Source organism: Paralichthys olivaceus, chromosome 9 (genome assembly GCF_024713975.1).
Source record: "Paralichthys olivaceus isolate ysfri-2021 chromosome 9, ASM2471397v2, whole genome shotgun sequence".
Classification (NCBI taxonomy): domain Eukaryota; kingdom Metazoa; phylum Chordata; class Actinopteri; order Pleuronectiformes; family Paralichthyidae; genus Paralichthys; species Paralichthys olivaceus.
This window is the reverse complement of record NC_091101.1, coordinates 5,881,789-5,953,877: the sequence shown is the minus strand read 5'-3', so window position 1 is coordinate 5,953,877 and position 72,089 is coordinate 5,881,789. Positions and strand designations below refer to the sequence as shown.

Sequence of the window (72,089 nt, the reverse complement as noted above, 5' to 3'; positions counted from 1 at the left end):
TCCATCTCACCCCTCATGGGTGCCTTCATTTATTCATGGCTATTGGGTCATTGGGAAGTGATTTCAACAAATAAGATAAAGTGTTTCTGTAAAAAATTATGACCCCTCCCTTTAAAAAACAGTACTGGAAATGAGTTGAATTATTTTATACCTGTTATCAGGTTATAAGATGTTATGATGTTACATTTCAATAAGGACAAAAGTGCTGCTGTTGGCTGACATACAAGAACAGTGACTACAAAAAGTTCTTGCACATAAGAAAGGTTTACAGACCTGTTGGCCCCTTATAGTTGCTTGATTTATTAAAATAAAAAGGAGATAAAATTGGAGTTTTGATTTTTAGTTGGAACAAAAAAATACATTTTCTTCATCACTGAAACCATCTGAGACTAAATGACTTCAGATGTTTTAAATTTGCATCTGTTTGTGAACTACATGTGAACTGTAGACCCACATGCACAGATGGAATCCCTACACACTGAATCCTGCTCCTTTCAGTGCTGTGGTAATGGAATCCTGATCAGTCTTCCTTCATCTCTTAAGCCTGATTATCTCTTCGTCCTTTGTGCCACACAAAAGACAACACATGTGACTGCAGCTGTGTACACTGACACCTTTAACTGCACAACAATTCCAACAATTACCACTTGTCTCTGATGGGATAAATGAGTTATGTGAATGGTGTTATGAAGCTGTGCCATATGTTTCTGTTTAATGGAATTTCCTTTATTATTTTCATAATGTCCGTCCCTGTGTTGCCGGTGATTTACGAACGCATGGCTTCATACATTACCATCAGCAAGTGGCTTCTGAAGCTGCTCTAACTGCATCACAGAATGTCCTCCTGGGTGTTTTATCATTATATACATTGCTCATGTACAACAATTACCAAAGCGTATGTGCTGCGTCAAAAGTTTTCTTCTAAACTGTTGCTTGGTGCACAACATTTGAGACAGGTAATCCATTAGTCATCTGTTTGTTGTAATCTAATTTAAATGAACGTTGTGGCAATTTCTGGAATCATATTGTTTGTCACTTGTTCACTTTTGATTTCAGGGACATATTTCTGATGCATAATGTTGCAGACAACGGGAAGTCACTTATTTCACTATGTCACTCGTGTAACTGCTTCATAAGTGCTAACGGCTCCTGAGGTAGCATCTCATATCCAAACAATTTTGACCAGTGCTTCACTCATATTCTGCCTGAACCAACGTGTCTGACCCTCTATTGTGTAAAAGCCATCAATGAAGATGAAGTCACTGTGACTTTACTTCTTTACAGACGTAACTACTGAATCCTCAGGTGTATTCTGCCTCATGGAAGAAAATGCAAGGGTCAACACACCAGATGTGCTTTGTTTGTATGAAATTATTACAAATCATTGTCTCCTTTAAAAATACAGTTCGAGACTGTTTTTTCTCGAACATCCCACCACATTTTTACAACCACTGACCTTTTGTTTCTTTACAGTGTAGCAAGGTAGAAAGCACTGGTGTCTGTTTTATGTTTATGAAAGAAAAAAATGAGCTATAAACATTATCACAGATGGAGCTATTTTTGCTCTAATGACTGTACCATAGTAGATCAAATATGATTATAATCTGCAGAGCAGATGCATATAATGTGATAACAATGAATAACACAATAACTGACTTTTCAAAACCTCATGCATCTTAAGTATGTTATGTGTAAGGTTATGCATGGACTTTTTCCACCTCCTTTAAATTATTTTATTTAAAAAGAAATGACATTGGCAACTACAGTGTCACTCAGCACACCGCATGTCTAAACCAAGGTCAAAAAGTCTCAGTTTGAAACCACATTTAAATTCACTAGATCCAGATTTTAATTTGGATCACCACAAACTCATGAATATAAGTCTCCTGAACATGCCAGATTTTTTTCATCTAGATCCATGAATAATTCTCTGCGAGATGGTTTTAATTAACATCTTCCTTGATTTCCAAGATCTGCACCAAAATTGAATGGGCTATTCCCTTACCAATACCCCACCCTTCCACCAAGTCCATCCTTTTTTGTAATCTTACTTACAAACTTACGAACCAACCACCAAACAGACAGGGTTGAAAACATAACCTTCATAGCAAAGGTGATTAGACTCAGGCCATTATTAAAAGGACTGTATGTCTAAAGGTCGTGACATGTAGGTGCACCACATTTGTACAGGCTCTGTAGTCTGTAAAGACAAGTCAATGTTTGAATGTTCTACCACTTAAAATAAGGGAGTGCGCAACATATCCCACTTATATCTCAAACAATGGCAAACTCTGGCAAAGTTACATGTCTCTATCAAATCTGCCCAATAAGTCCAGGAATGTTGATCTGTATGTCTGTCTGTATTTGTCATCTTCATCAATTCATCCTTCTGGCTTCATACTTTGACCCACCATCGACCTGCGCTCTGTAGCAGTGGTGGCTGGGACTCATCAACATAAGTGACATTGTCGTTTATGAACACAGTGAGTCAAGCTACACTGAACTTTGAATAAACAGGTGAACAGCTCTTTGTGCAGCAGCAGCGGCTTCAGAGAGTCCAGCAGTCTGCAACCAGCATTACCAAAGGCTAAGCTAACAGCCCATTTTAAACAGGGACGTTTACAACAGCCAATGCGATTTATATATATATATATATATATATATACACATACATACAGAAAGAAAGAGAAATGAAACCTCTCCTTCTTTGAATTAAAAGTATATTCTGAAGCATGAATGGCTTTGCACAAAACTCTTATCCAGCTTTTGAGAAAATAAATCTTCGCCACATGATTTCTCCCTGATGGACTCTATTTCCTGATCCTGACTGTGACACTAATCGAATCACAGCTCATGTGTCAGTCTTTCATTTCCATACTAATGCATCGCCCTACTGACTGATGCTGTTTCTTCAGTGACACTGACATTACAAAACTGCCTCGACTGCTCGACAGAGGAAAGGACTGCTGCTGTAGAGTTTTGTTATTCCAATGAAGTCTTTTTAAATGGAGTCGCACCAAGACAGCCATTCACTGCTTTTCAGCAGTCCTTCAAGTGGCTATGAACCTTTTAATGATGCTTACATTGACATTTCTCAAATATCTTTCAGCGCACAATCTGGTCCCAGAGTCTGGGAACAGAGAGACGGGGTGAAACCCAACAGGCTGATCCATCAAAAGCACCTCACCAGAGAGGTGCAGGCCATGATAGTCACAGTATATCAACACATACTGTACATGCTGTGAGGACATGGCCTACACGGTCCAGTGGAAGTGATGGTATTGTGTGTGAAAGAAAATAAGACTGACAGGGTCAGTGCTGTGACCATTTACGCACCTAGTCTAGAAAGAAAGAGAAAATGAAGGTTACCAAGAAGGTGATAGAATAATTCAAAGGGACAGAGAGAGAAGGAAGGGAAGGAGGAGGTGAATAACCACACAGATACTAGATTATCTCTCTGGTGTGAACCTGCCCTGTGACTCTCACTTTGCTTCCTTGTGTCTGAGGCTCTTGTGCTCATGTCAGTTAAGCTGCACAATACATTATTGTATTTTCCTCCATTTTTACAAGGTTTCATTGTGGTTCTTTTACCGAAAAACATACATACATGAAACTGAAGCACGGTGAACCAAAAAGAGTACTGAAAGAGAAAGCAGAGCCACATCATGGTGATTTTAGGATGCTCCTCTCACCCAAATGAATCACAAGTCAAAACAACTGCAGAACGTGTACTCCCAACAGGTAGCTCACTGGTACTACATTTGTTTGAGGGGTCAGTATTTAGCCAATCAGAGGTGCAACTGGCACGGCCAGCCGCCAGCTGCGTTTCTGCTTTTAATGAATTAACTTTATGGCTAACATTTGTTCATTTAATGTGGTTCTTAACATGTGTTCTATATATGCACAGGCAGCACATACACATACACAAAGATAGAGAAAGAGAACACTGTGTCCATTTGCTGTCTTTATGACAATTAGCTGCTCCTTTAGTAAAAACCACTAATGCACATCTATGATTTGTCAGCTCAGTCTGTTCTGATGATGTGAAAGCCAAATGATTAACCTTGATGGAAATAATCTACAGTAGCATGTGCTGATGATACAAGCCATTACTGTGTTTACTTTTAGCCTGGCTGCCCTTTGCATAATGTTTCTAGTAATGGGATTACACAAGCCTCACTGCATGGTGATGAGTAATGTCTGTGGCTTCAGCTGCACAATCATTTAACACTGCTGCTGCATGGGACAACTATATGAAATAGGCAAGAGAAACATCAAGGTTACATCTTTTCTTGAATTTCAGTAATTTTGTTAAATAATTGTTTCCATCAACTTTTGCTTTGGTGAATATATAAGGGTGAAGTGCATCAAGATATGGATTTGGTGGCAATAGTTCTGGGGTGCATTAAATCACAGAGGAGGACGACACAACATGACAGTGTAACTCAGAGACTTAACCATTAGGGAAAGGTTGGCAATTGCCCTGGGCCCCAAACTACCAGGGGCCCCATAAAGAGCCCAATAAACGTATGGTTAAATGTGACACATCTTCACTCCCTCCTGGTCTTTACGATGATGATTAAAAAAACGTGAGCGTTTTTTTAAGGGAAAGACATGAAAATAAAAACATTCAAGGGAGAAGAAGAAAAAACCAGGACAAAGAGAAATGGTTATCATTTTTAAAAAGTATATTTTGTTATTATTTCTGCATCTCCATAATTGACCTCCTATTTCCTTGTGTGTTATCTTCTCACTTAATTAAAACAAGATATACCAAGGTTATAGATGAAAGATCTTCCATTTGAATGGACAATACGGTTCATTCTTTCATTGTTCATTCTTCATTGTACAGAGATCATATTGTTTTCTGAAAATAAGATTTTACTCTGATTGCATTTGTTATATTGTTAATATGTTTTGTTGGGTTGGGAAGAAGTTACAAGCATGACTTTCTTAGATTAATAAGGATTGAGAACACTGTATGCAGAGGACTCCATGCCTGTGTTCGCCTTGGGCCCCCAAATTGCTTAATCCACCACTGGTGTAACTCCTCTGTGACTGTAACTGAAAGTTAAGTTGGATTGAACATTGTGATTAAGTCTACTGAAATACACTCACAAAAACAACAACAAATGCAGCGAATGTATATTTTCTACAAAATACTAAATAATGGAACTTTGTAATTTCTAGAGCATTTTCAAGATTAGATTTTAAATCTTTCTCCCCCTTTATCCAACAGCTATAACAACCTGCTCAGACTGGAGAAGTGCAGCATCAAAAAACTGCACAAACGAAACATTGCATCTTATTCACATGTACTTTCCTTGAGATATATCTATTGACTGAAAGTGCTGTCAAAAACAAATGCAGTTTGCTGTTGTTAAACTTTTCTCATCAAATTTAAACACAGTTTTCATAAAAACATGTGAATGTATGCACATTTCCATCAATATCTCTTATTTGGATATTACAAATTGGTTTGAGCTAAGCAATAGGTGACACTAACTCAACAAGATAATGTGATTAAATAAGCATCAGTTAAGCCTCAATGGAAAACCATGAATGAGTGAACATGATATAACTTGTGGTGCTACACAGAACACACAGTGTGTGTGTTTCTTGTATTAATTCAAGGACTGCATGAGGTTTTCATATCCTGTCATGTTCATCTGCTCCAGGAGCGTGACACATTTCAGTCATGTGATATGTCATGTGATTGCATCCATTTCACTTCTCCACATTTACTGTGTATAGATTCACCTCTAACAACAACAAAATGATTACATCATGGTTTTTTACTGTGCAAATTGAAAATCGCACTGAAAACAACTAAAGGAAATTTAATTAATAAAAATTAATAAATAGGAAACTAACCTATTGCATTGCTGTTGTGCCTGAATCGACATTGATTATTTTAACACGTCAGAATTCTGTTAGAATGGTAGGACACAAACCATTAGCCCACCGTTAAAAACACTGACATATCACATTTGTTTCTTACCTTAATTGCATTTGTTTGCTGGGGAACAAAAGCTTCAGAGAATTCATTCACAGCACAGCATCTGCTTCTCAGTTAAGAAAAGTGACAAGAAAAGCCTGCGGTTGTAGGTTCTTCAGCTTTAGTGTCTCTCTCCTTTTAGAAACAATTAATTTAAATTAATTAAACTAATTCAATTTGAATTATCTGAGCAGTCACTTTAAAAAAACATAAACAACATGTTGATCACATTATCTCAGTATGTTTCTCTTCATGCTGAGCACCTATTAAAGCTACAGCAACACACACACACACACACACACACACACACACACTGTGTCCACATGAGTGTTTGTATACTGGTGTGTTTATGGGACAAGTGTTAGAGCGCTGTTGGTATGTTTCTGCTAAATAATAGAAACTAATATGCAACAGACTTTACGTTGAGCCTCCATGCTCTTATTCTATATTCATAACTCCATACTACTCCCATATCACTGCAAAATAATCATATATTCATAACATCCTTTTAAAATGCAGTCAATTATTCACCATCACATGACATATTTACCACATGATATTGATCCTTATGCAACATTCAGACTGTTTAATATGAACACCTGCAATCACGCATGAGAGCAAACGTGGAATTGGTTTGTGTTTCTTGTGCATTTCATATGTTGAGTGTGTAAAAACAGTGTGTGTGATGTAGCACCAGTAGTGTTTTTTCTTGTTCCAGACATTACTTAGATCCTGCAGACCGGAAGCTAATCTTTATTATTGAGTAGTGAGCAAAGTGACAGTGTGGGTGTGAGAGAGGGAAAGATCATCATGCTGATTACACCGATTGTGCCACTGTGCCATTAAACAGCATAATGCTATGTTTCATTAAACAGCTTTAAGGCACAGTAACAAGGAGACAGAGGGGGGGGATGTTAGCAGATTTAATGATGCACTCTGTTGGTCAGTGACAGCTTGGTGTTGAGAGCTGCATTCATCTGCCCTGTGCTGTTTATTAGACTATTTTGGCCATTGCCTGATGGAGCAAACTTACTTGTGTTATTCTATCTGAATAAACATTTCTAAATAGCGAAATGTTTGAATTCTAACAGTTTAATTTGATTTCATGGATCAATAGTGTCCACTGACCTCCAGAGGGCTCTCACGTTTATTTTTTGGGGATTTTTTATTTGGACTGTATTCATTATTTAAATGTTGTAAAACCAAATCTAGCTCTATTCTCTGTGTGGCCATGTTTCTATAGCAAAGTTCATCCTGCTACTTACTATGCTCGCATTGATGAAAAAGAAACATGCAGCTCAACTGGATTAGACACAAGAACAAATGCTCTTTGGATAAAGGCGGCATTCACAAATGTTACACAGTTTGTAGCTTAGAAGCTGAAACCTCATTCAGAGACCAGATTCAAGGTGAAGCCCGACTTACATAAAGTAATACACGCCCCACATTTACTGGACAGTAACTTGTCTCTTTTAAAGTGCCGCTATTTATAGCAGTTCATCCCTCACACTGCTGCTCAGACACACATGCACACATATGAAGGAGTAACAGCCAAGCCAAGTGTAATGAGATCAATTCAGACTGCTGTCGCTCTTGGTACATAATATCTCAACATATTTTTGAAATGTACATGAAAACACTTAGCTTCAGCCATCACAACAGAGAGGTCAGTAAAAAATGATATGACCCCTCCCCCAACCAGAGACTCAGTATGAGTGTTGATAATATCAGGGGTCACTGTCACTGCTAACTTTCTCTTTCTGCTGTGAACTTTCTTGCCCTGACACCAACCCTGCTTTAGTGTAAAATTACTTAACTTTGTTCAGGTACGACATATCTATTACAACTGGTTAACTATCCCTGCAAGCCATTTCAAAAGAGATGAGAGACGATCAATCCCCCTTTTATTATCCCTGTAAACCTCTGCCAGCCGCCGGGTCTGCTCAACACCAGGATGTATGCTGTGTTACTGGGAATAATTGCATATTTATTTTGGATGCTATGGGATGGGGGACAGGTGTAAAACTAAATTTAATTTGAGTTTGTTAATTTGAATTCTCAGTTTATGTCTGTGTAATGGTTTTAATGTAGAGTTCATATAGTACAACTGTAAAGAAGATAAGAGTTGCAGGGATTAGGAGGGGTTTACTTTGACTTAAGAATTTGATGCTCAGTGATTATAATGTATCACTGTTTATTATAATATAAAAATAATTATTATTCAACTTTTGGGTGGATACATGGAATATTCATGATAAATAGTAAATTCATAGATTTAAGATAAGGGATAGATAAGATAAGAGCTGACCAGCAATTAAATAAATATCATTATTATAGCATTGTTTTAAAAAAATATATATATAATAACATATAGCTAAAATTCTAGTTGCTTTTGTCTTCTGAATTTATTTTATTTTGGTAGAATATTAGTTGGAGACTTTATTGAATACACTTGCACTTTCACATTGAATCTCAAGCTGCTTTCTGACATGCACTGAGCTCCGCAGATTCTCCGTATTTTATCCGGAGGAGGTGCTGAGATGTGTGAACGCAAATGTCTGAGAGATAGGAGCATATGTGGACACAGCAGGGGTTGTGATGCTTCTAACATGCGACAGACGCAAAGACGAGAGGGAGAGAGAGAGATTGTGTTGTTAATAGCAGGGGACGGTGTTGGGTCGCTGTAAATAAGATCACATGATCTCTGCAGTTGAGTAGATGTGTCACTTCCTGTCTCTACCTGCACCCAGATGCTCCACCTCTCGCCTGAATAATGCGGAGGATTTGTCGCTGTTGTGAACGTGTCTGTGCACTTATCTCCCTCACCTGACCAATAATGCAAAGACTTTATAGATGAGATATAAACCAGTGGCTGATCAATGACAGTGTATGAAGCCCCTTGTCCAGATCAAACTACAATTTCGTCTAGTGTGGCACGTTAATGCTGCTTATTCACTCTGTCTGGTCCTGCCTAAAGCCCAGCATGACTCTGATACATTATTATGAATAATAATGATTCCCTTCAAATCAGATCCCCTCAGGTTCACTGTGAATATTTTCCACCAGTCAGTACTGTGCAAGCAGTCTCATATGCATGCATGTCACGTCAGTATTATATACTATCAAATACATGCAGAATTGTTCGAAAGTAAATCATCTGTAGATGAGGCCTCCCTGAAATCCCACCACTGGTACTAATAGTCCATCTTCTGATTATCAGCAAACTAAAAATACTGTCTGTGGCACTGCAGATATCCCCAGCATTCCCCTGTTTCTAACTAATCTTTTCACCTCAGCGTCATCCTCTCCTTATTAGTAAACTGATACAGCTCCTGGCACAGGATGACAGCAGATAATATAAAAACAGCCACTCTATCCCCTTGAAATGATCAACCAGCACTATTTCAGTCCCTGGCACTAGAGTGCCAGACAACCCAGTACAAACAGCTAAATATGGACTCCGCAGGGAAACCATAAAAAGACAGGAGGTAGTGTTGTTCCAAGGATACCCCAGTGTCTGAATATTTTTAATGCTGAAAGTTAAAGCTGTAATATAAACTGCACCGATGGTGTCTCTTTGTGTCTGAGGCACAGCGTCGGTCATGACCTGTCCAGAGGAACCATTGCTACTGGGGACTGCCGAATGCTCTACAGCAACCTCCTCGCCACCTACTGCTCTCATTGGTTCTGGAGGAACTAAAGGACTCAACATATGAATCACTGTACTTTCCCACGTGTCTGTTTGATTGTCCATTCATTTAAAGTTCAAACTGTGATTGATCTGGTTCCCCTGTGGTCTCAGTAGTGTCCTTCTCCTTCTCCTGCCACTCACACTGGCTTCCTCGAGCCTGGGTGTACCCTTACTCTTACCGGTCACACTCTTAACGGTTCACAGCAATTATTTTACTTTTTTGCCTCAAATTTAAATCTTACTACTTATTAAAAAATATATTGGGCACTGTTCTCTCGGTCTCACTCACTGCAGTTAATCACAGCACAGGGTTAGGGTTAGGTTATCGCGGATGCCCTGTGCACCCAAAGTTTTCTAAAAGGGTTATGATAACAGTACTGTCAGCTTTAGATTTTGCTGGACCCAAGTAGTAGACCGAGGTCAAAGTTGGAAGAGATAATTAGAGTTGATTTAACAAATACAGGGTATGAGTTTTAGTTGGCGAAGCAGGCAGACAATCATCTAGATTCCAAAAACTCCAAAAAGCTAAAGGAAAAAAACAGGAAACAGCAGGGAGCAAAACCGAAACACTGGGACATCTAAGTTGTGAACAAACAAAGTGACAGTGGAGAGTGAGGAGCACCTGACCAAGAAGCAGGGATAGTAAAACAGGAAGTATTGAATCCAAATCCAAAAAACAAAAGCAAGGAAAATAACAGTCCAAACTTCCAAATATACATGACTGAAGTCCAAGTTTAATATCGAAAGGTCCTCCAAGTCTATAAATTCAACGATTCTAACAAAAAGATTCATAAAGATAAATTAAAAGTCTCTCAAAAGGCCCGTAACAGACTCTAAACATGCAGAATCATGACCAGCGCACCACCATTAAACCCTGTTCATCACCTTGTTTGAAACTCAATGTATCAACTGTATCTTAAAGGGCTAGCACTTCTACTTAACACAGGAAATCTTCTGCTGCTACTACGGACTGTCTTTGCACTATCACAACTCATTGTACATCACCATATTATATTATATTATAAAACTTTGCTGCTGCCTCATACATTTGCACTAAGAACTGTCATTATTATTTATTGTTTAGTTAGGATATGTATGTCTTCAGTTTTTGTGCCTGTGCACTTTACTGTTAATTTTGTGAGGAAATGTCTTGTCTTCACCGTGGGATAGTTAGGAACCCAATTTCGATTCTTTTGTATGTCTGGTATATGTGAAGAAATTGACAATAAAGCTGACTTTGACAAATAATCTCCCACTGCGTTGTTTATGTGTGAAAGGCAAAAAAAGACCGGACTCGATTCTCTGGACTTTACCCGCTCTGCTGTTTGTAGTGAGTTCTGCTACCATTTAAATTTTCACTCAAAATGTCAGAAACTGTGGGTTGAATCATTCATCCATCTTTTATCTTTAGGCTGATAACATGGTGCAAATGATGCTGTGTTGAGTCAAATTTGAATGTCAGGACTTACAAACCCTTGGATGACACCACACAAGTAGTATGGAGGCATTTTCTGTTGTTTTCTGTTGTTTTTACATGTTTGAAGAAGTGGTCTCCAGTTCCTTCAATTATATTGTTTTAGCTGTAATGTCTCTACCCCTGAAACTCAACACTTCACTCATCCCACCATTGACAAAGAGGTGGGTGGATAATGAATGAAACGTGGTGAAAACTCATGTCAGCACAATCCTCAGCTCTTTGAACTGACTGAAACTCACCCCCTCTAGACTCCTGAATGTCATGAACAATTACTTATGCTGCCAGCCATTCACCAAGAAGGTAAGCCACATATTGTTTTGCTGTTTGTGGGTGGATTAAGTGAATTATCTATAGCTTTATGTAAATTGTGTTCCTTTTACAGTTTGGCTATGGCTGTTTACCCTTACTTCCAATCTGTATGCTAAGCTAAGCTCTTTGCCTTCAGCTTCCAGCTCCAGACTTAGTGCACAGACATGATTGCTATTGACCTTCTCATATATCTCTTGAAGAAAGCAAACAAGCATAAAAATTCGTAAACTTCTTTACTATTCATTTATTCAGAAATGACATTGTTGGACTCCTTGAATCTTATGAAGCTAAGGTGTTCAAGTGTATGGGTCTTAGAAATGCAATAATTCTTTTGAAGTTGTTTGTTTGAGAAAAAAAAAGTTGTATTGTTAAAAAAGGCTCTTTCATGCTTTAACTGAATATGTGTGTGCTGCTTGACACTCGTTTTATATATTTTTTTACATATTTTAATGTGGATGCATTCAAGAGCGAGACTATATGTTTTCTCCCTGGTTATTTTTATGCCCCAGGACCAGAAGTGCATATGACTCTGGAGTCATTTCATTTCTGTTTAAATGCATTTATTCTTTTAGTTTCATATGTGAAGCTTCGAGTGTATGACCCCAAATGAATCAATGTGATGGATAGAGATAAAGATGAGAAAACTATGCTTATACTTTTATTTGTTTTCAGTTTTGTCTTTTCTGGTACACAAATGCAAACCCCTTTCAACTCTCAGCAAACAAACCAACATGTGACACAAAGGGCAAAACGGTGAAACTCAAAGATTCAATTCAAGCGTATCATGTTTCTAACTGATGAATTAGCTGCTTCGTTAGCGCTGTGCTCCCCTGCTGTGAGTCTCTGCACGACGCAGAGGTTAAGGAGGATAAATACTCTGATGATACTCTATGAGAAGCTCAAAGTAACTTTTACTGAGTGAAAAGTGTCTCTTCTAATGAGTGCAGGGAAAACACAGAGGTGAACAAGATAGGATGCAGAGTCTTTTTGTCTTTTTGAAAAGCAAATAACAGGGAGTCGGGGGCTGAACACAAACGTACTGTTTCGCTCCAAATGATCTTGTGTTCCCTCTCTGGTTTGCACAGTTTGTTTTGTGACTTCCTTTATTCAAAACATTTTGCATCTGAAAGAAAAATGCAACTAACACTTAAACTTTAGGAACATTTTGAACCTGCTATGATCTAGTAACAATGTAAATACTGTTGCCTAATAGATTTACTCTGCGTAATAAAAGTAAATAAAGCAAAATTTCAGAATTGTAAAGCCCTCTTACTCACTGTGAGGAGTGTTATACAGACAGAGTTAATTGCCTTTCATGCAGGGGTATTCAATAAAAATCCAGGGAGTTCCACTTACAGAACATTTCCTAAAGCAAATGTCCAGAGTTTTATGGTTCAGTGTGATATATTTTGAAATATTAGATATCTGTGTGTCATTAACAACTGACTGTCAAACTGAACACATATTGCAATAGTGATTTAATAATATCTACTGTCAGTTTTCTCATTGAACTGGAGGGATTATGAATTATTATGAATAAGTTGTCTTTTCTCATACCAAGTAAAACATAAAATACATAACTGAATTTCCTTCTCCATTTCATGCTCTGCCTCTTAAAAATATACTTCGTTTTAAAATAATATTAAATGTAAAATGGAAATCAAGTTCTTCTTTTTGACAACACTTAACAGTCTCTACCACTTTAAACATTACAATCGTAATTTATACCCAACAGCTTCAACACCTGCTTTACTCTTCCTTTCTTTCCCTCTTATGTGACGTCTGAGTTTTGTTTTTCAGTGAGAGAACTGAGCTCTAGCTTCTCCTGTCAGGATTTTAAATCTGGGCTGGGAAGATGTAGTGTAATGACATTTCTGTAGCCACCATCTCAGAACAGATGAGACATACACTTTCTGAACAGCCAATTCATTTGGCTCAGTGATGTCACATGAGATGATTTAAAACGTGTTAAATCGATCTGTGAGTTTCCTTAACGAGTGCCAAGTGAAGATAAAAACAATTAAAGCTGTGCCAGTTAAACTCCTCAGCAAAAATGTGACAGTTAATGTATTGGTTGTAGGTCCAGGTCTGGGAAGGACAGTGTCTGGGTCTAGATCTGGGCCAATGTTCAACCTAAGATTGACCTCCGCAGTAGATCAAATGATAGTGACCTGTCATTGTAGGAAAAGCACAGGTGTTGGTATTAAATATGGATGACTGTTCTGCTGAGGTGTATCAGTAAATGTGACAGTGTGCCAGTGAACCTGGAGTTCAGCCATCTCTAACTTTATTATTTACATCTGTGACACACCTGTCCCCTGTGAAAAGGGCTCCTCAGATGTTTTAGTTTGACACAAACAGCCAAACACATAATGAGATCATTGAAACAACTGAATGAACTATTTACACCTGAACAATGATGGGAACCAATCTTAGACACCAAAACCCACAGTCATGGTAGCTGCATTTAAACACATACACATAACCACATGAACCAAGAGAGAAAAGTTACACAACACGACTAAAAGAACAAAAAACATTTCAGTTTAACAGTAGTTGCAGATGAACCTTACGTCTACAGGCCTTGATAACATCACGTTACTGTCAATTAAAAAGATGTTGAAATTGAAAGTTGTTGCAGTTGCAATTTTCAGTTGGATTTTGGACACATTTGGCATTAGTCCATTATTAAGAACAGCTATTATAGCTATTATATCTTATCGATGCTGCTTTCTGTGACCTAACATCGGAAGGAACCTGTGAATATGATGTTATTGGGCATCAGTGAAAACAACAAATAGAAGCAACACCCAGACTTCCAAACAAAAAGTACTGTATATCAATTCATCTTTGATGTTCTTTCCCAATCTAGAATAACTTAGTTATTTTTGTCAGAGACTTCACTGTACCGGGAAACTGAGAGAGAGGCAGACGATGGAAGACTGAGAAACAACAAGAGGTGAAGAAGATGCAGACAGACTGTGGTTCATGAAGCAGTAAGACAGATGAAGACAAAGATGAACACACACAAACACACACACATTGACAGAGGCAGCACCACATCTGTTACTGGAGGTGCAGCTGAACAGCAGATTGAAGGCATAATAATAGAGTCATGCAGTTCTGTCACCAGTGTCCCAATCACATCAATTCACTGGACACACACACACACACACACACACCATGTCCCCCCTCCTCCCATTGAAGGGACATGACAGTGGTGTCCTCTGGATGAGTGCGCAGCAGCGTGAAGATGTGTGACAGGTCACACTTTCCCTCCAACCAGCCACAGCAGAGACATGACACAGCACAGTGGACGGCCGACTGTAGACAGCCACTACTGCACCATGTTATTTATTGAGCAGCAGCCCACTGTAGAGGCTCTGCAGATGCTTCACACTGTAATGTAGCAGCCACAGCCAGCACTGTCATGGGGGCTCGACAGGGAATGATGGCTGTGAGCAAACAAACGGGTCAGGAAAAAAACTGTATAAGAGTCTGAGAGACACACTGATCCTTTACTTTGTAGGTTAGCTCTATAAACATATTCTTTATGTGAAAATGCAGAATCTGGAGGTGAGGGACAGGATTTGGGGGATGGAAGCCTTCTGGTTTCCATTTCTAGATTGACCAATGTTTGAGCAGGCTTTGGTTGCCCGTAGGTAAACAGCTCATGTGGAGTGCAACCGAAATGCATCAGCTGCTGGGTTTGAAATGTTACAATCATATGTAGATATTGTTAATAGAGTTGAGCAAAATTTCACCTGGACCTTAAACACCTACAAAAACGACATTTCTTTTGTTTGTATTTTGTGTGGACTCATCGGACTGTAAACAGTGTCTGGGGAAAGATGGCGTCTTGGCCTGGTTATCTGCTGTCCACACCAGACGCCCCAAAATACTGGCTGTTGCCCCAGAGGCTAATTTGTCATCACATGCTAGTCGATAGGCTCCAAGATTAAGTGAAATGTTTAGGTTACTTCTAAGTAAGTAATCTAACACAGATAATTAATGTCCTTACTGAAATGTACAGAAGCTGTAAAGAGTCAGTTGAGATCACCTGTTATAACATCATCACAGATGTGACTGGAAAATAAGGAATAGGAGGAAAGAACAGCTAACAGAAGCAAACACAAATAATAACACTGTTTTATCAAAGGCAATTTCTGTATTTCTCGTGATCTGATCTTAAAAAGGTCTCATACTGGTGTCGACTGAACTCTATTTAAAAAGGTTACAGATGCTGCAAAACAACTACATTCACCATAGATGAAACTGTGCTGCAGCAATGATTAATGATTGTTTTATAGCCAAAGTCTAGACATTAGCTGAATACATCTTAAGGCCCTGATGTGAAAAGAGTCTCCTTACCACGCACTGTTGCTGTTAGTTGCGGTCAGGGAATTGGTTAGAAGCTATATAATGACTTTTTGTGAAAGGTCAATTTGCTACAATAAATAAATTGTGTTATTTATCCCTACAATACATATTTGCAGAGGTTCAACTGGGCTTTGTATTTCAATGTCAACTGTTGAACGAGCAAGACGTGGAGGTAGGTATCGAACAATATTTTTCCTGAATAGTTTCAATGCCAGTTTATTTCTATACCCAATGGAAATGTCTACAGAACACTTATTTTCTGTTTGCTTATTTGAAAACTACCATATCATTGAATATGATGTAAAACAAAACATTTAACGAAGCTTGTTAATATGAGTGACTAACATTTAAAGCGGTGGTGTCAAACTAAATCACAGAGAGGGCCAAAATTTAAAACTGGGACAATGTCACAGGCCAAACAGGGTCAACATTTATTCAAAAGCATACACAGGATATTGATAAAGTGCAAAGAAGAGTAAAAAAGACACAGTGAACTTGATGGGACAGGCACTGGGATCTCTGCAATGCTGGAAAAATGGATGGGAGAGAGCTCGCTCGTGTATGTCTCGCCGGGCATTGCTCACCGCAGCTCGGCCCGTGGAGCCCGTGCATGCCGCCTGGCTCCCACTCTGCAAGTTGAGAGTAGGGCTCGCTCTGTGTGCATCTAGCTGGGCATTGCGCACCGGCGGGCAAGTTAAGTTAGACGTATGATATTTTATGGCAGGCCTGATGTAATTGTATCACAGGCCGGAAGTGGCCCACAGGCCTTGGTTTGTCATCTCTGCTTTAAAGTGTCTAGTTCTCTTATTATAATAGTAATGATAGTAACATCAACAGAGAACTAGAGGGGCACTTGGAGAGTGCATAGCTGAAAAAAGCATGAATAAAATATAATCGATCCCCCACCTTTATCCAGCTGTACGAACTTTATGGATTTTCTTGGCCTATACCCCACCATTCCATCAAGTTTCAATGACATTGGTTTCCTAGTTGCATCAGACAACAGGTAGCAAAGAAAACATAACCTTTAAGGCAGAGGTAATAATTATCAACCTGCCGCTCCTCTTTGCTTTAGTCAGCGTTCATAGTGTCTTTCAGCTTTACTGCTTTTGTTCACTTTCACTGCTCTCACAGTGTCATTTTCAGTCCATAAATCACCTGTGCAGCACCAAACAGGAGACAGACACTGTTAGAGATGATATAGGCCCCAGATGTTTGTAAGCACTAAAAACTGAGCTAAAAGACTGAAAGTAGGATGTACTCTTTCAGTCGTGTGTCTAAGACAAACCTGATGGTAGATATATGCTCGTTTTTAATCAATCCAGCTGTATACGCAGGCGGGAGTCTGTCTTCAGTCTGTTCAAAGTGCGTAACTATACTGATTGCTTATTGGGCTCTTGAGTGCTGCCAAAACATAATGGACACATTAAATTATGCAATATATGCACAATGCAATCAGTGGGTTTTGCACCAGAGGAGTGAACTTTTACTGCAGCAGAGAGGACATGGAAGCAAGTGGGAAGACACAAGCTGCTGCTGGCTGAACAGAGAGGAATCAAAATCAAAATCCTGCTGAAAGTCAGAATAAAAGAGGCACTTGAACATAACGCAGTTGAATTATTCTTGATTAGCACAACAGGATGGAGCAGTTGGGCAGGTCTTGTGCCATTGTCATGTTTAGGGTGATGCAATGCACCCACAGAAACTTCAACTGAGATACTCCAACAACACAGTCTGTATCCTTTCTATTTTTTTTATCTGGAAGTATAACACAATTTCATTTTTATCAATTAAATTCCATAAGTATCCACAGTTTGAAGAACTGCTTGACTCTTCATATGTAGGAAAATTAGTTGCAGAGAACTGGATGGACACTTCATTCCAACTCCTCTTACACTATCTCCTGGTCTAACTCTGGTACCCTCTCCTCTTTATTCATAAATCTATCGCCCTCATTGCAATCTTTACTTATTCCCTCTTCCCCTTGTCTTTGCCCCGTCAATCATCACTATCTCAAACCTTTCCTCCGACCATCCCTCTGTCCCCTCCACAGTAATTATATGTCAGCCATAATATTTACTGTACTTAAACCCTGACTAATGCTATTACAGTGCCCACCCTGCCATCATTGCCCTCGCAGTCGCCGATGGTTATCCTCATCAGTCCCAAACCGTCACGTATCAGTCGGAATTTTCACTGCTCATTTTCTGCAAAGCAAATAACTCCTCTGTTATTTCCTGATGGTGTCTCTGATAATTGGCAGTGACTTTTAGAACAAACCAGAGTCAAAGCGAACCGTGGGAGGAAAATTCAAACAGATCCAGCGGGGAGGAGGATGATAGACAAGGAAAAGGATTACAGGCTGTACTAACACTGATGCGAAGATGAGGATAATATCGCCCGTGTCACATCGTGGATTTGTCAAATCCATCACAAGTCATATCTCTGTGGAAGGAAGTTTAATACCACCACGAGTTCTTTGTAATAAATCACTCTGACTTCTATGTTCTATTCACTGAGTAAATAATAGTATAGGCAACAGCACCCAAGTAACACTAAACAAAAATGTATAATAATATCAGATATGGTGGGTTTAAACACATGTACTACGTTTAAAAAAAAAAGGTAAAATTAAGTTTTATCAAGTTTCCTTATCTAGGTGGTACAAAGCCATGGTAGCAGTGTGGATCTATGTAGATGGAAACATCTGTCTGGTGGATGATGAATCCACCACTTTCATCTAGACTGAAATTTGTCAGCCGTTACTGGATGAATGCCCATGAAATGTTGGGCCTAATTTCCACCAGTGGATGAATTGTATTGACTTCGGTGATCCCCCAGCTTCCCCCTTTAGCACAACTATAAGGTTGACATCTGCGGTTTAGACTGAAATATCTTGGATCACAATTGGACGGATTGCTCGACCAGCTTGTTAAGTTCAAGATTCACTTATTTGGAGAGATGAACTGACATCTACAGGGAGTATTGGCACAACATCTTTGTCCAGCCATTTATCCTCCCCCCTGGACTGAATCCAACTGATTTTGGTAATTTGCTGACTAATATAATGTCTATATGGTGCAACAGTTTGTTTTTGACTAGTTTATCTTGACCACTGGAAATGTGCTACAGTTGTTGAGGCCGTGAGAGGATTGAATCTCATACCTTTGTTGATTTTATAAAATTTTATCTAATTCAGTCATCAGGTCAAAGTTTTAAATTGTCCATGACTTTGGTTTATGATGAAATACATTTGAAAACAGTTGGCTGTTGTGCACTTTGTGCTAATAAACTAACTTAGATGGTGAAACAGGGTATGTATTACATGCTAGACATCAGCATATAGCGAGGTACCACTGTAGCTTGGTACAGAAGGGATGTGCACATGGCTTTGGGCGAGTGTGAGATAAATGGGCTGTGACTTGAAGATTTCTGTGCCCCATTTGTGATCAGTGTTCTGTCCCAGGCAAACATTTTAGAAAGTGGACACAAGTACGATCGCATAAATAACTGATGCAACCTGCTGTTGGACACAAAAGTGGAGCTAGACAGTTCCAAGCAAAAGAGCAGAGACACACCTCATGACACAAAACTGGCCACAGTTAGATAGAGGGAGGAGTTACTGCACTTAATTTTTTCCACATTAACAGACACATTGTACTGTACCCTCATTACAATCAAACATTATTATGTGGACAAGGTGGACACACAATTCTGGCATCCTTACACCCCAGAATCATTTCTCAGCCATCCTCCTTAACAAAATGGCAAAACCCTTGAGCAATCATGCAGCTGGAGACAAAAGATGAGGCTGCTTCAGACACAAAATATGCCATGAACAGTCAACAGATAATAGTCATTGATTGGCCTGATCATGTGGACTCAGGGCCAGAACATATGGCAGTCGAACAATAAATATCAAACAACTGTGCCTCTACTTTTCACTGTGATCCTCAAAATAAATGCATTCCTTACGTAAGGACGAGGTGATGTGAAATAAACTCAAACCCTACCAGTAAAGCTGATGACTGTGATCGTGGATGGTGGTAATGGATCATGATTGTGGTGGCGGTTGATCATGGACTATGATTACTGCAAGACTGCTTGATATACAATATGTCTACCCACATTTTCTACCATTACAGTACCTCCTCCATTTCAGTGCAGGTTTGAGCAGCTGCAAACCAACTAGGCCAAACAGGAGGTACATCAATAACAACAGGGGTCAGATGGGGAGAGCAAAGTACAACACCTGCTCTCGCCAAATGAAATAAACTTAGCTTGTCGACTCAATCATTAGCCGAGAGCTGTGACACAAAACAATCAATGAAAGCAGAAATTTAATTAGAGGCCAAGTCCAAATTTGCTAATACGCAGGGGGGCTTTGGGGATGGCCTCTCAGTCTGTCTATACTACTATTGCCATGACATTTGGGACAGACATGTTTCCTCACAGGAATGACCTTGGTGATTCCTTGACTTTTCATCAATATCTAACAGATAAATTATGCAGTGAAATAAATCTACATTTGCCAATTAGATTGGCAAACACTTTTTTGACAGGCATTCTTGGTCCAACAAGTGAGTGAAATGTGAAATTGTGAAAGTGTTGAATGACAATAATGATTTCAAAGTACTACCCAAAGCCCAGAGGTTTATTTGTCTAATACCTTTGGCCAAATACCTAAACTATTAACATTACTGTAAGTGTTAGAAGTGGTATTATCCCACTCAAAAGTACCCCTGTGTTGTACATGCTACATAGAAGCTACTGTGGATTTGTCAATAATTAATATATCATACTTTGCTCTTAGCTTCCAAATATCAGTACTTTAGAATATGAAATTTACCCATCCATCCATGAAACAATCTTTTTGTTTATAGAATTTTAGTGAGATAATAATGATTCTAATATTAACTAGAAATTCAAAGTGCTTGTTCCTCAATATATCTCACTGTGCAGATTTGCAAAAGAACAAATGTATATCAACATATTTGGACCTCAGTCGATCATGTATGTTTTTCGAGGAGTTTAAATTGGGTCTCCAACCCCTTCACTGTTGTATCTATAGGTACAGTACATGAGTCTGCTGTGGTGAAACTACCATATAGATGGTTCAATGTATCCTGTAATGGAGGTAAGAAAGAAAGCACTGAAGCTCTTTTTTTAAATTCTCCTGCTGACCAGTGGGTCTTCACAGTGAGTCATGACAGAGTCACGGCATCGAGTGATGGGAAGAGGAAGCGAAACTTCCTGACTCTGACATCAAGGTGTTTGTTAGTGAGGTGGCAAGCTATTTAATGGGACAGCAGTGATGTCATTAATATATAAAATACAGTGATACGCTGCTGCTGTTAATACAGTGAGTGAGCGTGAGGACGACAGAGAGAACAAAGCCTAAAATAAATAAAGATCCAATTCAAAGGTGGAGGCAAAAAAAAATTCACACTGTCAGACTGTGAGGGAACTTGTACTATGGCCTGTTTGTATTTTAATAATCCAAAGCTTCACGATTATTACCTTCAGAGACACCTGTGATGTCCCCAATCTATAGAATTTAACAGAATTAGGATCCAAAATCAAAGATCTATAGAATCTATATCAGCTGAACAGTCATCGCTGAACCCTCATTTCCTCCTCATCCTGACTGTCACCAAAGTATTTATTTATTTAAATCCATTGGGCCGATTACTTTATTACACTGTGGATCCTAACCTCCACTCTGGGATATTATTTGGAAAAACTTTTAAAGTGAATAGTTTTTCTTTATTTTTTTACGAGTGATCTCCAGTGTGCTCTGTGCGCCTGATGGCACAGTCACGTTCACTGCAGTGATTTTACACACACTTGTCCTTAATGATACACGCACAGTGTTAGAAGATATTATTATAACTATTAATGACTTGGTTCTGCAACTCTGCTGTTTATTATTATCTGAATGTAATTTGTTGTATATTGTTTTATACCTTGTTCAATTGAAGATTCTTATGTAACAATTATGCTCATATGCATGGGTCAGAGTCTGCGTGGAAATGAGCACATTTTCCCATCGAGTTAGGTTTTGTAAATCGCAACATTTGCGTGAGAAGTGGCGCACACCACTTTCAGGCCCAGTTTTGTGTGTACGCAACGGTTATAAATGAGGCCCCTGGACCGCCCTCATCATGGCTGCCACTTAGATACTTACAGGTCATTTCACTCAGTTAGGAACCTTCTGAAGCAAAAAACTTGCAAACGACTGCAGCTATAATCTGCAGTCGTCCATTTCCTCAGAGGCAAGCCGCATGCTTCAGTAACCCATGAATTTTTGTTCTTTTACCATCAGCAACAACTCAGACAAAGCTCACCTCTCCTGCAGCGACGCCCTGACCCCACTCACACTTATATAAAGTTGTGCAGAGGTGAGAAAAGAACCAGAGTTGAAACTTCTCTCTCTAGCTCTCTTTTTTCATTCTTGACACAAGGCTGTCTTGCACTCTCCATGTGTAAAACAGGATGCAAAAGAATATCCCCACATTCAAACAAAATACCCATAAGATTGTTCCGGTCATTCATCACAGAACTATGACAGAATCATTTGAATAGCACAAAAACTTGAGTAATATACTGAAATAAGAATTGGTTTTGTGATCATCAGTTATGAGTCACTGCGTGCCAAACTGTGTCTACATATATCAATGCCTTGTCAGATTCAATCCTATTACTTGGGTGAGAGGAGAGGCCAATTTACAGGAATCCTCATTTGTTTAAGATTCTCTCTCAGAGCCGAACCTGTATCTCTTCAACACTGTCTCAGTGCTGCAGAATTATGTGGCTACACCATTATCATTCTGCTAAAGATATCTTTGGCTTCTTTGTATTTCTATAATCATCTTGGCCAGCCCTAAAGCCAGGGGGCAACGATGGTGCCCCTGCAAAATTGTCAAAGAGGGGAACTTGATTTGGTGAAACATTTGCATGTGGGGAGGGGAGCCACAAAAAACCAGAAGATGTTTGTCAACTGTGTGATTGCAAGATATATTTTTTCTTCATCAAAACCTGTCATTGTCGGTGTGTAGGTTGCAGATCGGAGGCTGTTGTTCATTGTTTCCCATAAGGCAGGGGGATAACAGGTCGCATGTTTTATAAGAGGCTGGTTTATACCCAGAGTGTAAATCCGCTGATTGAGACAATGAACAAATAGGCTCCGCTCAATACCCCTACAAATGAATAACACTCAGCTGAACTCATCTATCCTGATACCATAATTACACTTAAGTGAAGCGTGGATGAGGTTTGAGGTTTTGAATAATGAATAACAGATACCCAGAAGAATATAACTTTAAATGTGATAAAAACAAAACATTCACACGTAAGCACCAGCCCTCTGGATTTGAAATCACCTCTGTCAAAATCTGACTCATTGTTTTGGCCCCCTTTTCCCATGATGATGTCACTCAGGGGATAAAATGTGACCCTCACTGTCCAGTCAGATGTGATGACAAGCAAGAATAATACAAATAAGTGAAAAACTAAGTTAAATAGTAACTGAGTAAAACAATGTAGTAAAAGTCTCTTATTTCTTAAGTCTAACTCATGGGAGAAGCAGAACAAATGTGTGTAATCTCTATAAACATAGTCGTATAAATATATGGTCAATAATACACTAATAATGATTCAAAGATTAGGGGAATCCTTCACTGTAATTATTGGCTGCTATTTTGGATAAGGTCAGAGAAGAGGTTCAGGAGAGAATATGTCTGAATTTATCTCTGAGCACGCACATGTCTAACAAAGGCTGAATCTATTTTTATCATTAGCTCTGTGTGCTGGCTGACGTCTGCAGGGCACCACCACAAACACTAAGGACACTGTATCCACTCTTTGTTCTCTCTCTCTTACCCCAAGTCATCAGCCACTTAATGTTGATAGTAGAGCAAATACTATATAATTGATATGTATTTCCATCTATAATGTATCTCAATTTATATAACAATGAATGATTTGGTTCCTTTTCTGTTGTGTTGACTTCACTCATTCTTACAGAATAAAACATGAAGTAAAACAACAGGATATCTTGGCAACTACTGAATACATAAGGATTAAGTGTGTTGCATGTATTCAAGATCTCTTCAGGATTTATTTTTCTGACATTTTAGTTTTCACTTATTTGCTAAAATACACATCTGCTTGTTGTTATTGTTGTTATTTTGCTCCCCAGGTAGTTACTCGGATGGGTGGTCATGTGATTCAGACATTCATGCTTCCCAGATGATGAACACCATGCTTTACTAACACTTACAAATTATCTTTTTAAGTCATTTCACGTAATCTACTCCTTAACATGCACTGTATTGAAAGACTGTGTTCTTTATGGATGCAATAATAATGACCTTTAACTTTCAGATCTCAGTATATACTTTAAATTTCATTGGAAGGATTGAAGACTGCAGTTCAGCACTATGACAACAAAGATCATATTAAAGTAAGATTTCTGTCTTCCCTCTTTCAGCCCTGTGAAAACCCCTTCCCATCCCTCTGCTACCTTTCATTTTTACCAACCGATACATCTTCCTCCTCTCTTTGCACAATCCCTTCCAAGGTTACCTACCAATCTCAGTATCACAACCATATGTCATAATGATCATTTCAGGCAGGAGATGGCAAACCTGTCAGCAAACACAATGCATCTCAGGTCAGAACAAGAAATGGAGGATCCCCTCGAGGGAGTTCTGCAACCTGTGAAGTCAGAGTCATGAAACAGATGGAGGCAGCTGGAGACATCCACAGGCTACTTTTCAGTTGCCCTGCTATCCTTTTCCATTCTTCTGCTGTAAGAGGGTAAATAAGGCCAGTCAGGAATTTCACCAGCACTAGTGCTAGCACAGCAACCTGTCTGTCATGTTCTGGTCCTGCGAGAGTCTCCTAGAGCAATGCTGCTGTATGGGCTGAACCTATAACACCCCATTTAGACCAGCACATGATGACCTTGTGTTGCTACCAGCAATCACTAGTATTGGAATGATATGGATATTTAAATGCCATTCAACTGACAAAAGAGGGAGAGAAACAGAAAGTGCACACGGGTGATAGAGAAATGAGAAAATGAGAGAGCGTGCAGATGGAAAGAAATACAGGTGAAACTACATCTCAATGTTTATCCGGTGAATTATTAATTTATTATTCAAGGTAATTAAGTGTAATTGTTATTGTCTTGTGGATGGGTCCGATGTGGGTGAAATGATTGTAGAATTTACTTAAAACAAAAAAACTCAGCCATTGCTGCTTTTACCAGACAAGAGGTTCTGAGCACAGTTACTTCTTCAGTGCAGACTGAACACTACACTGACTCGCTGTAAGAAAGTGATGATACTTGCCAGGCAGTCTGAGGCTAGCTCGTTAGCATGCAAACTTAAAGAGTACCTTAACCACTCCTTTAGCTGATAATCAATCGATACAGCTTGTTTATAGTGCTGTTGATTGATTTGTGTCCAAATCTTCACATTTTAGTGCAAATTGTTTGAATTTGGCACTTTTCATGGTAAATATGAATAACTCAATCACAATAGAGGGCCGTCCCTCTATCTATTCAGATTTTAGGAGGAGTGGTACTTTTCCAAAATTCTCTAATGAAGACAGTCTACTGCAGTGCCCACCTGCACACCTGTTAGGACAAGAAAGGACATTATTGGTGGGGTTTGTTGGACATTTAATGTGAGAGCTATAAAGATATTCATGATAATATCCTTGCAACTTATTTGAACATGTGCTAACATAAGCCTTATTACGTAACATGAGCTCTGGCTTCAAGTTTAACTGGGGCTGAAGCCAGTGGCTCAAAGTGATCTGGCTCGGGACCACCATGGTCCTCCTAATGCCCACCTCAGGAGATTCTGGAGGGTGAACTTCCTACTCTACCAAAGAGCCCTCTGTGGTTTAGGTGCCCTTCTGTGTTGCTCTCCTATTTGTTTTATGGCCTGAGGACATAACTGAAAGTGACACTGACATCCAGCCACGCCTCCCTCGCGCCCTCAGCCCCCTATCCAGATTTGAGCATTTTTCTTAAATCATGCATTGGGTAGAGTTTGGCTCAGATCTTAAAGTTCTACTTTAAGTGGAAGCAAAGAAAATATGTATAAAAAAAAAGGTTAACAAGAGTTAACATTGGTTGTTGTTGCACTGGAGACGGCTCGTAGAGAGTAAAGGAATATGGTTTGAGGCTTAACTCAGGGGAAATAATTAGTAACCTAAACTAACTGTAAACATTCAACATTGATTTCACCATTACTTATCTGAGCTGTAAAGTTCTGATTGAAATAAAGAAGCAGAAGCTGTCTTGTCAAGTGCAATGAAAGAAATGTTTTAACTTAAACATGGTAATGACATATTGATGTTAGGAGCTCCCGTAAAATACATACAAATACACTCTGTTTCAAGATAAACATCCTCCCTTTACTTTCAAAATGCAGTGCACTGAGCCAAGTGAAAAACTGCTTCTATTTGACATATACCTTTGAATTAAATGTTGAAGTGAGCTGACTCCATGCCCCTTGTTACGAGCTCAAAAGATGGAAAGCCAACAAGATATTTCAAAGCTTTTATGGGAGTCGAATGTGTGAAGTTAGATGGAGCACAAAGATAAAATCCCTCATTCCGACCATGGTGAGTGTTTGTGTATGATATACATCTCTACCTGATGTGACCCCTACATTGGCCCAAACCAATGGCTTCACACACAAACACACACACACACACTGACCTGTGCTGTGTGTAGATTGATGTCCGTGACTGGAAAGGCTCAACTACTTATTCATTGAAATGTCAAGGGGAGGAAACATATGGTGGTCCTGACACACACCACCAGATGTATTAGCTAAACCTGGAAGTGAACTGTAATTGTGTGCTTGGATGTGTTTATGCCTTCCTGCAGATCTGTGTGTGTGCTGCATCCAGTATGCCTTGCCCCAGTATATGTGTGTGTGTGTGTGTTTGTAACCCCTACTGTCAGTAACTGTGGTAATGTGAAGTGGCAGAAAGCTAAGAGGTTTCCTACACGCTGCCACTGACAATGTGTCACCACATACACAGATCGAGACGGAGCGGCAGAAAGGAGATTGAGGGAAAAGCAGAGGGAGCACTAAAAAGAAGAAAGAATGGGATGCCAGGAGAGGCTGGAAAAGACAGAGGAGGAGGAAGAAAGAAAAAAGAAAACTGCAAAAAAGAAAAGAAACTTCACAACACATGATAACTTTTTAAAAGATTCTTATCGCACGCCTACACTGAACCATATGGACTCACAATTATGCAATGCTGTACTCACTAAAAGCTGTCGCCATTCAGTAAGTGTCAGGAAGTTGACAACAGTGAAACATTTGGCAGGATCAACAGGACACTAAAAGGACTTGCTGAGCCAAAGAGGATAAAATGATCATTTCCTTCAATGTGTCCCGACCATTTCGCAAACATTCGAGTGAATGTCAGACTTGGGAGCACATGGAGGCAGCATCTGTAGCTCTCTGGGGAAAAAAATACATCCGCTGTGCACATGCAGTGCACTGCCAGAGTCTTTAGGACTTTAGTGAACGCATCAATCTCAATGTAATAAAATGTTGGTTGATTGCAGAGTTTGACTAGGAAAGCAGATGCTGAAATCTGGGACATCAGGAAAAAGTCTAACTAACAAATGTTTTCATAGGTAATCTCTGGGGAATATTCGTAAAATGGGGTAGCGATTTTCTTTGGGGTTTATTTTTCACATATGAGGAACGTATATATTTGGCTGCAGAGATCACACGTTTTGTTTACAGAACATCAGACCCGGCGTCTGCCCTTCTTTCCAAAGGCTCTTGAATCTCGTTGTCTTTCCAAGTTGACATATTTGTCTGCATCTTCTACGTGTATGGCACCTCTTTTACATCCTGAGATATTTGCATTCTTTGTTTTTTTTTTTTTTTAGCTTTGAGTCCATTGTGTGTTCAACATTAATGTTCCCACATGCTCGCGGTGAATCCTCCAGATAATCTCCTGCTGTAGTCTTACATGAGGTGGTGAGAGGGCAGAAGGGACAGGTACAGACAAAAATAAAGAGATAAGGAAGACACCAATAGAAGGTGCTCAGAAAAAGGAGAAAACGCCCAAACAAAAATCATCTCTTAGGTGTCTCGTTGTCTCTTCTTTAAATTTGTCATTCTGGCTGATCCTTGTTGTCTTCTTCACTTTCTTTCTATGAGCCTAACACACAGTCCTTATGCTCCCTCACAACCACTATTATACACCCAGCTAGGATGACTGAATACACAGCTGTTTCTTACTGTAACCTCAGGCTAGATAACTATTGTTTGTATTATTTCTATGTCAATGCATCCCACAAAATAAATTCCAAGCAGTATTAAACCTCATTTTTTGTGATAGTCTAGCGTGGTGTGTTATAAAAAATATATTTTAAAAGCGTAGTAAATATACAAAACTTAACTTAAAAATGTCTTTAATCCAAAGGTAAAACAATTCCTAGAATTTCCTTGGTTTTGCATGTTTCTTTAATAAAATTTAAGCGTCAGGATATCAAAATACAAAACTCCTTTTCATCACATCTGATCCAAACACAATCATATTTGGCACTTCAAATTTAGTTTTATGTCGTCAGTCAAACACCCTGATGAGCCTGCTGTGCGGCTGCTTGTCCTGCTTGTTGTCAACACAGGTATTTCTACAGTGATCAACATTTTGTTCATTACATGTCATAAGAGCTGTTGTGGTGCGTTCAGCCCTCGCTTGTTCAGGATGTCTTGCTTTGAGCCTCTTGTCAGATGTTCCAAAGCGCACACAGTTATTTTGGGTACCTTTCTAAATGAAAAGCCTGTTACTGCTCCTGTCTGGAAAATGTAAATTCCCTTGTCATGTCTGGAGAGGGATCTGTCAAAAGCAGAGAACTGTGGTTTTGCTGATTCTGCTACTGCCTCCATCACTGCTGCTGCGACGCCCACTGTGAGAGTCCAAAAAGGAGTCAAAACATCTAAAAGTTCAACTGTGAGAGCTGACAAGACATCGATACGTCACATGGACATGCATTTAAGTTGTCGGAAGCAGTTTTTCTCCATTGCACATGCAAAGTACTGACACTTAGCTGTTGTGTGATTGTTGCTGCAAACTTATCTATTTATAGGCAAGGCAGTTGTGAAATAATCGAACCATCATCTTTTCCTCTTACTGCTTATCTTTTGAGGGCTGGAGCCAATCCTAGATTAGACTGGGCAAGAGTTGGGGAACACCCTGGACAGGTCGTCAGCATTATGCTGTTGCATGAGGTTTTAACCCAGAACCATCTTGTTGTAAGGTGACAGTATGTACTTCTGCTTCACTGTGCCAGACACTTTTGACTTGTCACCTCAGTAAAATCCCATAAATTGACAATGCAGCATCCTCAGACGTACGGATGACTTGTCGGTTTAAGGTGGAAAGCATTTGTCCGTGAACCCTTTTGCCCAAAACTGTCCAGTGACCATGGCACCTTGCTTTTTCTCCAGGCCAACAGCCACAATGAGAATCAGAATGTGTCTTGCTGTGAGCATCAACATGTAGAAACTGCCACTGATGACAACTGTATAGTTGTATATGGTGTTTTTTAGCCATGCAGATACTTTTGCTTGGTATATCTGGTAATGTCAGTTGGTCAGCTGGTGACTCAGTAATTTTGGCCCTTTTGAAACGTCTTCACATATATCATATGGGCTGATGTAAAATTTGGCACATTCAAGGTCACTAGAGAAATAATCCCAATGACTCTATTGATCCCTCAACTTTTGATCTAGCATGTGTCACAGTCTCAGGTGTGCCATTTGTCATTATTGATAGAAGAAGAAAAGAAAAAAGAGAAGACTGTCAAGGATCAAGAAATGATCATGTCACTTTAGTATTTTAGTTTTCTCTCTGCATCTGTGTCTTTGTCAGTGCATGAGAATGCACCCAAGAAGGAACTTTAGTGGGCTAGCTCCCAACCAGTCAATACAACACTGAACTAATTGAGTGACATTTATATGTGATGGCCTGTAGTGTTACAGCCATAAGGTGCTATCATCAATAGGTGTAAACATCCATGGTTTTTAAATGACACATCCTAAAAAGTTTGGTGATGCCCTGCGTTTTCCTATGGAAGCATCAGTGGGTGGACACTCATGGATCACAGTGAAATACCTCCAGCCATCACACATAATGGTAACTGTTATCAATACGTTCAGTAATTTAGCATGGCCCTAAAAGGATGCCATAAAATTTGAAATGGCCCTTAAGAGGAAAATGGTTCTCCACCCCGAACTAGTGCCATTATTGTCCGAAATCTTTTTCGTTTATGACCAGATTTCTGCTCAGCTAATGACATTCCCATTAGCCTTAGCTGCACTTGTGTAACTATGGAGGTAAAATGGAATCAAAGTTTAAATTGAGAATATGTCAGCTGTTAGCATCACCGTGCCCAAGCACAGCCCCACATAAACATGGCTGTAGATCCGTACCACAAATCTTATCAGTGCCACCAAACACACCACTCAACATTAATGTGGTTTGTGATGAAGCTTCCTCTCCGGTTGTCTTTGCTGGTCACCCATGGGTGGAGCTGAATGAAGTGTATAGAGAGAGAGCAGGCATAAACTGTCTCTTTTCTACATGGCTGGCACCCAGACCCCTTGAACACTCACAAACATGAATTACTCACCCAAGCAGACACCGCGCTACTGATTTACTGATCCCCGCATTTTGTGTGTGTGAAATAAACTAGCTGAATCATGGTTGACCTGTCTTTGTCTCAAGCCCTATCGTCTTGTGACAGGTCATATTATCCTTGATGCTTAAGTGGAGATGTCAAACATGAATGAAACTCAACCACCAAGTGCTTTTGTTGGGTTTGGTGGTTAAGTCGACTGAGAGCAAGTGCATAAACCCAGAAAAACAACATGGAATTATGACTCACAGCACTGAAACCAGGTGGTTGATATAAACCGTCATCCCTGGCTGCTACACTGCGGTCGACTACTCGTTGTTTACTCCCACAGCCCACCCCTCTCCTGTTTGGTTCTTTATCAGTCAATATCTACCATATGTTTCTGCAGGCTTGTCTCTAGAAATGATGTATTTTTCATATCTCAGTGATTAATGTGTTCGCTCTTCTTTATATCCCTGGGGGTTCGATCGCTCTCCCTGCTGAATCTTTGGCAAGCTGCTTCAACACTGCGTATCGAGATAAACTGTGCCACCATGAACAACTGGATATCATCACAACAGCAATTATTTTTCAATTATTGAGAAAATGTCTGCTTTCAAAAAGTACACCTGTTTTGTATATATGCCGCAAGATGCATGCAATATTTGTTTCGCCGAATAAGATCTTACGTGTTATAAGATAATGAGATGGAGATTTGTGGAACAAGACAACACAGATTGCAGACTTCATTTTCCTGGTGTTTGTGTTTTTGAATGTGTAAGATCTCAGAAAGAGAGCATAAGACACACAGAAGAAAAGAAGGGGTAACCAAAAGATTACCTTGCCTGGCTTGTGTTTTAACATACAGTTGTTTAGCTATTCTCAGACTAAAATCTACAGTATGTTAAAACTAAAAAATATGTTTGCATTAAAACAGGGCTATTTCTGTGAATTTGTTCCTAATTGGTCACTTTGAACTTCAAGTACTGCTAAAATGTTTAAAGGTCTTTCACTATACAAAAGAGGAGCTTGTGCTAAAAGATTATTGGTCTACTTAAATGCCAGCAAAGGATGTGCAGCTAGTTTTCAACAGAGCAGATTTATTTAACAAGAAAGGAGACCATGGCTGCTATACTGCATGGAATTAAATTTGATTTGAAGATTCTAAAAAAGACCTTAAGCACCACAGTTGAGGCTGCATTGTTTATTACATCCTCCATCACATTTGTTCTTAGTTCGTCCGGAGGATTGTTCCAGCAGAAAAAACATTCCACTATCAAAGTCAATAGCATTTACCCCTTTGGGAACATGGATGTGCAACTTTCAAAGTGACTCCAAGCACCTAGTAGTTGCCAGAATTCTTCAGTCTGGACTTATGTGTTGGTCTGAAGAACCTTGCCAAAAGCCACGCCACTGGCAATGCAAAAAAAATATCTGAAATACATTAAAAAACTAAGGCCATATGGTGGTTTTTCGAAACAGTCGATACACTAGAGGCAACAAGTATACAAGAACAATAGAATAAAAATAACAGCTGGAACAAAGTTTTGTAGTCAGTGTTTGAGGGTTTGGAAGGTTTGCTGATTGTAGCATCCTAATATGGAAAGATGAAAGAAAGAAAGAGCTTGGCAGTGAACTGGTGAGCACAACATGCTATTGAGGCAGCTTTTTCTTTCCTTTTCTTTTGGCAAATAAATAAATAAAAATAGAATTTTGTGGACATGACCTGGGAGAGCAAACATATCTCAAATAAGATCTTTCAGAGACTTGAGATCAAGGTTGGATTGGACCACTGCAGCACCACCTCTACTGGACGTCCCCCCCATCACTGGAAAGCTTTCCTGCCCTACAGCGGCTCTATCTCCCCTGTGACGGCAGCAGGAGTGGCTGCAGTAATCCAGTTAGAGGAAAGTTGCTCACTCTAAATACCAGCCACAGAGATTATTCCTCTGGGTAAAATGGCACTGTGCACAGTGTGTGTTTGTCTGTGTTTGTGTGTGCATGTCCTGAGGGGACACACAATGTAATCACAGGAGGCGATTACTTGGTAGCAGTCAGGTGTGTGAGTGTGTGCGCGCAGAAGTCCTATGAGAGCAACACAATGTAATCGCAGGAGACTGTTACCGAGTGGCTGTCGAGTGTGTATTTGTGTGTGTTGGTTGTAGTGAAAAGAGCTTATGCACAAAGATAAAATGACTGTACTGCAGATCAGGTCAGAGAGGCTACAACAGGACACACACACACACACACACACACACACACACACAACCATAAAACTATCTGCATCAGCACTTTGTCTAAAGCAGTGGTCACCAACCTTTTCGAGCCCAAGATCACTTTTTAATTCCAAACGTCAACAAAGATCTACCACCCTGATATCTTTCACAAAGCTCACTTATTTATAAGGAGGGTCTTATTTTAAATGTTTTGGTAACTTCTGTTAAAGGCTAAATGTAGGGCAGTTGTGCAACTTTATCTTTCAATGCACCATATTCACACTAATATCAATTTATATTTACAGAATCTGTTTAATACACAATAATTAGCTTCTCGGTTCAACAGTATGTTTTTCAGGAGCTGCTGCTGCAGCACGGTGTTTTCACACAGGCTTTGCCTTGAATATGGCCATAAATATGACTTTTTGCTTGTAGAGAAGTAATCCTGTGTAGTCAAATAAATAAGAGAACTATAGAGAATGAAGCCAGCATCTTCCTCTCCTGAAAATGTTTCACAATAAAAAAAACTTTTTGAATAAAATAATGGATTCTGTCAACAGAAGCGCTGTGGTGTGTTATGACCTTAGACACGAATACTGGTGGACTCAAACGCACGACTCAAAGCAGGTAGTGAATATAACTGTTAGGTTTATTTCTGGACTAAAAGTGCACAAACAACAAGCGCTCTCATGGAGGATTAAAAAAAGTAACAAAACACTGAGTCAAACAAAAGATCAAACTTGAAAAGGCAAACAAACGTGGCAGCGAAACTCTCATAACTCTCATGGACAGAACAAGAGGAACTGGCACAGGACAAAGGGAGACGAGGACTATTTATACATGAGGAAGGGGGAAACAGGTGAAACCAATCAGGGGCGGGGAAGACGATCACCAAGGCGGGAAAATCACACAAAGGGAGGAAGTCAGGGTCTGAAACGAGAGGGAAAAGGTGAGTACAAAATAAAACAGGAAGTGCATGACGAGACTAGACATGAGTGAAGTTTAACTTAACACAGAGTGCTCAAAACACACATGACTAGACATGAACTAAACACAGGCATGACATAACTTAAAACATGAACATGAATAAACGTAACATATTTGACAAGACATAGCAGGGTGCTTTTATTTTGAAATGATTACAGAAAGTGTTGCAACCATTTATGTCTCTGTTTATTCTGATGTGAACCACGATGTTTATCTGTCTATGTCACAAACATATTTACAACACTTCCTGAACCCGTTTCAAAGTAAAAGTCTCCAGCGTGTCACTTCCTGAGAGGCTTTGATTGATATCGACAGACCGGAAGAGTCTTCATACCGTAGAGTCCTGACATTAAGGTTAGAGCATAACCCGACTTTTATTGAAGGAAATGCAGGAGATAAACCTGCAGCTCCGCCGCCAGTAGCGGACACAGTGCATTTGAACAACCAACACACAGCTGATCTGCAGCGCAGACCGCAGCCAGAGAGTCCAGAGAGTTCGGGATCAAAGTGAGACTGTCAAGATCGACCGGTATAGATCGACGGGTTGATCTACTGGTCTAAAGCATAACTTGTTTTTACTCTTGTTCATCACCAGGAAAACTTGTGGGGATTATTATTACAGTTCACAACATTTTCATATTGATGCAGTTTAGTGTTTGAACCAGTTTAAAATGATAATTAATCAAGACTTTTAACATACATAAATACAAACATACATGTATATACATACCCAAGCTGATGGCTTACCAACAAATGTACTATAGTTAATTATACTGTATTATTATTTATACCATAACATTACCATGACATAAATGATGTTTTTCCTGTTTAAGTGTCATTACTGTGATACAGGAGACTGACCCTGGATCTGCCACAACTGACCCAATCACTGTACATTTTTCAGGTATCTGTACTTTACTTATGTAGATTAATTTCAGGTACTTTTTTATTTCTATTTCACTGCATTTTGTCTATAAAACGTTGTGTCACATTCTTTTAATATATTTTTTTAAATGATTAATAACAAGAGAAATTGGTCCATTGATCCAATTAGATAACATTATACCTCCTGCAGCAGCATCCCTGGTGAAGAAACACATGAGACTCAGCCATGACGATGTACAAGAGCTTTGCATCATGGAATAGGCCACACTCTGCAAGCACTTTTAGTTTTAAGTACTTACATTACTCAGGTAGAAAAAAAATAATGTGGTACTTTTACTTTGGTAAATACTACCTTCTTTCTACTTATTTGTACTTTTACTTCCACCACTGCTGCCTAGTTCAGTCACGCCTTCATTTAAACTCTTAAAATATGTAACAAAGTCTGTCAACAGTTTTGGTTTCAAATCAAATCATTGCTTACATTTAATTCCATGCAGTAGAGGAGCCATGGTCTCCTTTCTTCTTAAATAAATCTGCTTTGCTGGCATGCTTTAGCACAAGCTGCTCTCCTCCAAATCATCCTCAGTTTTTTGAGCAGGGGTCTTGGTTCAATAGTTGTCTCATGAACCTTCTGTGTGAATAGTATCAGCGTTCTTGATCTCTTCGATTTCACCATTGTCTTTGTAGACCTTGCTGCATTTCCAGCAGGTTAGGATGCACAGTGCTTCCCGCAGCATGCACAATAAATCCTGACCCTGTGGTGTGGTGTAACCATGGGTGTATTGCGGACACATGTTGCAAATGTGGTTCTCCATGCTCCACAGTGAGCATCCTAATGTGAAGCAGTTTGTCCTCAAGAGTAATTTCACCACTGGAAAAGGTACCTTTCATAAAACTAGGTCCAACACATAGTAGAAAACTGGTGCTTTATGACCAGATAACACTAGGGAAGAAAACAAAAACTGCAGTATTTCTTTAACGCTCTCATGCAGAAAATCCTATAACTCCCAGAATACACTGTGCACAATGCCTTCCATGTCTCCTATTCAAACTTTCCTCTGCAGCTTCCACTGCTGGTGCAGTTAACAGAAGGCAGGTGGGAAACTCACTCACAAGAAGAAATTTGCATCGGTTGGCGAACACAACATCTCTGTAGCAAGACTTTGATTTAAAAAGTTTTCTTTTTACTTCTTATAGTCCAGTTGAATTGTACCAGAGTGTGAGGATAAACAACTACAATCGGCATGTTGGAGTTGAGTTATCATGGAAAACTTCCACAGATGTGTGCACAGGCAAGAACACTGTGAGAGCACTGCAGTGGGCAGGTGTACAAAATGGAATCAGAAACAAAACCAAGCAGCTTTCTGCTTCTTTCCTCACACCAATTTTCTGATGACAGCTAATGTCACCTGACTCTGTTCACTTTTCAATCTGAAATGAGATCTCTGTTGTCCTGCTGTTCTTTTGACTGATTACTTTCTCTACTGCACTTGTATCTGCTTCAGAGCATTTGAGGTAAGTTACACCTTAGTACTGCATTGCAACTGTTCTCCTGATCCTAATCATTCATCACCTTTGTCTATTTGTAGTATATTTTGATTATTCTTGTGCTTTATCGTTGCAGATCCAGGATCACGGCTGCAGACACATTGTGATAGAATTGTCCTGATCATTGATTACAATTAAAACTAGATTGATATACATACACTACTATTACCTCTATCATTATCTTACTATTGCTGCTCTCTTCATCTCTATCAGACTTTGTCTTTTGTATAATACTTTTTTACTTTTAATATTTTTTTCCTGTAGTTTTTCCTAACTCTTGTGAGGACAGGGGGATGTCGAGCCTTGTTAAGCCCTTTACCACAAACTGTGATGTTTGAATATGGACTATACCAATAGAAATGTATTCAATCATTGTATAGATGATTGATTCTTTCATTTTGACTTAATTTATGTTTTTTCTGGTTTTTATTGTGCATTGTTTTTTATGTTTTCATGTTTTTTCCCCGTATGTTAGGCACTTCCCCACATTCACGGAACGCATCTGAACTCCAACAGAAAAAGTGCACGTATGGATTCATGGCATCCCAGAAAATAACAATCACTCTTTACGCCATACATGACAGTGTTAGAAAACTAACAAAAACATGTCAGCGTCAGTCTGATGTTCCATTCCAATTTGTGGACATATTGTACCTACAGTACACACATACAGTCAGCGCAGTCACAAATGTTGGCAAGCCGACGTCTGCGTAGGGGTCTGCTCGTACCCTGGAGGACATAGGTGGATGACGACATTTATGTTACATGGCAACAATGAATTTGCCTTGACTATCCTGTGCTATACTGTGTAAAATTAATTTCAGAAAGCGTCATCTACACTGAAAAGTCCCTCCACCGCCCACCTCTTATGTCACACTGTCTCAAGACACAAGTTCATGGTTTTGTGTGTGAAATCCTCTCTTCACTGTTGCTACACTTACAGAGCACCGCTTAGCAACACCTGAAATTCTCTCTTTTGTGCTTGTGCCTTCCTCTTTGAGTGAGCGTACGAATGTCCTTCATCTAAGGTTTGCACCATTGAAAAGCCTGAAACGTGACTTCAGAAAACATGCTCTCAGGCACCTTGGCTCCTGTGTGTCATAACTGCGGGGTCCTTTCTCTGAGCAATTCCAAGCACTATTTTTGAAATCAAATCAACATGAATACTTTATAGTTTGGCAGTGCATGTAAGAACCTCTCAGAAGGACTTTCCCCATTAGTACCAGCAGTCAACTTTCATCTTAACTTCATATCTGACTGAATTTCTTGTTTCTGTCTTTTTTTACATTGTTTTTTGTTTACAGATTTCTTTTGTGCCTTTTCCTTCTCCTTCCAACTTAAATTGTCTGTCTTTCAATTTCCCGTTCTTTCTGTCTGTCATTCTTTCTTCTCCAAACCCTCCATCTTTTTCCTGTCTTTCTTTGAACCCCCTTTAGAAGCACAGGCTGGGAGCTTAGCTCAAAGCCGAGGAGAAGCACTGACTCGATTGCTCCAGAAGAAGTAATAAAAGTCACAGATGCACGAAGAGCCCCAGTGAAATAAAAGTATGAAGACTGCACAACTTAAAGAGATAAGCTGCAGGGGGAGAAACAAGTGGAGGAAGACAAAGCAGCAGCTGCAGTATGACATTTTAAAGGACACCCTAGCAGATCTCAGCATTAGACTATTAGAGCTTCCAGGCAAACGTACGTTATGACAATGTGTCTGAAGACTCACATTTACAAAAAGTTTTGTTCTAATGACTCATATTTCACACACTTCTTCATGGAAGTTATGAAAGCACCGACGTACTGTACATACTGGCACCAAGTCAGCGGCCTCATTAGCACAGTCGATAAACGACTATCGAACCTGGAAGAGCTGCGTGAATGTGTGTGAATGTGTGACAGCCTCTTAAAAAATCCGTACAAAGGTACACTTTTACAAATACCTTGACTCAGAGAGTAGAGAAGAAGAAAAGTAGCATAGAATAGTGAGGGTTCTGTGTAGAGCGCATGTGTAGAGTCATACTGCCAGATTCTCTCATTAGACCTTTTCTGAACCAATCAGAACAATAGTTGGATTAAGAGCTGGTTATGATGTGGCACAAACAAGCTCCAAAGAGATAAAGCAATTTCACAACACTTTCTTCAGTAGGATGAGTGAAAACTTTCTCTTAATGTAAAACCTTTGTATTACATTAAAAATAAATAAATAAATAAGTCATGCTTGTTCCGCTGTAATCATGTGACATCCTATATTGTACACACTCTCTCAATTTGGAGGTCATTTTCACACATGACCTGCAGGTAAGGTCTGGAGAATTAGGTCTGGACTTTACCTGCAGTTTACCTTTCACAAATACACAACGCAGCCGTGGTTTGTCTGCACAGACACGTTCACAACCGCAACAAATTATCTGCATTGTTCAGGCGAGAAGTGAAGCAGCCAGGTGCAGCAGGGAGACGTAGGAAGTGACATTCCATTGCACCCCTACACTGTTGTGAGCTCTTGACATCTTCATCGGTTGAAACATTTAGGAGAACATTGACTCACTTTCACTTCCTGTTTTCCTGTTTAAAAAAACTCTTTAAGACAACAGATTTAATTGCAGCGTGTTCCCACATCATTGTATGTATACCTGCCTATACCTTTGTATAATTTTGTTGCTTTAGGATATGTTATGCATATGAGTAGATACAGGTATCTCTGCATATACTTGCATGCATCGAGTATATTACTCACAAAGACACAAGGTAGCGAGGATCTCTCAATGTCAAGTGTCACTCCTAGGCAGGGGAAATTCCAATGTTAATATACATTTATATAAAATTATACAACTTTTTCCTCCCAATCACATGGTTTCCTGTGTGAATCATGTAAATAAAGTCAGCAATACCCTTCTGTGTACCCCTCTACTATCGACACTCCTGTTGTGATGTTGTAGGTGTTCATTCTTAATGTTCAATTATGCATGAGTTTGTACAAATCCTTCAAAGACAGCAATAATTAATATGATATTACTGCAAACTACATGGTAGCGCTGTTACTAAGCTTTGTAATTTGCAGATCTGTTCATTAAGATAATTTAAAGTTTAACTTTATGTCATCACAACAACTTCACACTTGTTTAAAGTAACTTACATTTACATTAATCATATTTACTCCAATAAGGAGTTTTCTCAACATTTTCTCACCTATATTATTATGACACATGGAAAGAAATAATACACCCATCCCCAGAAACTACCACATGTACTCCCTAAAAAAAAGTCTTCATTTAATGAGGTTGTGTGATTTAAAAAAATGTTTTTTATAGCACAACAGCATCAAACTGCTACAGGAATATTCTGTCAGTTGTTTGGTCATTTTTCATCATATGAGTTCTGGATTAGTGTTAAATGTAATATTGAATAATTAAAACAAACAGTCTGAGCTCTTAATCTGCTTAATCTTACATAAGATGTTGTAAATAAAACAACTATTTCCAGACAACATTGCACTAATCTTTACAGCAAAATGAACATTACAAATATAATTTTAATAATTTTATAATTTAGGGGGAAATATCTTTCATATACAGTGTCTACCACACATATATATGCTGATATTATTCTAAAACCGGTGTTGCATGAATAACACTCAGTTTGACAGGAGAAAAGTGGAGGGAGTCATCCACCACTTTCAGAAATAAACTTTACACAAGAGTTTTGACACATGGGTTACGAGGCTGCTGAGGTAGGATTTAAACATTATTTTAGGTGCTCTCTCTTATTCACCATCTTATATATGTACATTTATTCCAGACTGAAAAACCCAAAGCAAAGAGAAGGAACCAAGAAGTCGCACAGGGTGACACTCAGTGTTTTTGTTGCCAGGGTTTGGTGTCAAAACTTAGATTATTTTTTTCAGGATAAAGTTTCCCCAGCTTGAGACATCCATTCAAACGCATGACAAAATGACAAGCCAGCCCCGTGGACTGAATTCCTGCCAGGTTCCTGCTTTGCTCCGTGACTGTGTGGGTGTGATGTACATCCACATCAATTTTATCATGTTTTGTGTGGATTAAAGGTTGAGATGCACAGAAATGTTCATATTTAATCCCATATTTATAAACTGTTATGTCCATGTCCTTTTGACTCACACTGTGAAACAGTCAACTTGCAACTTAGGATGGCATCTTGGCCCAACAGTCCCTTTAATTACACACCGAATCTTTCATGTTCATATATATACACATCAACACTAGATTCCCTTCTGAATCAACATTATCTCAGCTACACATTGGTGGTAGACACAGCTTTGTTACCCTATTTGTTGCAACAGAGCAGATGTAAAAGTCCTACTCCGTATGAAGTTGTTGCCACCTCAGCTGTTCAGCAAATCAAGAATTATGTCACCTGGTTCAATTTCACTTAACTAACTTCAGCTTTGTTTGACCCAGATCATGTCTGCAGCAGATCCTGAGGGTAGACACATATTGAGAGAGGTGTGATTCTCAGCTAGGTTTACAGTATTTTCAACATGTCAAGGCTCCGTAGCGTCTGACATGGTGCTGCACGTCAACATCAAATGGGCAGCAGTTATGTCACATTTGCTTTTTGCTTTGACTCATCTCAGCTGCTGCGTCTAGACTCTAGACCACTCACTCTGTCGGTACGATGTGTCCAGTGTGTGCAACAAGCTTTTTCACTGAAGACATGTTGAAGGCTCACCACAGGAGAAACCCAGCTGTAAATAGTAAGATGAACGATGTCTGAATTCCATTTAGCTGCTTCAGCAGTCCGGGGAAACTGCTTTGTCGGCTGCAGCGTCAAACTTTGGACCACAAGGACATGTCATAACAGATGCTGGGATGGAGAGGTAGAAGGACACGTAAAAGGTGAAATAACTGAAGGCTTCTTTTAAGAAAATCATGACGTACTGAAATCAGGCGAGTCTGCTACGGTTCTCATGTGAGGTGGTGTGTTGCAGTAAAACACAGCTGGGTAGCTGCGGCTGTTGGCTAGTTCTGGGTTGAGAGCTCATGGAGGTCATCCAGCTGAGAAAGAGAAATCCATCACTAATCTCAGGACTGTGTAGGACTGCACATCCTAATAATGCCACAGGACCCCTCTGGGTGGTCGAGCAGTGTCCCCCCTGTGGCACTGAGGCAAATTTATTTCTCCTTCAGTGAGCCAGTGGGTCGCTCTGCCCCACAGGGAGCATGACTCTGTGCTGTGTGCTCTGGGCTTTTTCAAAGAGGGTGAGTGGTCATGGTTTCAACAGGTATCTCTTTGTTACCTGAGGGTAGAAAGCTGTGTCATTCGAGGTTTGGAAACTCACAAAAGAATAAAATGCTCAGTTTCAAAGGAGCAGTCTATAAGTCCAGCTGGAAGTGTTCCGCACTCCACTCTTGTTCAAAGAAGAATGAATCATGGCTTGACCTCGGCAATTGTCCAACATTAGTCCATTTCGTCCACCGTCCTGCAGTCAGAGCCCTTGTTATATAGTAATTTGCTCATCATCATTGCCTGTGCCTCTCCATGCAGATCATGTGTAGATATCCACTGTTATTTAAGAGCGGAGTTTAATGATGTGACTTTGCAGTTAATTGGTGGATTGGAACAAGCTGCTGTGAAAAATCTTTCAGTAATCAGAAGTGTGGCTTTCCTTGAAAACATAGATATTTCATCATCTCATGTGAGGCTACAAAGAACTCAACTAAAGCCATCGTCATAACCGCTTGGGGGCATCTGACCATGCTGTAAACACAACTGTGCTGGCCTTAGTAGATGTCTGAATCCCAAACACTCACAGTACACACCAGTTGTTTGGGAAAACAAATACAATCCAGAGCAACAACAACCATGGTACTCTCTCTAGCATAATCCAATAGTCACTCTGCCTTTAGCTTTGTTTTGGTTTCCACCATTGTCTGGTAAAATATTGTAGAGCCTTTATCAGTGACCTATACTTCAGATGTAATAAAACAACAAAAAAAACACAGCCCTCACAATTATATTTATCTCCAAACGAGTTATATCCACCAGACAGGGTATAGTCTAATGCAAAATGGATCAACAGAGCGCTGAGAGTTCTTAGAGGTCTTATAAAAGATGTGGTTAACACAAACTTTAATTCTAAAGGCTTAAGTTTGCAGCATTAAATTTGCACAAACGTTACAAAATGAGAAAAGAGGACAATGCTGTGCGTCCATGACTAGGAGTCCCTTTTACATCATCTAAATACACATTCACACTCACAAAAGAAATGAGTGACTCATGAAATGATAAGTCGACATCATGAGAGGATGTGTTTCTGCAATCCTGGCCTGGCTGTTGACTTCCAATGCTCTGGTCTCTTCAGTGTGTGAACACCTTGACAGTAGCTGTGTGCTCTCTCTGCATGTGAGCGTGGGTGGAGTATATGAGCTTGTTGACCTCTGTCTTGTTTCAGAGCCACAGACTATACCAACTGTTTATGTGTGTGTGCTGAGTCCTGCCTGGGAGACCTGTGCCTTGAAAATAATCATACTTACTCCCCCCTCTGAAGTTGAAATAGCTCCGTCTCTCTACCTGATATCGCCTGCTTGTCTGTGGCGTGCACGTGTATGTGTTTGTGAGATACCGTGGTGTTGGCCAGAGCTATAAAAATAGCTTTACTTAATCCCTCGGGTTACAATAGCTGTCGCCATACCTTATGTCAGCAGAGCCGGGCAGGGGGAAGAGAGACAGGGAATAGAAGAGAGGTGCGGCAGAGGTGTCGTAAGGAGGGAGAAGACAAGGAGATGGGAAAGGACTTGACAGGTGAGGTGACGGTATTCGGATGAATAAGGCAAAAGCAAACACATCTGATGGTCAAAGCGGATAGACTGAGGGTCAAAGACCCCCTTTGTTCCACCCATACCACTCCTTTTCAATTGTCTCTGCAGGACAACAATCAGTCAGCCAGTCAGTCCATCAAACAGTGAATCTTCATCAATTATTTACCCTCAGCCCTTGTCCTTTCCACTACAGATTGCAGGCTTAGTGCGGAGCCCTGTAATCACATCTCCACTGAGCCAGCGGGGGCTGAAATAGTAATGGAGGATATGTAACATCCAAAGCAAACAGCATGTTGGGATGTTGTTCGCATTTTCAAGCCATCAACACCTACAGGGTCACACATCCGGCTGTGAGTCACCCATGTTGACCTCAGTTTTAAAATAACTGTGGCCTGCAGAAGGGCCCGGTAACGATGTCGCACACAAACAAACACATTCAGGTTATGTGTTAAGTGTAAACAGGGCAAAGGCTCTTCATTTACACACTGGACTGGCTGTGAAAGAAAGACACACAAACATCAGGTTCATTGTTTTAGTCAGTTACTATTGACACTTAGTCGTCTCTATATACAGGCTTCTGGTTAAGTTCGAGTTCAGCAATTAATAAAGTTAAAGGCTACACAAAGGCTGATGTCTGTTGAAACACTGGCACATTTTTTATAATTTAATGACAGTGATTACTGTGTTAATTAACCACTTTGGTCCAGATAGAATTTTCCTCTGGCTACCTCCGAGAATCATTATGTTTCCTCCAGTGACAAAAGATCCAGTTAAATGTGTCTTTAAGGTTATGGATGCACTTCAAAGAGCAGCTGATAATGGCTGATTAAATACTTTCTGCCAATCTGCAAAGATGCATCCCGACACCATGTCAAAACACCAAAACCAAGGATGAAGGCTGAATACTTTAACTTTTTTCTTTCTTTTTTGCAAGCACGCAATCACAACTTTAATATGAATTTCAAACAACTGCAAGTGTGTGTGTGCGTGCATGTGTGTAGAGGGAGTCAGCTGGTATGGTTGGTGCAGGGTTACAAAGTGATTGTCATGGTTGTGTTCAGCTTTTGTTTGATCCTCTGAAAGAAAGGAAGTATAACTTTACACAGGAGTGTGTACGCAATGTGTGTTGTGCAAGTTTTCCTCATGTCGTGGGGACCTAAATCTGTTTACACAGTCACATTATGGGGAGCAAGTTCCCATATAAATCATAAGATTTCAAGGTGAACACATGTTTTAAGTTTAGGTTTAAGTTAGAGTAAGGGTATTTTTGTGATGCTTGTAGCCGCTGCCCCTTCAGGATCTGTTCTGTTTAGGTCCGGAGCCTGAATTTATCTTTTATATATAGTCTATTTAATAATGTGATTAGTTATGCTTACCTGCTTTGTGTCAAAATGGCTTCTTTGAAAAAGTCCATTGCTGACTTCTCAAAGTTTCAATACACTAGATGCAACCGCAGGTCAAATACAAAATAATATAAACACACCTTAATAGCAAAAGGCAGTACTTCTTTATTATATCATTATATGCACATTTAACTTGTTGAGACAGTTTGATGGAGAAACATTCCATTCATTCAAATTAATTTGAAGGAAAGGACCAAATGTTACATTTTTTGCAATAACGTTTTAATTCTCCTTTTTTTTATGGCTCTCACTTTACCTTTGCTCTTAGTGAAACAATGTTAAGTAAAAAAAGTGCCTCACTTTTAATCAAGCAAAACAGCCCAATTTAATATCTGATATTAGTCAAAATTCACAACTTACATTTTACAGCGGTGAGGTGGAGCCGCCTCTGGCTGGAGAAAATTGCAGCGTTGAGGTGGAGCCGCCTCAGGCCGGAGCACAGTGCAGCGCTGAGGTGGAGCTGCCTCAGGCCAGAGAAGATTGCAGCGCTGAGGTGGAGCTGCCTCAGGCCAGAGAAGATTGCAGTGGGGAGGTGGAGCCGCCTCAGGCTGGAGAAGATTGTAGCGGTGAGGTGGAGCCCCCTAAGGCCGGAGAACATTGCAACTCTGAGGTGGAGCCGCCTCAGGCCGGAGCACAGTGCAGCGCTGAGGTGGACCTGCCTCAGGCCAGAGAAGATTGCAGTGGGGAGGTGGAGCCGCCTCATTCACCGCAAGCGAGTGGGGGGTTGGTGGTGCTTCTAACACACTCCAGACGCAAAAATAAAAACTAAAACAAAAAGACAACAAATATCTCCTTGTGAAAATGAGGTTTCACACATAGAAGACACCGACAAATGTTGACACCAGTATCTATGTGTTTAATTTTTTTTATAAGTTTATATGTCGCCTCCTGCCTCTGTCTGCTGCACCCGGCTGCTCCACCTTTGACCTGAATAATGCAGAGACTCTCTTCTGCAGAATATTTTAATGTAGACTTCAGGCATTAAGGAAACCAGAAGGTGGAACAATATACAAACAATGTCTCCCACAGCATTCCCATATGTCTCCATCACCCTGCTTCACCCATTCTAACAGCATGTCAGTGAGCTAGAATTACTGTCACTCTCTATGTTACATGTAAGTGTTTGCATCCTATTGGATAGGTAAGTCTAAATATGCTTAACTATTAATCACATTGTGTCCTTACATCTTGTCACTGGTGAAATACTCAAGAGTTCAGCTGATGAAATGCTCAAAAGAGTTCAGCTGATATGTGTTGAGTGACAACTGGTCCAAAATGGAAGGAAATCCCTTGGTTTTGAGATATCACATTCGAGAGGCCACTGTGACTTTGCCCTTTGACTACCAAAATCGTATAAATTACTCTGTGAGTCCAAGTAAGCAGGTGTGACTAAGAATTCTGGATAAAAAACAACAACCTCCAGTGGCAGCCATGTTGTGTACTTAGAAAAATCGCCATGGAAATGCCCAGTGGCAGCTTTGTTGTGTTTCCATGGAAACTATTGATGTCCTTTAATGTTGTGATCCTGTGATGTAGTTAACTTTATAGTATTTCCTTTGATCCTGGGTTTAGGGGTTAGGTTAGGGTTAGACTGCAAGAGTGATGGCACAGTTTCTAAAACCTTCAACTGAGGAGACAGCAGCTTTCATTTGTGAAGAAAACAAGTCTCATTTACATAGACAACAGTTTCCCAAACCTTCTTCCTTTGCCAAAATGGACACTGTGGTAAGATTATTTAACCAATGCTCTTGGCCAACTTGCTTTTGACTGCTACTGATTCATGTTTTGTCCAAAGCTCAACTACACATAATGTATGTTGAGTAAATACATCTATTAGACATCAATGCACGCCTTAAATGCACCACCTGCAAATGTGAAGGCTTGCAGCCAATTCATGGTCTATTTGAGACAATTTAAAACCTTACGTTTGTTGATTTTAATTGAAGACTTTTTAAGGAGCTGCAGGAACCCTGGTTAAGGTTGGAGTGGGGTTTTACTCAAGAATTCCATGTATGTTTCTTTTTTTCAGGCTTGTGGAACAATGCAGGTCCAGAAGGAAATTGATGACCTTATTAAAGCCATAGCTAAGGTTCAGGCCAAGCTGGCTACAAACTACCAGATGATCAAGAGCAGTGAGGCCAGATATACAACTCTGAAGGCAAACATGCACTACAAGACAGTTAAGGCTGATCAATGCTGGAGCAGGGTGGAGGCTCTGGAAAAAATTGCTCTGAAGGAGGAGGTGGAAGTTTTAAAAAGAGAGAGGAGCTCGCTTCAAGACGAGCTCAAACGCAAGGATGAGCTCATAATAGATGTGGTTGAGTCAAGGCAAGCTCGCATAAGAGACCAGGTTGAACTCATGGTCAAGCTAGCATCAAAAGAATATGAGCTCAAGAGCACTGAGGCCAGGTGTGCAGCTCTGGAGGCAAACCTGGCTGAGGCTCAGAAAACCTGGTGCAGAAACCTGGAGGCTCTGGAAAAGGACAATATGGCTCTGAAGGAGAAGGTTCACCTTTTGAAGAGTGCGCAGAGCCAGCTTGAGCTTGTGATAACTGAGATTGAGAAAAGGCAAGCTCAAAGCAAACAGAGTAACCAAAGTGATTCCATGCCTGAGGTGAATTTAAACAAGGAGCTCCAGAGCACCAAGTATGAGCGTGAGGACACACCTGAAAAATCAAAGGGAAATCAGGAGCTGGCTCAGATTGAGGAAGAGTGCAGCAGTGAGGTGGAGCATCCTCAGGCTGGAGAAGACTGCAGCGGTGAGGTGGAGCCGCCTAAGGCCAGAGCACAGTGCAGCGGTGAGGTGGAGCCGCCTCAGGCTGGAGAAGACTGCAGCGGTGAGGTTGAGCCGCCTCATGCCAAAGGAGAGTGCAGCAGTGAGGTTGAGCCACTTCAGGACGGTGAAGAGTGCAGCTTCAGGCCAGAGAAGAGTGCAGCTTCTCCGGCCGGCTCAGGCCGAACATGATTGCAGCAGTGAGGAGGAGCCGCCTCAGGCTGGAGCAGAGTGTAGTGGTGAGGTGGAGCGGCCTCATGCCGGAGAAGATCACTGTGCTGTGGTGGAGTGGCCTCAGTCCGGAGAAGGGTGCAGCGGTGAGGTGGAGCAACCTCAGGCCAGAGATTATTGCAGCGGTGAGGTGGAGCTGCCTCAGATTAAGCAAGAGTGCAGGCCGGAGAAGAGGGCAGCAGTAAGGTGGAGCAGCCTCAGGCCTAAGCAGCATGCAGCGGTGAGGCAGACCCACCTCAGGCAGGAGAAGAGTGCAGCAGTGAGGTGGAGCCGCCTCAGACCGCAGCCGAGTGCAGCGCTGAGGTGGAGCCGCCTCAGGCTGGAGCCAACTTCACAGTTGAGGTGGAGCCACCTCAGGCCTAAGCAGCATGCAGCAGTGAGGTTGAGCCACCTCAGGCAGGAGCACAGTGTAGCAGTGAGTAGGAGCTGCCTCGGGCTGAAGCAGAGTGCAGCCGTGAGATGGAGCTGCCTCAGACTGAAGCAGAGTGTCGCGTTGAGGTTGAGCCGCCTCAGGCAGCAGAAGAGTGCAGTGGTGAGGTGGAGCTTTAAGTCGCAGAAGATTGCAGTGGTGAGGTGGAGCCGCCTCAGGCAGCAGAAGAGTACAGAGGAGAGGTGGAGCCGCCTCAGGCCGGAGAAGAGTGCGGCGGTGAGGTGGAGCCACCTCAGTCCGAGGGAGGTTGCAGCGGTGAGGTGGAGCCGCCTCAGTCCGAGGGAGGTTGCAGTGGTCAGGTGGAGCTGCCTCAGGCCGAACCAGAGTGCAGCCGTGAAGTGGAGCTGCCTCAGGCCGAACCAGAGTGCAGCCGTGAAGTGGAGCTGCCTCAGGCCGAAGCGGAGTGCAGCCGGGAGGCGGAGCTGCCTCGCGGTGAGGTGGAGCTCCCTCAGGCTGAAGAGGAGTGCAGCGGTGAGATGGAGCTGCCTCAGAGCGAAGCAGGGTGACTAAATGAGATTGTTTGAATCAGTGATGGGGTGAAAATGAGGTATCACACACGTAGAAGACACAGACGAAGATGTCAAGAGAGTTTGTTGTGATAAGAGCTGACACCAGTGTCTATGTGTTTAAATTTATTTTACGTGTAAATCACGTGATCTCCACCACAGAGTTTATATGTCACTTCCTGCCTCTGTCTCCTGCACCCGGCTGCTCCAAATTTGAACTGAATAATGCAGAGGATTTGTTGCCGTAAATGTGTCTGTGCAGAGAACCTCCCGCTGTGTCTGCACACTGCAGGCAAACTCTGGATCCAGTTCTTGGGCCTTTACCCACAGGTCATGTCTGAAAATGGCTTTAGATTTGACCTGTGATTTCAGTGATTAACAATCAACAAACCAATGTTTTTTCATGTAGTGTCCTGCCTTAGCCAGTAACATCATTTTTATTGTATGCTTCTCATCTAATAAATATTAATTCTACTAGTTTGTTGTTTGCTGATTATCTGTATTAATACATGATAACATACAGCCCTCCCTCAAATGTGAATTGAGGGAATTGCAGGTACTGAAACTTAGTCCTTGTCATCATCAGTTACTCTGTATGTGTGTGTGTGTGTGTGTGTCTTTTTCTTACTGTACACTTTCCATTTCTTCAAACATTTGGGTCCAGCTGCTGCTGAACAAATTACACTCTTATCAAAACAGAGGCTCTATCTCCACTACGTGTTTATGTGGGCACGCAGATTCCTTCTGAAACACATTGGCGAAGCACAACTGCATTTCTTTAAAGAAAAAATTCAAAAACAAAGTGAAGAAAAAAGTGTGAAGTTCCAAAAGCTGAAAGTAAATAGTTTGGAGGTAATTCAGTTCTTCTGAGAGATTTATCACGAGCATACCAACTCATTCAGCTCTTATCACAAGCTGTGAACCTATTCACAATGTCGGCAATATACAACAACCCTTAAAGACGTCCTCAGCAAAAGAAGCACAACAACTTAACTTCAACATAAAGGCACAACAGTCACATTCATTCCCATTAATATGTTTGATTATATTGTTAACAGAATAAGTAGGAAAAAAAGGTTCGAAGGTGAGAACAAATTGGTGCAGGGACATACATTAATGATGTTATATGGACACTTGTGTTCCCTAAAGAGTTTTTATCTGGTGATTTACTTAAAATATGAGATAATAAATTAAATAATTGTTCAGAACACAGCGACTCAAAGAGTTTAACCATGGTTCTATCATAGGTTATACAAAATCTACTTGATTAGGTTTAAGAAAAGATGGTTTTTGGGTTGAAGAGATAGTTCACCCCGAAAATAAAATTCACTCATTATCTACTCACCACTATGCTGATGGAGGGGTGGGTGAAGTGTTTGAGTCCACAAAACACTTTAGGATTTTCAGGGGTAAACAGTGTTACAATACAATTGAAGTAACTGGTGACCAAAGCTTCAGATGTAATAAAAGCACAGAAAAAAAAACATAATATCTCCATACTGCTCGTGTGGTCTCATCCATGTGTCCATAAGCCCCGACATTCATATTCGAATCGAAACAAGATCATTTACAATGTGTTTTAAGACTAAAAGTCCACTAAGTGGCTAAGCTAGTGGACACTAGCATTTCCAACCCTGAATGAGCCTGGTCGGAAGATATCAGAGGACATTTAGGCTTAATCTAAATTACCTTATTTTGAGTCAGGGCTTGCAGACATATGGATGACACCACACGAGGAGTATGGATGCATGTTATGTTTTTTCTGTTGTTTTATTACATCTGAAGCTTTGGTCACCAGTTACTTCAATTGTATTGAATTCTGCTGCAACACTGTTTACCCCTGAAAATCCTAAAGTGTTTTGTGGACTCAAACACTTCACCCACCCCTCCATCAGCATAGTGGTGAGTAGATAATGAGTGAATTTTACATTTTTGGGTGAACTATCCCTTTAGGTCCTTCCTTAAGGTAAAAATACCATCATCATCATGGGTGCAATGATTTGCACAAGATTAAGGTTATGCAAAGTTCATGGAAAAAAAGGAACATCACTTCTACTCTACCCATTCCTCGCCCCCATCCTCCTCCTAGCGCAAATGTTTGTCGCTCTATGTAGTCATCACATGAGTGTCACCATAACTTATATCACCAGAGCCAGGCAGTGGTTGGGGTAAGGAAAACTAAATAGAAGAGAGGTGCAGGAGAGGCTTAGTTAAAGAGGGAACAAGTGGATGGGAAAGGACTCGACAGGTGAGGCGAGGGTTTTTGCATAAATAAAGCAAGACTAAACACATCTGAGGGTCAGGCATCTCCTCGACCCAGTCGACCATCCCCAAGCTCCTCCTAACTTTGTATTTGTTGCCCTGACTTCTTCCTTTAACCTGTCATGAACAATAAAACCCTTCTGTGGGTCATAATAAACTACTGGTACACATGACCTATGAGCTTATTTTTCACAGGTCTTTCACCCATAAATAGCACCATGAAATCGTGTTGTGTCCTCTTGTCCACATGCAAACAGTATTTTACTTTACTAAACCTGGGATTTTTACCAACACATTCCATAGTGCAGATTTTTCAAATACTGTGTATCCATGTGTAAATGGAACATTTGGGAAACAGCTTTCTTCCAGGATGCTGAATGTTGTATGTGTATATCAGCGATTTTGGCTGTGTGGCAGAAAGGTCTTAGATAAGGCGACAAAACAGGTGTCAAATAACTCGTAAGTAAAAGTAAAGGTAAAAAAGATGAGCTATTGGTTTTGAAGTTAAAGAGTAAAATATTGATATTAATCACTGAGCATGCTCACAATGTTCATCTCTGGTATTAACAGATCATTGATGTAGACTTTGTATGGGCTCAGGTTGTTTGAGCGTTTGTAATTGTTTCAACGTTCTGTCAAGACACAGATATTTTGTAAATCATGCGGATGAAGATTTTTTGAAATACGGGAAAATATCCTTTTAAAAATGTATCTTTAGTTGTTGTAGAGAATGCCTTAGTCTCCTTAAGCGAAAGTAGCTCACAGTCAAGTAGACTGATAATCTGGCACATGTTATAGGTGTTCTTTGGTTCATTCATGCTCAGTTCAATAAAGCTAAAGCTGGTGTTACAGGTCTAAGACATAGACTATATATATATATATATTTTGAGGACCATGGTAACAAATATGTGTCCTGTATTAAGCAGGTAAAGAACAGCAATGACGACATGGTGCGTATCTTTTGCCTCCTGATTGCCTCTGAGCTTTGAGTTGTGATTTATTTTCACAACAATCATGTCACGTCAACACAACCCATCGATTGCCTTCATTTCAGTTAGTTTAACTAACTAGTGTCACTAGTTTCACTTCATCAAACTTCACTGTTTCAATAAACACATTTTCCATTTACTCAGACTCTTCATGTGATGAACAGAGTTCTTCTGGGATTTATATTCAAAAAACTTTCAATGTAAATATATTATACTTCTTCAACAGTACGCAATGTCCATTATATATGCGCAACTTGGCATTTAGCTTCTGTAATATGTACAGATAAGTGAAAGTGCTGTGTAACATGCTTTAAACATAAATCTATTCAGGAGCAAACAGAAACAAAAACATTTATGTTTGAAAACTGAAAAATGTAAGGATGGCAGGAATGTGAGAAAAAATATTAAAATGAAATAAATATTCACATAAAGTCCTTTGGGCTGGTTGAACTACATAATCATACATACCTTTATTAAAGTATTGATAATCATAAAAAAACTGCAGTATTGATACATGCTGTATGCTCATTCGTTTATGACAGTGCTAGGTATAAAAATTCCATTTGATTCTAGAGTCAGTTGGCAACAATTATTGTTGTTTACAGTGTTATTAGTTTGACTTATTGGGGCGTCTATGTTTATTGTAAAAGTTTGTGAAGATAAAGCCTCCTTCCAGAGCAGGAGACCTGAGTTAAGGTGTTTGGTTTTATATTTTTAAGGTCATGAAACAAAGTTATGAAAAGTTATGACCTGTGAGTGTGAGTGTGTTTCGTATCTTGTAGAATTGAAGTTCACTGAGGCAGGAGGCAGATTTAAATCTTAGTGAAAACAGGTGTAAAGCAAGGTCAATATATATATATATATATATATATATATTTTTTTTTAAGAAAATATATCCACAGCATTTTGGAAAGGGTGTCCTTCAAGGCATCTGTCCCCCGAAATACTAATGAGGCTGAAAAATGTCTGCAATAAGTTAGTGAAGCAATTAAAAATTAATAAATAAACCCTGGAATATGGAAATAAATAAATATGACCTGTCGGCATGTGAAACCTGTTCCTAACTGAAATTAATTGCCAGGCAGCAGCAGAAAGTAGAGTAAAGCTTCTTAGTGTGAGTCCACCACGGCTTCAGGTAACAGGGCTGTGACATTCTAGAAAGTTCAGAGGCGCCTTAATGAGATTGAGGTATGTGCACGAGGCAAGCGGGAGAGGCCAAACGAGCGAGTCTCACACACACACACACACACGTTGGGAGAGGTGTGGCTACAAAGACACAAGATAAGAAAGGAAATGAATTACCCTCTGTATTGTTTTGTGTGATTCGACACCTCACACTGCACACATACAGAAGCCTGAATGCACGCACGCACACACAGGCACACAGGCACACACACAAACACAACATACAATCCCGATATCCCAACAGTATCACATGATGCTGGAGGAAGCACAGGTGATCCGCTCAGTTCCTTTTTGGATCCACTTCCACTGTAAAGGATGATTATAAATTAAACAGCAGCTCTACAGATCAAGTGCGATGTGTGTGTGCGCACACCTGAATGTGTGTATGTGAAACCCATGTCTGTGAACATGCATAGTGCATGTTCACAGACATGTTTCACGCAGGTTGTGTATCTATCTGTGTCATCTGTGTACGTGTGTGTGCTTATGCAAGTGTGCAGCGTGGGTGTGAACATGCGCACGCCACCTAGTCGTGGTTTTGCCAAACAGCCTTATGACAATTTAATGAATTGACCAAAGCTCGTGGGTTTCTCATTGATGGATCGATTTCGGCTTGTAGCAGGTGGTGCGGGAGCCGAGAAACACATTAAAGGAGGTGGCAGGTGAGACTGTGGCAGGTGAGACTGTGCGGAAACGCCATCACATTAGAGAAGAACAACTGGAAGCTACTGTACACCTGCTTCTGTCTGTCTCTCACTCTGATGAGTCTCTCCATTTACTGAAGTAGCTTGTCTTTTTCAGAAGCTCAATTAATGAAATGTCCCAGAGCTTTGTTCCAGAGCATGATATATCCTCTGGTGAGATTGACAGATATTTGCTGCTAAAATTACTTTCTTTTGCTTCCTTCCTCTTCTCTATATAGAAGAGGAGCAGAGTCAGACAGCAGCCATGAGCCCATATGTCCAGAGTGAACAGGTAGGATTGATGATCAGAACACTTTTATAGGGAGGGGGGTACTTGCACAGGGGAAAAGAGATGATGGTGTCTGAAGAAAGATACAGTGATTAACCAGGTGCTCGGAATCTTTCAAATTAATTAAATCAGTTTGTATATCTGTAATTTGGTCATTTGCGCTGATGATACAGATTATAAAACACATTGCAAGGTGGTAGACAATGTTGTTATACATATAATTGTGGGTGTAAAGCTTCTTTACACTGAATGACAAACCTATAAATAAATGTCATCTAACTATGACACCATAGCAATTAAGGAATGAACAGGCAACAAAGAGATTTTGTTTGAGAAAGTAATTTTCATTTAACCAAGATAACAAAACAACTACTTTAACATATAGGGTTCTCTCGAATCACAAACAAAAATAAATGCGAGATTAAAAATACTAAATTCTGTATTTTGCTATGTTAGAACACAATGTGGTGCAGGAGGGGCTCCTCTGTAAAATTTATTGGGAGGCGGCAGCCAGCTGCCTCTACCTCCCTGATGGCCTCCAGCTCCACCCAACCAACAACAACGCAACACACACATGACGGGACAGAGGCCCTGGGGCCGTATACATGTATATGTGTGTGTTCAAACAGGTAAGTACAACAACAAATCACTGCTGTGGCTCACTGTACAGAAGAGAGCTCCAACATCTGCTGCGTTGCCTAGCAACGTACCTTTTTATGCATTTGCTACCGAATCAGCACTGACTGATGAGGCCATGTGAGCAGTGATGTATGGACACACTTAAGAGGACTTCATTTTGACAGTGATGCAGTGATCTTAGCTTAGCTCAGCTTGACCACCGGCGCTTCCTACTCCAGCTTCGTCAAAGGTCACCTCCAATGTCAAAGACTGTTTATACGTCCCAATAAAAACTGCGCTGCCACAATGCAGTTTAGCCTCAAGCATGTAACGCATCGTCAGGTTCACATAAATCGGACCCATAATTGTTTGCTATAAAACAGTTCATCTCAGAGACGATGTTGCTGTCAGGGTGTTAGCAATAGATGGCCGCTGCATAATCTAATAAAATAATAAACCCCAGGCGTTTTTCAAGGCATGGAATTATTATCAGAGGAATTATTGATGTGTTCCAGTGATGCCAATAGTGGACTTTGAGGCCTGGTAACTGAGTTGGATGTCCATTAACTGTATATCAAAACTGGCCTTATACGTATATAGCTAACATGAAAACTCTTGCATTGTCACACATTTAGTTTTGGAAATAATATTGCTGTTTTTTGATTGTTCTACATGTTTTTGTGTATGGCCACACACACACACTGGGAAACACAGGCCTGTTCTGCAGCTTCCTCTCTACATCTGGTTCATAATTTATTAAGAACACATTGATATGCATGGCACTGATCCGCTCCAGCTTCATTTATATTCACCACACTGGTACATCAATGAGAGAGAGAGAGTGAGAGTGAGTGAGAGTGAGTGAGAGAGAGAGAGAGAGAGAGAGAGAGAGAGAGAGAGAGAGAGAGAGAGAGGAGCAGAGGAAGATAGATAGATGAACACTACGTATAGTATAGACCATCTGTGTGTGTGTCAGGTGCATAACAGATATGCTGCACAGTTGACCTGCAGATCATAGTTGACGGACACCAGTGCTCTGTCTTGTTCCTGCTCTAACATGAATCCCATCCAAATACAGAATAATACCCTTGATTTAGCTTTATGACATAGTTATGAGGGCTTAGTCAGATCTGAACTCGCCCTGCGTGGTGGTGTTCGCATGAACCCGGTGCAGGACCAGTGCTAATTGTGAGATGGTTAGAGAATTAAAAACATTCCATTCATAACACTTATCTATTATGGGTCACAGGAGAACTGAAGCCATTCCCACCTGGCAATGGACCAAAGGTTGCCAGCATATTGCAGGGCTGACATATAGAGACAAACAACCAATTACATCCCCACCTGCAGCAGGAGTCAAATACCCTGTGTGTCTTTGGACTGTGGAATGAGGCTGGAGTATCTGTAGCAAACCTGGGCATACAATATCTCAAGAATGATTGAGAACATTTCTGCAAATTTAGTACAGACATTCAGGTGCACTCAAGGTTGAACTACTGCTGGGTGTTAAATGACACAGTTCAAGGTCGCTATGACCTCACAAAGCACATGTTGCCACACGGCTGTGGCTCAGGGGGTAGAGTGGTCTTGCTCTAAGGTCAGCGCTTTGATACCAGTCCTCCCTATTCCCCATGTTATAAGTAATTCTTTTTTTTTTTTTTACTCTCTAACACAACTTCTGACCTATAGCCCATTCCAATACAATTGAAGTGATCAATTTTTCAAACGCAATAAAACACCAGAAAAGTTTTTAGCCTAAATGTCCTCTGATATCGTCGCCGCATATTTGTTCATACGCATAGACCTGAAAACTGAAAATACGCACACACAAGCTCTCACCCAAGGGCACGACTTCAAGACTTTGTCATTTGCACAAGAATTACATACAGCAGTCACTGACATTTAAATTCTTGGGTCACAAGCTCGCTTCTAGCCATTCTAAAACATATTTGAAAACCACACAAGCAAAAAAATTAAAAGACAATATAACAAGTAAAGTAAAATATATCAAATATAAGTTACAATGTAAAATCAAATATATTACTAAGTAGAATGAATGAATAAAAATGTAAAATACTGATCATTTGTAGTGCAAATGTTTTAGTATGTTTGAAAAATGTATCACCAGTTTCAGCTTCAACACTATTTACCCCTCAGACTTCAGAAGTGTTTTATGGACACAAACACTTCACCCACCCCTCCATTGACATACTGGTGAGTAGATAATGAGTGAATTTTCATTTTTCTGTGAACTTTTAGATCATCATCAATCATCAATCTTCCAGGGAGTTGTTGGCAGTGGAAAACCCACCCTTCCTCACACCAAAGAGCAGGTGGACACAGCACAGAGTAGCTGGTGAACATAGTGAAGGCACACATTTTCTTTCTAATTGGTCAGGACCAAAGCAGAGCTAAAAGCAAATATTTGACCTTTTGACTTTAATTGGTTTGACATAGATGGTGAAAAGGAAGCAGGGAACAAGGTGTGAGATAAGGGGAATGCCATTATGTTTTCAGACATCTCTGCAAAATGTCCGCACAATGTGGTCCATGCTATAGAGTTTGCCTTTCACATATGAAGAACGCAGCAGGAGAATCCCTGGAATGTTCAGGTGAGGGCTTGACAAGGAGACAGGAGGAAGGACACAACATAATAATTCAACTGCGGAGATCTTGGGTTCCAAGTTCCTTTTTTCAGTTTTTCATCCATCACATGTTTGAACCATCATCGACATGCCCAGTCTCATATATATTAGTAGTAGTATTTACTATGGGGCTGGCAGGAGAAACTCCACAGAATGTCCACAGGAGGTTATCTGGAGTTCTGTGCATGTCTGAAAGCAGCTATACAGTAAATGGTCTGGTCGGCCGGGGGTTGAACCAGGGACCAGCTCGAGGCGTAGGCACCCATACGGTATTCACCCAGGGAACATTGCAGGACGTGGTGCTGAGTGACATGAGTTGACTTCAGGCTAATGTAGACAGCCAAAGTATCACTGCTGCTGCTGTCATCGTTGTTAAAGCCAAGCATTTTTAACATGGTGAACACTGTCAGATTGGTAGACCATGTGAGGAGCTTGAGACCAACAATAAACTCAACAATGGAACATTAGTAAAACAGTGAAGAGAAGTCACTGGCATTAATCAAGAGTAGTGGCTTGAATTTTTTGTGCATTCACATTTTCAGTGAATTAGCTGACTCCAAGAGTGTAGTCGTGAAGGTGAGAGTCACTTCTTCACAGCAACATCTAGTCTAGTCTATGATGTGTGCACTGGACATAAACACGATAAACTTGTTGAAATCAGTTTAATGTATAATTATTAGTAATGGCCATATACCTCTATTATTTACGGACGCAACAAATCATCTGTGAGTAATCATTTCATATTTAGAATTATTCCTCCTCTATAAACTGTTTCTCGAGCACACTCTTTATCTCCTCCACTGCTGTAAAATTCACATCAAGTTTCCAAGTCAAGTATCACAAGAGTTATGGCCAGATGAGTCTCAGATTAACATGGAGGAGGAGTCTTTTTTTTTGGGGGGGGGGGGGGACAAACATTTTGGTTCATGTGCACCCCAGGATGAATTCTGGACTTTGGTGTTGCCAGTTCTGCTTTGTGCTCACTAGTGAATTAATTTACCTGCTGACAGTTTAAAGGACATTAATCTTCATTATTATTCCTGAGCTTCTAAGTATCTAAGTATCTAACAGTTGAATTTATAAAAGTGTTGGTGGGGATAGAGATCAGAAAGAACTGATTACAGTTGGTTTTATTTGACCTTTTGTTACAGTTGTGAATAGACCAGTTGGTTAAAGGGCCACATTTTTTTTATAAAAGTCTAAAAGAAACAGCATACATGAGATGTTTACTTGTAAGTAATATTTGAGGTAAGAACAGTAGCTGCTTTGTATGTTTCTTTAATGCATCACATTGTAGGCAATGCACTGAGACGTGTTTGCTTCTGCCTCAGTGATGGAGATGCACATGGCTATCAAATGTAATATGCCCTTTCTCTTTGCACATTCACCGAGGATTTAACTTTATCATTTTAACCTTTCTATCAAATAGATTCACTTGTAAATCTTGTATTTCTCCAAAAGGACATGTTGAGAAGCAGTGATTGTGGTGATGAAAGGGATTTTATTGCTTTAAGCCTGTACAGAGCTTGCATTGTGGAGGATGATGACAGGGTCACCATTGCAGGTCAGCATAATGAAAGCTTGGTCCTTCAACTGATTTCATCAGTTAAAATTTTGGTATAAAAAGGGACATTTGTGCAAGTTGCTATGGATACTGTAGGAAATTGGCGCTCTATTGCAAAATACAGCAAGAGAGTGAGCGATGGAGAGATGAAAGGTAATGGGTGGAACTGAGAGAGTCAGGACATTTTCTTTACTTATCCAAGGCTACAGTTTTATTTCAGCACATTCATTATAATATAAATGCAAAAAGGGGTGAGATGAAAGACAGAGAAGGAAGAAGGGGGAGATATACTGTGGGTCAGACGAGGCGATGAGATGATATTAACTCCAATTTGAGATTATGTTGGTATATGGAGGGTTGATCCTGATATTACTTGTTTTAAATGGAACTGAAAAGTTGTCACTGAACTGTTCATGTTTTCCACAGTTACACTAAAAACTGCAATACCTAAATTAGAACTCAATGCATGATGCATTCTTAAAAATACCCTTGACTTTGAACTTCACTTTTCAGGAAAGAGATGCCAATCTTAATAGTTTAGGAAAACAATTTTATGCAAGTCTGTGTTTTTGGGCACTTTGACATTTTGTGTCACCTTCGGTTGCAATGACAAATCCAAGAAAAAATATGTATGCAAACTCTACCTTCAAACAAAATCATCCCACAAGGACATAACAACCTAAACAGCCTTGTTATGAACTGAAATAACTTAAAAGTTTATAGACACAAAAAGTATCATCATTTTGGTCTTTAAAGGAAAATTGGTGAGATCCCAGGAGTGGACGCCCCCAAAAGTAATGCCTCAGGCTGCTTTCTGTTATTGACTGAGAGGTGGACAAGGTGAGCTGAAGAAAAGATATGGGCCAGTGGGAAGGAGGAAAGAAAAGAGAGGATAAAGAGTGCAGAGAAAGACAGAAGGTCAGAGGAGACTGTATCCATATGGAAACACAACAATGAAAAGTTAAAAACTATGGTTTATATAGTTAGAGTGGACAAAAATTCAAACAAAAATTCAACAAAAAATAGCATCCTCAAACTTAATTTGTATTTGATTGTCAAAAAAGAAAAAACAATCTCCTAAACAAGCCTCTAAAAATGTAATACATTTTTAAAACTCTCATTCATTTGCAAACAGACATTTGTACCCATTTCAAATTTAGGTTTATTAAGGGAGCAGGCAAAAGTCTAATCATTTGACTTATTGGACTTGACATTACACATCTTACAATGAACATACGCACACTGCAGTTGTTTGTCTCTAAATAATTGAGTGTACCAAGAGTAAAAAATAACCTTCTTTTCATCAACAGCATCTAAGAAAAAATTTAAACAGCGTCTCAGTTTATTTTCAGATTGTTTCATCAAAGGAATAGAGCAATCTGTCTGATCTCTGGAAATATTGACATTTTATCATGTATTAAATATTAAATTTAGTGTAGGGTATAAACAGAAGCATTTGCAGTCAGACAATACTAACCATCATTAAGGGAAATGACTGCCGACCAGCTTCATCTCTCATTCTGACTTCCTAGTTCTGCTTAATGCATCTCCCCCCACCTCTCCGCGTGATCTCTCTGAAAAGCAGGATTCCTTCTTCTCATTTGTTTCTATTAGAGCCAGGAGCAGGCATGTGTTTCCTTTTGATGGCTGGGTCATTGCTAATAGCTGCTCCACTTTTACCATATGATAATGTGTGGATCTATATGAGACTGCAGCATGACCTTTCTCTGCTCTTCGTCTTTCTCTGGCTCCATTTATGTTACATAATCTGTCTTTCTTCCAGTCCTTGGTGTATTTTAGTGATGCAGTTTCTCCTTTTTTTCTATTTCAGTTTACAGCTCATCTCAGTTGTTTCATAGGCTTCAGTGTTTTCCATTTGTCTGTCATAAACCACTTTTTTAAAGACAAATTTAAACTTTGACATGACAGTGGTGTTATCGGAGCAGTACGGGACAATATGAATGAATTTATCATTATCACATTTAATGGAAATTTATCCAAAGTCAAGGGATCAAAGTCAGTAGGCGTCATTCGGACCAGAAATGACAGAATATTAGTTATTATTATTATAAACAACCATTAATAGAACATTTCACAACTGTCCAATCATTGCATTTCAGTCTGGACCAAAGTAGAGAGACCAAGCAACTGATCGACTGACATCACATTTTGACAGATGCCAAAAATACTAATTGCTGAATATTAATTTATGCCACATTAGAGAGTCTGAATCGATCTATATGTACATTCAGCAGAAATGCTGCCTTCGTCTGAACCTTTGGTTTTAACTGTGAAGACAGACACAAAATATTTCACTGTAGGTGATGTGAGCAGCACACTCTGGTCACAATGTGGCGTCACTGACATTTTTCAGTAGCCTAGCAACAATTTCCACAGCCAACCTTAAAGAAGTATCTCTTTGCTCACTCCCTTCTTAGTCTTTCTCATGCAAGAACAGTACGTGCTTAAAGAACAGTACGCACATTAACAAGACATAAAGAAATACTGCAGCAAAAGCATTACATTTTAAACGCAGGTGCTTGTACAATGTATATATTTTTCTCCCTCTGTGTCAACCCTTATTATTCTCTGATCTCCACTAAATAGACTCTTTTTTTTCATTTGTTTCCATTAGCATCAGGAACAGGCAAAGCACTGTTTTCTCCTGATGGCTACTTTGCTGATTGGAGACCCAGTGCAACAACACAATGATGAGGAGTTGGCACAGAAGAGAAAACTAATTAAAACAATATCTGGCCCAGCTGAATACCAAGGTAAGACCCACTATTTTAGTGGGTTTGTACACTTTTTTTAATGCATAAATTGTGTTTTTCTGCCCCTACATGCTCCAATTTGCGTGCCCTTCTGTAATTAAGTGAACTGAAGAAACCTGTCAGCTTTCTACAACAACCTGTACTGCAAAATGTCATGTAAAGGAGACACTGACTTTCTTTAATTAGGGTAAACGACTTGCACGGCTAGGCTTCTGTTGGAAAACATGACTTCTCAGCCAACTTTGCACTCAACCAGATTTCTAATAGGGATTTTACAGCGCTGCAGATGTGCATGGAAAGGCAGTAGTGGAAGTCAGAAGTCGTCACCCACTGGCCTTTTGTTGTGTGACTGTTCAGAGAATGTGTCACGACACTAAAGCAACAAGAGTCAGCATTTCTAGTGCTTAAAGTTCATAGTTCAACATGTAAATAGACAAAACCCTGCAGTTGGAATTGATTATAAATCAAGGCACATTTTTTAAATCAACAGCAAGTCTGCAATTTTTGTGAAATCTTATCCTCACCATACACTGTTGTTTTGCCATGTTATCCCTTCCCAATTGATCCAATTTCCTGCCAGCAGGTGATTAGTTGACAGCTTTGCTCCTGTCTTTACCTGAGAGTCCAACACATTCAGCCAATCAGATTGGTTGATGTCTACAAAATCAATCATCTGTCCTTGACCTTGTGTTGTGTTACCTTGTATAGTAACAGTTAGCCTGATGCTCCTGTTATTTTTATTGCCTATCCATTACTAATGCAGAAGTCCGATAACAATACCCCAATCCGGTTCAAATGAGACAGCCCAACATCCCATCTTGTCCTCATCTGTAGGTTTCTCTATCACAGCTGATGTGAGCTCTGAAATAACCCTGCAGAACGGTGGGCCCCTGCATGAAAACAACTGTCAGCAGACAAATATATACAATTGTGTATGTGGATAACTCAGAGCAGCCGAAAGAAACAAATGTATTTCAGCTCTAGGCTGATAAGTGTTGAAGAACGCTGATGACAGCCAAGGGTTGAAACCTTCAATATCTTTGTGCTGCTAACAAATTTAAAGTGTTGAGTGCTGATGAGTTTTTTTTGTTGCTATTTCTGTGCTTTTTTAACATACTACATTGAATTGAGCATGCCACTAGTTTGAGTCCCCAGGTGGTACCTGGTAGTCTGGGCTGTTGTCTGGTGCGTAGATGCAACCTTCCTCTTGGTGTCAGGGGATTGTGTAAACGTGACCACCTTGTTCTCCAAGTAAAACTGATGAAGTCTCTCAATTCAAAAAAGATTTCCTGAGCACATTCAGGAGTTTGGATTTCAGAGATAGTTTATCCCAGGGTGAGGTATGTACTCAATTCCACCTCCTGGACCAACTCCTTTCCCCCCAGAGGTGACATTCCTTGTCCTAGTTGCCATAGTTCAGCCTACTAATATCCCACCTTTTGCCTGCTGCTGGATTGGATGGTGAGTCCACACACTGGGGCTTCCATCTAAGGTCTTTGGGGTGAGCGAGAACTGGCACCATGGATATAGATCCAATCATTCGGTGCTGGCTGTTACACCCCTGAGCAAGGTTGCTGTGCACTGACCGTATACTTTCTGTGTGAGACATGATTTCTAACAAAAGCCACAGCCAAGACATTCTGTCAACGGCCACTGATTCTTGCTTTTGTCCACGAGAAAAATAAAAGGACCCTGAAAAGTCAATGTCATAGAATTGCTTTGGTAGGAGTACAGAGATGAACCCCAGCTATGCAGCCTCTAGCGGACAAAAAAATAGCTCCTACCAAAAATTGTGATTGTCCTGGCATAGGCGGTAAAACTCTAATGCTAGCTGAGGCTAACCACGTGCACAATCTTTACTGTTCAGTAACAGCATGTGTTGTTGGTGCAAGGTCTCAATCTCCTGTCAACAGAATTTAATACAAAGTTTGTTTGAATTCATAACTTTGGACTTTCATTTAACAAAAGAGATTTCCAGTAGTTTTGCAGTCGTGTGATTGTTCAGATGTTTTGGTTTTCAGACACCTCCTTGCTCAGTGTCATATGGGCAGCAGGGGTTAAGCTATGGTTCTGAGTGGGTGGGAGTTAATCAAGGGATTGTGTTTCATTTGTTGGATGACTTTAGGGTTGATAACTAAGGGACACAAAGATTGCAGTGAAACTATTATTGTGAAACAGGGATATTGATTGATTTAGTCGATACCACTTAGATAATTTGCTTTTCAATCATGTTGTACATGAGAACTGGAGGTCAGTCAAACCAGATTACCTACTTACTGAAACTCATAAATGCAGATCACATTAAGCGAAGAACATCCCACCACACATTTAAACGCACATCTCAGACAATTGTTAATATCTTCAAGAAGTCATACTGACCAATCAAAACACAGTGTAACCAAATACCACCTGCTACAACATAGATCTACATATAAAATAATGAACCTCCTTTTCTGAAAACTTAATTTCCCATGAGATACACAGTAACAAGATAAAAAGTGCTTTTACATTTACGTCACATCTGCAAGCCCTCGAGGAATAATGCCAGACAGAGGAGGTAGAAACTCAGTGGTGGGCATCACACTTGTTTCCTCCTCATACACTGAACAACATGTAAAACCTCAGGCTGAACATTCACATTTTAAGAAATGTATAATTAGCAATGCCATTCACACAGGTGTTTGAACACACAGATAAGGTATTAACAACACATTTTCACACCAGAACATTTGCTGTGGATGTAACGCCTTCTGTAGACAAGTGAATGTGATACATACTGTGGTGGAACATCTTGTATATTTGCCTTCTGCTGTTACATATGGCTTGTATGGTTATTTTTGAAATACTTTCATCTGTGTTAAGCTGCATTAAAAATGACATTAACACACACAAATGTTATTCTTCACATTGAACACTTTCCACAAGTGTTTTTTTTTTTCTGTTTCCTGGCTTCAAAGACACAGTTATGCAGCTGCTGCAGCAGATATTTCTCCTCCTGTTCCTCCCATTCAAACATTTTGGTTTATGAGTAGAAATTATGAGAAGCACACCTTTACTGTTTGCAGTTAAAATGTATTTGTCTATTGCCACCTTGTATTATTTTATGTCTATATGTTACTGCAGTGATACTACTTTTGTGATTGTTAGTAAAAGCCATAATTGATTCTCTGTACTTAAAGGTACAGTGTGTAGAATTTAGTGATATCTAGTGTTGAAGTTGCATGTTGCAGCTGAACACCCCTCACCTCACCCTCTCCTTCCAAACATGAAAAATAAACTGTGGTAGCCTTAAAATCAAAAGGTGTTTAGTTTGTCCAGTCTGGACTAATGTAAAAAACATGGCAGCCTCCGTAGAGAGGGTCCCCTCAATGTAAATATAAAGTATTTAAATATAAAGGGTCTTTTCTGGGGTAAAGAAAACTACAATTCATACAATTTAGATGAAAACATCATGAGAATTATTCTACATTAAATTTCTGCCAATATTTCCCTTTCACCTAAATCTTACACACTGGACCTTTAAGTGGCCCTTATCAGTGTGTTTTTGGATGAATAAATGGAAGTGATGGTAGGGGGTAGATGGTACCTTCAGCAGCACCACAGGCCAAATCCCTGCTGGAGATCTTAGTGACTCCCCCTCCATACCTACTGTGTGTGTTTGCTGCAGAACTCCCCGGGAATAGCCCCACAGCAGCATGATGCACAGCATGCTGTCACACACAGTGACGTGCACATACACGCACACGCATACACACACACACATTTTTTGTTCATGGGGGAGATCTACTAATCTCTGTCTCTCATTTTTCCTCCAATTCAGAGGGAACCAACACCTAGCTAACCCCCGACAAACACCCTTGTGCACAACACAGCTTTTTGAAAACACTTAGAAACACACGTGCGCTGCCTCTAAAGCTTTTATCTGGAGTGGGGTACACAAGGTTAAAAAGCATGGGAAACAAGGAAGATTGCCACAAGCTTCCTGTGCACCACAGAGGACACAACTAAAGTGGAGCATGGGAGAGCAAGAGCTTAAAGGACTCTTCAGCACATATCTTTGACCAGCAAATTGCTTTGGTGAACTGCGAAGACTTTGAATGTTATGATACAAGATACGTGGTAATGGAACTTTAAGAATTACATCGGGTAAACACTATATTCATAATGAAAGAACTAGAATTACCGCCTCTGCCAGCCAGTGAGTCCAGTTACAGTCTACATAGTTTTTTTCCAGACTCATATATATACAGTATGGGCTCATGCAAGGGCTTTACACCTCTGAATTCCTATTCACATAGAGACCTTGACTTTTGACCACTCAAATCTAATCAGCTCATCCGTGAATGAATGAACATATTTGCTGACTTTGAAAAGATCCTGTCGAGGCGTTGTAAAAAAAAAAGCACATGCATGAGGCAACAGAGGGGTTTGTGGGGTCACAGTGAGCTTGACCTTTGACCTCCAAATTCTGATCAATTGATCCTTCAGACCAAGTGAATGTTCATGCCAGATGTAATGAAATTGCCTTAAGGTGTTGCTGATGCATCATCTTAACAAGAAGCTGGCATCACAGTGACCTTCACCTTCATCCACCAAAATTGAATCAGTGCATCTTTGAGTCCAACTGAATGTTTGTATCAAATTCGAAAAAAAATCCCTTAAGGTCTTCCGAAGCTGTTCCCTTCACATAACAGAGAATGTGTTTTGTGAGATTTGATGTTCACAAGAAGAGAAGGAAGGACAGACAACCCGGAAACCCAAGTCCGCAAGAAGTAATAACACTATATCTTTCATTTTACAGTATGTACCTTATTGCATGTTTACATGTACCTTCTTCTTTAAATGGCTTACCATTTCTTTTTAACAGTGTTCTCAATAGGCCAGAATATGTTTGCAAAGTGCGACTGCAGCTTTTAATAAACTAGAAACTCCCTGATATCCCTTTTACTGTTTCTGTCCTCCATATAGTTTATAAAGTACATATCTTCAGCTATCCTGCACAGCGTTCCATCAATACTGGCACATAGTAAAACAAGGGCTCAGTGAGCAGCGACTCTGCTGAAGTGACCCGCAATATATGGCACTAACTCTGAACTGAGGCTTGGTTGAACTTAAAAAAATGATAGCTTCAATAATTAGTTTTCAAGAATTTGCATAATGTTCCCCTTATTTGAGGCATCTTATTTAACATGTAAATTTATGTTAATTAGCTCAGAGCCAAATATCTGAAGGAACACCAAGGTTCACAGTGGACTTACCATCACTGGCACATACTGGCACAACATGGATGAAATTAATTTGCTCCTCTGGGCCGCTGCTGTGAATACGGATACATTTTCTGTCAACAAGAAACCGTGTTAAACAATGTTTTCTTACTGCAGGCTGTTTTCAGAAACCAGCTTGTTAATCTACTTCATCACTAACATTATTCTGGTGGTGCACTTTTTAGAAAAAGGTGAGATATAAAAATGCTTCCATTGTCATATTCAAATATTCATTGTCAAAAATATGAGGAGACTCTTTCTGATATTGAGGCTAAACCTTTTTTACACTTGCTTCTGACATTGGAATTTTAACATTTCTCTTCCCTATTCCAAATCTTCTTTTCATGCTGGCAGTGTTGAAATCAATGCAGGGTCACCACTATCTGCTGAATTCACCTGCTCAGAGAGCCACGGCCCCACACTTCTGATATATGTGACTAAATTCCAGTCTAGACAGAATTCGTTTTACTGAAAAGTGAGGTCACGTTTTGCTCTTATTACCTCACAAATCATATTTCTGGCAAAATCATGCAAATTGCACTTAACGCTGTCATTCAATCAGTGATACCACTTTTATTTTTTAGGAGAAACATGATAATTGAGAGGTCAAGCATGAAGAATCTACTGAGCTGAGTAATAACTTAGCTTCTTTTTATAACTGCACATCATAGTAATCAACAGCAGAGCACTTCTAAAACTATAAAAAATAGACAAATCTCAACTGCTCTGCAGACTGCTCCATTTCTGGGAGGCTTCAGTGGCCAGTGCAGTGTGGTGCTGCTTCATGCAGGAGGAGCGGAGGTTCCTGCACGCTCAGCAAACTGGCAAAAGAGACTTGTTCCGCCATCGAGCTGAGACTCTTCTGCCTCGAGACAGAGAGTGGAGGAGAGGGTGAGTCCAACCTATGGCCTATTCACATGGGGCTGGTATCACATGGGAGCTTCATATAATTAATGCATTACCAGTTGACCTTTGTGTTTTGCAAACAATGGATTAGCCAAAACCCTCATGATGCAAATCCATATATCTGTAATAGCTTTGATCTTAGCATTGAAGATATATGTTATCATTCCCATCAGTCTTCCATTCAGTATACTGATTTGCATCCCTGCCAAGAAACATGTTCACGCTGAATATGATTACATGACACCAATATTCAAATATAAACAAGATTAAGCCAATTGTCAGAATAAGGTGCTGCCATGTAGCTGCCATGAAGCTTAACTTAAGCAGAATAAGTATTAATTGAATCAAGATATGTAGAGCACTCTAACTTTGGTAGCATTATATACACGTCTAAATCACACTATAAAGTCCAATTTGAGTTTTAACAGCAATCTAATGTAAACAGCATAATCATTATAACGTCTTATTCAGAATAAGGTCAGTAGTCATATCTGTGTTCATGTAAACCTAGCTACTGTATGATATTCATCTCAACAGGAGATATTCTGTGTTGGATCAAAAACTTTTACACCAACTAATGAAGTGAATTGACATTTTTCTACTAGATGTTTTTTTCATAGCACACAGACAATCCATGAGGAGAGTTGCTCTGTAGTTTGGCAATATGTCTGCAGAAGGAGTAATAAATGTTTCTTGTGGAGTTCAGCTGGCACACTATATAACACAAAGAGTGGCTGTCTGCCTATTGCTCTTTTCAATTCAACAATCAACAAGGAAGGCAGAACACTTCGTGTGTGTCACTAGAAACAACATTGTAATCATTTATATTTACTCGACTTACTACTAACTAATCATTTTAAGCATTTGCATTAAAAAAAACTTTTAATCACACCATGAACTGGTGTCATTTTACCTTGAAAACTGGATCTAACTGCACACAATTAAATGTACACCCATTTCAGTCTTTCGCCCACAAACATCAGTTAATGCTGTTATTTGACAAGACAGCGAGGTGAGAGAGGTCCTCCATATTTGGTGTGTGTGTTTGTGACACAACAGGTGAAAAAACAGGCTAACTCCTCTAAAGGCAATAGAAAAGAGACGTTTAAGAAGATATACATGTATACCTAGAATCTGCATATTACTGCAAATTTTGGTGTAAAAGTACATGGGTTCAACCAGTGTCCCTGCAGGAATCGTTAATCTTTCATCTCACTCATCCCACCCTCTTCCCCCCGCTGTTGTTCCCTCTTTTCTGCACCACAGACGACATTGACCTTTACTTCCTGTATCATTATCCTCACAAAATCTAATTGTGATCACACTCTTGTGTGCTTACTCATACATATTATCATCCCCTATCATCACATCTGATTACAATCAATACATCCACAGGCTCCTGTGAGTTGGAAGGCTGATAATATTGTGCTGCTCTCCTGTTACTCACACAAGAAATTCTTCTGTAGATGCAGAAAATGACCAAATTTATCATCATCCGCATTTCTGATAAATGAAAACACGAGTGTCATTTTGAAAGAAGCTGTTTTGTAATGTAAGATGCCCTCTGTGTGCTTGTGTTTGTTGTGGGTATTGTGTATTTGCGCATGTGTTGATATTAATACTTTTGACTTCATTAAGCTCCTGACAGGCTGTGATTACATGTTTTTGTACCTTTTGTTGTCAGTGACGGTGGCTGCTCTCGTTTCCTCCGGCGAGGACGATGCAAAAATAAAAAACGTCTGTAAACACTTCCCTTGTTATCTCTCCCCTCCTCTCAGCCTGCCTTTATCCTCCCCCTTCACTCCCCTCCCCTCCTCCATGAGCCATGTGGCAGCTGTGTCATTTATGGCCTTAATGATATAGAGATCTATTTAACACTTTCTCCCTTCACGTCTTTCTTCCACAGACTTTCGGCAGCAGTCAGCGTTCGTTGCGGTTGTGTGATCACGCCGATTGAACCTAGACCATTATTAAATGCCGCCTTCAGAGGGAGGTGAACTAAGTTTTCAATAGTACACTGTGTGTGCTTGCATTTGTTCATTTGTGCAGAAGCAGTGATCATATTCAGAACATATGTTGAGTGTTAAAATGATGACTTCCCATCACCAACTTTTAAAAAAGCTGGCATAAGCTGGCTTTTATTTCATGCTTGTTGGTGGTTTCAAGCCTCCAGTCTGCATGTCGAAGTGCCCTTGGGCAAGCCACTCCCAAATTGCCCCTGATGGCTGTGCCGTCAGTGTGCGACTGAGTGATAGAGAAGTGCTATATGGAGATGTGTTGCATGAATGTGTGTGTGAGAGGATCAATGTGAGTCTTGTAAAGCCTGAGTGGTCGTTAAGACGAGAAAAGCGCTGCATAAACGCAGTGACTGTCAATGAGGAGAGAACAATAAGTACTGAAAGGCACAATTCTCATTTTGCCAAAACGACAGAGGAAAAATATGTGATAACAATAACATTAAGGAAAACTACTTGCATCCATGGTAACTGATCTGTGTCACTGTGTATTTATTCATTGTCCACCTGCCTCCCATATTGCAGACTGTCCTGTTGTTTCAGACCCTGCCTTGACCTCCAGAGTGACAGCTTAGAAACTGATTGTGTTTAGTAGTGTTTGCTCCAGTACCAGTGGTTTCACCAAATGAACCTAGGCAGTTGTGGTACTGTTGTCAGGTGGACTAGGGCGCTGGATTAGGCTCCAGTCTCTATGGAGGAAATCCCTCCACTGCCATGTCTATGTGCACATACTCACTCAAATCTTGTGATATCAGCATTACATTTGAAAACACGTATGATTCAAAACTACTTCACTGTGAACAGGAGGATGATGGAATTCCTGAATGTCACAGTGTAAGTGCATCTTAATTACATTATCACAAACAGACAAACTGTCAGATACAGCCACAAATCCATGCTGGTGCATTTTCTCTTGATAAATATATCTAAAATGACAGTTTTGTTGGCCCTCCCTTTTCTAAATCCAATTGATTTAACTCATAGTCCACATGTGCTACTACTGGTGGTTTGGCCACCAAGTGCTTCTTGCTCTATATATTCTTAATAATTTTACACAAGTCATCATGAACAGACATACTGTCAGATACAACAACATATTCATCTCGGTGAATATTTTTCTTAGATATACCGACAATCACAGTTTGTGAACGTGGTCCCCTGCTTTCCAACTTGATTAGCATAAACAACACGCATGCTAACAGAAAATAAATGTCTAATATCACATACATTTGTTTGTTGCCCCAGAACATGTTGGGCCCATAACCCACAGGGTGGGGGATCTGCTAATTCCATATGTTGATCAGTGAAGCCAACTGTCGGCCCTCATCTGCTATGTAGCCAGATGTTTTTGACAACATCTCAGTTTTACAGAACCATGTCTCCAGCATTTGAAGTTAACTTGCCTAAGGACTGTAAGTAATTAGACAAAGCACCTACTATTTTAAGAGATATGATCATTTGATTCTCATCTACATATCACATTTCTTGGTCTTCTCTTTGATCCATTACATATAAACTTGTCTTTCTTTTTCAGCATATGATTATAGCACACTTGTCTCGCTCTGTAGTCGGTTTTTCACCTATTTAACTGTCTTTCACCCCTTCACAGGCCTTCCATATTTAAATTCAAAGGCAGTAGTCATATGATTGTCCTTGCCCCATTGAACTGATGATATGAACCATTAGCGAGTCATTACTGAGAGAATGGGGGGGGGGATATCTAAAATAACCCCTGGCGTAAAAGAGGATCGTTACAAATGAACAGAGAGAAGACGAGACAGACATATAAACTGATACAGATAGATACATAGGAGGAAACAGAGAAAAAGGTGTAATCAATGAAAATGTGGCAATTAAAGAAGGATGTGAACAGTCATCTATGGAGGATCATGGGTCAGGGAGTTATCGAGGTTTTACACAGATCAAACAGACCGAGGCAGAAAGAAGGTAGGGACATTTAAGAGCATAATTCATAGGGTTCGGCATATCGTTTACATAACATTCATAGGTCTGTACTAATAATCTGTTTGTTGATGGTCTATGGAGTCCTACTTATACTAAAGAAAAGCACCATGCTGTTTTAATGGGCCCACAGAGAGAACAAGGGATACGGGTAGATATGTCAGAAGGGCATGTTGTGGGGGGTTGACAGAGCGTAAGAGAGGAAGGAACCTTCTGTACACAAGCTATACAACTCTAAATATGGAGATATATAACAGACTTTGCTGGCCTTATACATTTTATATTTTAAAGGTCTAGTGTGTAAGATTTAGATGAAAGGGTACTATTGGCAGAAATGTAATGTAGAATAATCCTCATGATGTTTTCACTTGTTCATTTCATCTAAACTGGATGAATTGTAGTTTTCTTTACCCCAGAAAAGACCCTTTATATTGAAATACTTTATATTTACATCGAGGGGGTCCTCTCTACGGAGGCCGCCATGTTTTTTACATTAGTCCAGACTGAACAAACTAAACACCTTTTGAGTTTTTATGAAAACTGAAGGCTACCACTGTTTCTTTTTCATGTTTGGAAGAGGGTGAGGGGAGGGGTGTTCAGCTGCAACATGCAAATTCAACACTAGCTTTCACAAAATTCTACAC

The 72,089-nt window shown here is 40.1% G+C and overlaps 1 protein-coding gene and 1 long non-coding RNA gene across 2 annotated transcripts; one reads left to right on the top strand and one right to left on the bottom strand.

The window, feature by feature from the left end:
* Positions 1 to 33,403: 33,403 nt before the first annotated feature.
* On the bottom strand, positions 33,404 to 45,793 carry LOC138411492 (uncharacterized). Its single transcript, XR_011244124.1, has 3 exons — positions 45,535 to 45,793; positions 44,710 to 45,114; positions 33,404 to 33,672 (listed from the first exon to the last, which is right to left on the bottom strand). It is a non-coding gene; the product is annotated as an uncharacterized lncRNA (long non-coding RNA).
* Positions 45,794 to 45,846: 53 nt separating this feature from the next.
* Positions 45,847 to 48,757, top strand: LOC138411491 (protein Spindly-like). The gene is made up of 2 exons (XM_069531983.1): positions 45,847 to 46,074; positions 46,379 to 48,757. The coding sequence occupies exons 1-2, from the start codon at positions 45,952 to 45,954 to the stop codon at positions 47,312 to 47,314; spliced, it is 1,059 nt and encodes a 352-aa protein (XP_069388084.1). The 5' UTR covers positions 45,847 to 45,951; the 3' UTR covers positions 47,315 to 48,757.
* The last annotated feature ends 23,332 nt before the right edge of the window (positions 48,758 to 72,089 follow it).

What these genes read in the sequence shown, in the direction of transcription:
- LOC138411491 (XM_069531983.1), top strand. Translation starts at nt 45,952, where the DNA reads ATGGCACAGTTTCTAAAACCTTCAACTGAGGAGACAGCAGCTTTCATT. An exon ending in TTGCCAAAATGGACACTGTG is followed by an intron (nt 46,075 to 46,378) that starts GTAAGATTATTT and finishes TCTTTTTTTCAG; the next exon opens with GCTTGTGGAACAATGCAGGT.